Source organism: Centroberyx affinis, unplaced genomic scaffold (assembly GCF_046629955.1).
Source record: "Centroberyx affinis isolate AG114_WGS23_722 - 3 ecotype Tasmania unplaced genomic scaffold, CSIRO-AGI_Caff_v1 ptg000122l_1, whole genome shotgun sequence".
Classification (NCBI taxonomy): Eukaryota; Metazoa; Chordata; class Actinopteri; order Beryciformes; family Berycidae; genus Centroberyx; species Centroberyx affinis.
In genome coordinates this window covers 652,269-724,357 of record NW_027278823.1, presented here as the reverse complement: position 1 = coordinate 724,357, position 72,089 = coordinate 652,269, and the positions used below count along the sequence as shown (strand labels likewise).

The 72,089-nt window shown below is 42.8% G+C and overlaps 3 protein-coding genes across 3 annotated transcripts; all 3 read left to right on the top strand.

Annotated features, from left to right (window-relative positions):
- The first annotated feature begins 21,487 nt into the window (after positions 1-21,487).
- Positions 21,488-29,107, top strand: cops2 (COP9 signalosome subunit 2). Its single transcript, XM_071528741.1, has 13 exons — positions 21,488-21,621; positions 22,138-22,251; positions 22,391-22,468; positions 22,567-22,692; positions 22,812-22,901; positions 23,016-23,093; positions 23,801-23,975; positions 24,113-24,291; positions 24,522-24,574; positions 25,216-25,313; positions 25,398-25,480; positions 27,672-27,730; positions 28,497-29,107. The coding sequence occupies exons 1-13, from the start codon at positions 21,568-21,570 to the stop codon at positions 28,639-28,641; spliced, it is 1,332 nt and encodes a 443-aa protein (XP_071384842.1). The 5' UTR covers positions 21,488-21,567; the 3' UTR covers positions 28,642-29,107.
- A 238-nt stretch (positions 29,108-29,345) lies between these two features.
- Positions 29,346-48,307, top strand: secisbp2l (SECIS binding protein 2-like). Its single transcript, XM_071528766.1, is given in 19 exon segments — positions 29,346-29,534; positions 34,746-34,960; positions 36,292-36,619; positions 36,758-36,896; positions 37,770-37,993; positions 38,684-38,708; positions 38,911-39,026; positions 39,979-40,107; positions 40,259-40,372; positions 40,489-40,585; positions 40,588-40,655; positions 40,906-41,047; positions 41,134-41,309; positions 41,482-41,614; positions 41,711-41,873; positions 43,368-43,588; positions 44,197-44,351; positions 44,624-44,843; positions 45,212-48,307. Coding segments are annotated over 19 exon segments (3,327 nt in total). The 5' UTR covers positions 29,346-29,513; the 3' UTR covers positions 45,853-48,307.
- A 1,567-nt stretch (positions 48,308-49,874) lies between these two features.
- Positions 49,875-59,640, top strand: LOC139651886 (SHC-transforming protein 1-like). Its single transcript, XM_071528779.1, has 13 exons — positions 49,875-49,926; positions 50,024-50,577; positions 51,749-51,819; positions 53,458-53,521; positions 53,614-53,733; positions 53,840-53,893; positions 55,319-55,370; positions 56,150-56,276; positions 56,916-57,105; positions 57,581-57,653; positions 57,933-58,029; positions 58,158-58,305; positions 58,854-59,640. The coding sequence occupies exons 1-13, from the start codon at positions 49,875-49,877 to the stop codon at positions 58,980-58,982; spliced, it is 1,731 nt and encodes a 576-aa protein (XP_071384880.1). The 3' UTR covers positions 58,983-59,640.
- Positions 59,641-72,089: the final 12,449 nt, after the last annotated feature.

Genomic DNA, 72,089 nt, shown 5'->3' with positions numbered 1-72,089 from the left:
TGCACCAGACAGAATATGATGTTGCTGTCAGCGTCGCATGCCTGTGACACTCTGCATTTCTCATAGCATTCATTCATGTATTCATTCATATGTATGTTTATTGAATATATGTAAAAAATGTTTTTCAATGTATTTTAATGCAAAAGCTATAATGAAAAGCTATACCATGAGTTTGGCTGCAGGTTTTAGAAAGTTTAGTTAGCCTAGTTAGTTGCCACAAACATTTTCACTAAATGCACTGTTTTGCCCGTTGACCTGTGACTTTTCATGGCAATAGAAAATACAAACAATTTAATGGGATATTGTCGTCATTCATCTAGCCATGCGCAATTAACTTGTGACTCAAAAATTAGGGCACAAGGTGTGACGGGTATCAACTCTCTGAAAATAAAATCCAGCGTGCATTGTTGCTACAAATCACAACAATGGCTGCACACAGACACACACTTCTGGATTTTGGGAATATCTACCATTTTTCCTCACAGATTTGCTCAAACTCAGTCAAGTTGGATGGGGAGCTTCTGTGAACACCTATCTTCAAGTCATTCCACAGATTTTTAATGGGATTCAAATCTGTACTTTGGCTGGGCAACTCTATTAAATCATTGCCCCAATCTAAGGTGTGTATTTTGCTTCATTCATGAATTCCTTCTATCCTTGCAAGGCACCTTAACAAGACGAGGCTTCACAGCTGGGACGGCGTTACATGGGTGATAAGCTGTGCCTGTTACAGCATTACAGCTGAAGAGTTGAATTTGTGTTTCATCAAATTCAACCACAGAGTCTTGTGTCTCTTGCTCTCAGTCTTTCACATGCTATATAAATCAAGATTTCTTGCTTGTTTCTACAAAATGATATTTGTATCAACCCATGCATCTGTCTGCTGTACATACACACACAAACTCACACACATACACATTATGTAATGATGGCTTCAGTGTAACTTTTCCATTAGAATCTACTTGCTTAACTTGTGTCTCTCAGCTAAACCCAGAGAAATGGAGGAGCGAAGCCAAAAACATCATCAGGACCACAACAGGTAAGACATTACAACAATACTGACACTTCACAATATTAGCACTCTATCCTGCACAGGTCATTTTAGGTCATAACTCTTATTACCTCTGTGACAGTTGCACTTAAGCCAGGATATCCTGAATAAATGGGTAAGAGTTCATAATTGACTCCCAGGATCCAAAATAACCATGTGTACTGTACACACACTAATATGTTTTTTTTTTCATGACAGCTTGTGGTGCTACTGCTGATTACTGCTCTCACTTTTCACTCGAGTGTATGACTGGAATTGAGCAACACAAATCGTGTGTAGCCTTACAATCCAAAAATAAAATTTGTGACCTGAAACTGGAATCGCTGGAAAACAAAAAAACAAAGCCTAAAAACAAACAATGTAAGTGAGTGTTCTGTGAACCATTTACATGGAAAGACTGAGTTGTGGTGTGGTTTGGGTTTGTCACAGAAACACAGACAACAGGAGAGGCCAGAGAGGGAGAAGGAGCAGGAGGAAGCCAAGACCTCCGACCAACCAATGAGTGGGAACACCTCCAGTCGAAAGGTAGATGCACACACTCTCATTAGCTGTCCTTCACTTTAGTGTTGGCTATTTTAATTATTGAACATTATAAGCAGAAAGGACTCATGATCAAAATAAATCTGCCTTCGGTGGAAGGCCGAATAAAATTCCTTTTGGGGCAAAGCTCGTTTTGGATCCATCTGAAGTCCTCCCTAATCTTCTCATAGCTACTGGCTTTAGTGGAGCCATAAGCATAACACTGAGTCACTCAACTGTTCATTGGCTTCTGATAGGAATGTCTGTGTCATGTGTTATGACAGAAGTTAACGAGAGCCAGTATTTTGTGTTTTATTTTCATAACCCTCATTACAAAAGGTTGACAAGTTCATGCATGCGCGAGTGCACGCACACACACATACAAGTTACGATTTATATGGTAACCATTTTTCAAAACATGGAGCAAAACCAATTTTTTAGCAAGTTTACATCTTTTGCTTTCAACGCTGAACATAATCTCAGTGGTATTTACATGTTTATTTGCATCCACAAGCTAGTCATCGCTCACGTCTATTTGTTTGTGAACAGAGTTATGATTGATAACATGAGGTTAACTGTGGGGCTGTCTATACAAATGTCAGATATGTGTGTGCGTGTGTGTGAGTGTGTGTGTGTGTGTGTGTGTGTGTGTGTGTGTGTGTGTGTGTGCGTGCGCGCACGCCTAGGCTTGTCCATGTCTATGTGATGTATCCATGTGGTTTTATTTCTGACAAGTAAAGCACCACGCTCTGTAGCTTTTAGATAACGGTGACTATCAATCTCTGTCTCGCCTCTTTCTCTGTCTCATTCTGAGGATGAATGTCTTTTTAATGGTGGGGGTGGGAGAAGCAGAGCGGAGCTGGAGAACAGGAGCTGATGTTGGAGAGAGATCAGACACATTATCCCTCTGAATTCCTGATAGCAGCTAATTCAGCAGCGAGTCGGCTAGCTGCTACCAACCATACGGTCTCTCTCTCTCTCTCTCTGTCTGTCTAACCCTAACCCTCTCTCCATCTCTCTTCCAGTAAGAGATTGGCCTTGAGCTTGGGCCTTTTCCTTGGTAATTGGGCAATGGTCTGTGTTATGGCTTGACACCAGTTTTTTCCTCTATTTCTCCTGTCTGTTATTCCACCCACCTCTTTATCTCTCCATGTTAGCATTATTCTGGCAAGGTCAGAGGTCACAGTTTGAGTGTTTCATTAAAACCCTCTATCGCCTGGGAAGCCAAGACTTCCCTTAGAGAGAGGAGATTCTTGCGGAGAGACAGAGATAAATAAACAGGAGATGTTCGTGTATAGAGCAGGTGGTGTCAAGAAGAAAGAGCCTGGTACGTGTTGTGTGTGTGTGTGTGTGTGTGTGTGTGTATGTGTTTGGGTGTGTGTGTGTGTTGCCATATGTCAAATAGGGACCCATGTGAGGGAACATGCATGCGAGAAGCCAGGCCACAGGCCAGAGGAAATAACTTTTGAGAACAGTTATGTCCTGAACTGGCCTGGTTTATAACCGAAGGTGTGCCGCTGTCGTCTGCTCGAACAAAACAAACTGCTGAACCTTGGAAGGCAACATGTGTTTCTGTTTACCTGTGACATCTGTTGCAGGGAATTAGTCATAAAAAGCACTTGAAACATTTCCTTAACTGCCATTCTTCTTAGTAACAAAGCACACATAGTGAAGTGGTGTTAAAAACAGGCAACAAAATACACAATATTTCTAACTGACCACAGATTAAACACGCAGTCAGAGCTTTATTTATTTACAACCAACCGATGGAGAACATTTGGTTCATCTAAAAGTGCATTTGCAATTTTGCCCCATCTGTGTTTATCAGTTTTATTATCTAAATTATATAATAACATACATAATAATGCAAGCAGAATCTCAACTGGTCATTATTTCTGCAATTTAATACATTATCATTTATATTTTCAAATATGAATGAATTACTGCTTTGGTAATGACCATGAACCTCTTAACCGAGGCTTTTGTTTTATTATTTTATTTAATTGCACAAACAAAGAGCTGACATTTTTGCATAATGTATAGAGAGAGTGAGGCTGCTTCGTATTGCCGGCATGCTTTTTCCATTAGCCCAAGAAGACATTGCTCCCTACTTGAGAAGATGACAGGCTGGGAGGATGAAAACATTGAATAAACAGTTCTGGCCAAATGGAGGGATAGCATGCGTTTACAGATTAGTCCTTCCCACAGGGCGGAGGGGCCTGTTTCACAATGTGCTTTCACTCAGCCCATATCTAGAGTTGCGTGAGAGATTTCCATATCTCACACACTCTTGTAAATCACAATTGAACAGTAGTAACTCAGAGAATGAACTCCAAACACGTCTGCTTTCAATTTGGGCCCAGGGGTCCTGCCAAGGCTGGGGCAGGCTCAGAGACCACCCTTCAGCGCAGATTTACTGGCCTCATCACCTCGCAGGACTGCAGGACCGCCCGCCCCGCTCCCGTCGCACTCAAACACACACCTCACACCTTTACGGCTGGGGGTGTGGAGGTGGGACACTTGCACTTGCAACACTTGCACTTGCAAGGAAAACCACTCACACGACCGTCTAATTAATGCAAAAAATTATATAGCATGCAAATGTTTCCTTTGGTTGCAAACATATTTTTCACCTCTTATATAACATTGAAAACTTGCATTCAATTTTCAATGATAACACATGTACATAGACTCCCTGAATAGACAGATTTGTCTGCTGCATGTTGTGAATCTTGGATCTCTTTGAAAGGTGCAGTATGTCTGCTTGGGCAAACGCTGCTTGCTCTAAATCACCGGCTCCATCCAGTATTCAAAATCACACAATTCATGCAAGCTGGAGATTTATATTCCCTCTCCACTCCGCTCCTGGCCTTACTCAGCAATTGGACACACCAGTTCACGTTCTAGTGATTAAATACTCCCCCGTTCATGGACCATGTGATCCTATAACATGGGAAGTGTGAATGAGTCAGCTTCAGCGCTCATCAATATTGTTTCTGCTGTGACTTCTATGCGGTCACGCCACTCATCTGTCCCCCGGCTCAAGGAGCTTGCGCACAGATGCGTACAGTAATGCTGCAAAATGTGCAGAGGGTGAAGAAAGTTGTCTGATGAACGCAGCTCTTTGCGATGCTCTTGCTGACACGCTTCAAACAGCTGGGTGAGAGGTTCAGTGGAGGAGAATGAAGAGACAGATGTGGCTGTGGCAAAAGGGCATCAGTTGGATAGATCAGTATGATGTGCAGCAGGGTTGGGGTCAATTCATGAATGAGCTCAACAATTCAATTCAACTGAGGAATTGGATTTTTTTTTATCTATATCCATATCTGAGATTACGTGTAGTGTTATATATTATCAATACTGAATATCATAAAATGTTAAAGGGGCCTTTCAGGTGATATTTGATGCATAACATGTAATTGTAATACATACATTATGATTGAATGTATTTGATTTGTTTGACTGTCTTTTATTTGATTCATAATGTTTGATTCATAATGTTTAACAAGTCAAGACAACCTTACAATTACGCTTTTATCCAGAGCGACGTACATATGAGAGTTTTAATACAACACAAGCAAGGTTCTAGTCAGGAGAGAACAACGAGAGTAAGTGCCTTAAAAGAAAAAAAAAACAACCTCTCTTAAAAGTAGAATTTAATGGTTTTTAATGGAATTCAATTCAGGAAACAACTGAATCCCATTAAATTCCATGAAATTCCACTTCTGTTTCCTTGGAGCTGGGTGCAGTTCAATTCCAATTCCAACTCAAGGAACTGATTTGGAATTTACCATGCATTCTCAATTCAATTCATGAATGGCCCCAACCCCGATGTGCAGACATTATGGAGTCAAGTTGAAGAGGACAAAAGTGGAGGCATACTTTTGTTAAGAGCTAGTTCTAGTTGAGGGTTATGATTGTCTGGCAGAACTTTGGAGAGTGGCTCAGAGAGAGAGGCAGTGGGACTTGATTGCCTCGCTTTGTGGAAGTGAGGCAGTCCAGTAGTAATATCCTGACCCGTCTCCTGTCTGGCTGCAGGATGAGGGGTGTTTAACTTCATTCTGGGTGTTTCATAACCAGCCTGATGTGGTCTCCAACAAGCCCCAGACCTCAGACTTCTCAGTGTCTCAGACACAGCGTTTAAATGGATTAATAGAAAATAGCTATCAGATGATTGTCTGTTCACCAGGACCTTACAGGGATACAGTGTCATTCATTTGATTAAGATAATGGCCAATTTAACGGCAAATTTCAGAATAAGGAAAGATATTGCAAAAGAATTATGATATTTAACTAACTACTTAACTTTTTCGGTTCTCCAGTAGACATACGATGGAATCATGAATTGCTAGACAAATCTTGGAGAGTGCCAAACCACAACAATTGTTAGACCAGAGAGAAAAAAGAGGTTGGTAGAGTAAACAAGATTCTGTGGTTACGAAGAACCACACACCAAGGCCATGTGGGATGTATGTATGTGTGAGTGTGTGTGTACTTGTGCATGTGAGTATGCGTGTGCGTGTGTGTGTGTGTGGAAGGGGACCTTGTCAAAGCACCCAGAATCACATTAGTGCATGTTAGACTGTGGACAACACCCCTTTCACTGATCCAAACACAACCTGCAACAGCTAACCTCCTCATTATACAAGAGTTTCATAAGGAACTATGGCAACATATTTCCTAGAGAATTCCACTCCCTCTAAAACTAATGACTGATTCCTCCATAGCTGACTGTATTACATAAAGACAGGCAGTAATAAAACAAACTCACGCTCTGTCTGTCTGGCCATTGAGGGATGGGAGTCTCACATGAAAAAGCGTGACAGAATTTTCTAAGAACCTGAATAATCAGCTTACATTGGAGCTAAGTAGGAACAGAGGGTGGCGGACACGTGTTTGCTTTCCATTTTCAGCTCTGGCACAGATTCAGGCCACCTTGAAGAATCTGAAAACCATTACCCAGGGCTGTTGGTCAAAAGTGCAGACTGTATAGGATATCACAGCGCTGTGCCTCACAGAGAGACAGAGTGATGGGGATGAAGATGGAGGGAGAGAGAGAGAGAGAGGAGACTGGGGGGGAGAGAGAGGTATCATGGATGGGATGCCGTGCGAGAAGAGGAGAGTTGAGACTAACAGACCTTCGGCACGCCTTCCGCTCAGACATCTCAATTACAGCCAGCCCCCATGTCATTCAAGTGGATGTGTTTGGTTCCACAGAAACAAGGGCATCCTCACCAAGTGACGTAATTCGGAGCAGCCGTTCGTGCATGTGAACTTAGCGTCACGGTCGTCTGGCACACCACCTTTTGCGTGCAACAGCAGACTAGGCACAGACAGGCCTTTCCCTCCTATTGTCTCTCACACACATACACACTGTACATGCATAAAGATGGGTCACGCACAGGAAGACAACATCAGTCGCTCTCTCTTATGGCGCTGAGCTGGCTGCTGACTGATGCCTCTTAAAAAGAGGCAAAGATAAAGATAGGTGTGTCGTGTGTGTGTGTAGAAGTAGGTCTGTGAGTGTGAGTGGATGTGTGCCGCTTTAATGTGTGCAGTTGTATTTGGATTGCCGCTGCAAATGTGTGCATTTATGTGTGTGTCTATCTGTGTATATGTGTGCGCGTGGAAAAGAGAGGCAAATGTGTGGCAATAACCTGTGTACGTGTGTGTGTATGTGTGTGTTTATCTTTATTAATAGTGATGCTAATGAATATCAGGTAACATTCTTTCCAAAATAGATGCTATTTATAGTGTTTTGGAATGATAATCTGAATTTGTTGTTTTTTTTTACAGCAGTTCAAAAGTGATGTTTACTTGTTTGTTTGTCTTATCTGTTTGGTGGCTTGTTTCTTTATTTTATTCATTATCTATCCCCTTCCTCAAGAACCCAGCTGGAAACAGAAAATAAACTGAAATACTAAAACTCAATCACAATAAAATATGGAGTCAATAAAACAAATAATAACCCAACATAAAAATTTTAAAAAATCAATTAATTAACTAACTTGTCATAATCACTTTTTTTTAAATATAATTATAGCATTTCATCTTTACCAGACGGTTGAGAGTGAAAGGAAAAATAGAAGAGAGTGAGGGGACGACATGTGACAAAGGTTATTAACTGGACCTGCACACATGACATCACCAGCATTACCAGGACTCCCAAATTTATCATTAAACCTAAAGTCATTCTTGTGCTTCAAAACTTACTCAAAATACATTTATTTAAGGTCTTTGGTCTAAAATCTACAGAAAGTATTGTAAGTATTGTATTGTAAGTAGAAATTCAAGAATTTATAACATGTCGTAACTATTATTAATATTATTCATCCTTAATCTCTGGGTTATAGTTAGACATTTTGAGAACACTTTATTTTCAAAATTGCTCTTTTTTTTATTTTTATACCAGGTCTGTTCATCTCATCTTCATGGGATTTTTGGATCTAGGGTGTCGTTAAGTAAAACACATATTTTCATCTAATTTTGTAGCAGAAGAGTTTGTGCAAAGAATCGGGGAGGTGAGTCCTTTACAGCATAAGACTGGTATGCTATTTAAAGAGTAAAATATACATTACAGTTCAATTTAGTCTTGCCTCTCTCTATTAGATCTAATAATGGACTATTGCTGAATGTTTCAAAGTTCGATTGATCATATTCTCTGGAAATTCTCTGATACGTGAGAATATTGTCCAAGTATTCTCCGAGGAGGAGGAAAGGAGCCCAGAGTGATTTTAAGAGGCAAATTATCCCTCTTTAATGATAGGAGAACGGGGCGATATCTTTTAAAATATTAGATCATTAAATGAGATCATCTTAAAGTAATCATCCCATGACAGCAATCATGACAGATCCTCAGCAGTGCACCTCTAACTCTCACGCTAACACACTGATGTCATTTTCTCTCATTCTTCTAAAATGCTTTCTCTGTCTGTGGACACTTTGACAATAATAGAGTTTTATTACGTTATGCTCCATTAGAGAACAACAGACATAAAAGCAAAGGAAACAAGCAAATGATGTTGCTTAATCAAGTGATTCACTGCCATAAATAAGAAAATTCAGATCGTATCTGACAAGTGATGATACTCTCCAACAAAAAAGAAATCAAGTGCAGAGCTGCAGCCTCCAATATGTGAAATGTTTTTGTTCTTTTTTTCATGATCTGACCACCTGCAACTTGCATATGTCATGCTAGTGCCAGTTAAGACATAAAGTAAATGAAAGCCAGACCTGTGCTTTGGGGTCTAGTGAAGAGTTGTAAGGGGGACGTGTAATGGGAAAGCAGCACACTCCCTCTCCACTGTACACAACAGTCATTAGGCAACCCATCTGCTCAACGCTTGCATGCTAAGCTGTAATTTTCAGACTCTGGTGTGTGTGTGTGTGTGTGTGTGTGTGTGTGTGTGCATATGTGTGTTTCTCTGTGTGTGAGAGGGCAGTGGTGGTGGGCTCAGAGCAGAGGAGATGCTTGTGCGTGTGTGTGCGTGCATATGTGTGTGTGTGTGTGTGTGTGTGTGTGTGTGTGTGTGTGTGTGTGTGTGCGTGTCTGCTATTATCTGGATGTCATCATAACCACAGAAATCAGGGCCTGATGGTATCTCCCCCACCCCCTGCTCCCATCCCCAGCCAGAGTCACGAGAGCCGAGGGTCTCCTTTGACCACACACACACACACACACACACACACATACACACACACACACACACTGCATCATGCTTTCACATTTTGTAGGTAAACATCTCCAGATTGGTGAAGCAGGATGGAATTCCCGCTATTGTGGGAAATGTGCCCAGAACCATTTGTAAGCCCTCTTCTCCGCCGCCTCCTAACTCTTTACAGATTGTAAAACTCTGGATTTCTATATTAGGTTACTCTGCTGGAGTTCTCGACCCTTCTTTTCTGCAGGTCACGAGAGACAAAAAAAAAAAAGCAATCACACAAAACACAATAAATTTAACTTGCTAAAAACCTCTCAGGTTTTGTCACATGAATCCATTTCCAGGGAATTCTGAGAACATACACACTGAGCTATATAGCCTGTTGCTTCTGTGTAAATATGCGGTTAACAGACTTCAACATAACACAGACAGTTTACATGTAGACAACACTGTGAATGATATAGATTTACTGTATTGCATTGCATGTTACGCATTAAGCCTATGAGTTTACTCCAGGGGGAAAGTGTTTGCCTGTTTCCCCTTTACAGGCATAGGAGTGTACAATCACATGGGAGCGTTGGCCACCAGCCAGCCTTTACTGTGGTCATGGCTAAACCTGAGCCATATGCCTCATCTAAATCACTAATAGATTGTAATATGTGTAATAATATTTGTTTTATTATACTTAGCACGAATCTTGCCCTCATAAATATGAAATATTTTGGCAACCACCCAGAGTTCATAAAAATGTCTGCACGCAAATTGTCGACGCGGCCCTGGCCCTCGTATCCCGAACACTTGCCCCGGAGCCAGCCCTAGCTCTAGCCCCACCCAAATCTTCAGTCCGCTCCGGTCTGCCTCCGGCCTGCACCGTTCTCCAGGCTTATTCCCCAGCCTTCACTTCATCCTTCACCCTTATCCCAGGTTCAGCAGGCCCTGACTTATATGGGACCACAGGAGCAGAGAGAGGCCGGTTAACTCTGCTATGCCGAGCTGCTGTTTGTCCTACACATTCCCCTCCTCACTGGTTGTCTGAACGCTGTTAACCGCATCGTCATCTGTGGTAGTTTATACATGCACCGCCTGCACAGGGGAACGGGAACACAATGAAAGCAATGTGGTTTTGATCGTGCTTCTTGTTAAATGTCTCTGTTTATAGTGTTCTGCGAAGATTGAAATGATTTCTGTGTGTTAATATTTGCTTAACTCACAGCAGCGGCCAGAGTGTTGACGGCTGTGTGTTGCCTCGTTGGGGCAGCTCCTTATCATGTCAGAGCCCATTATATCGTCAACCACTGATCTCACTGCTGCATCAAGTGTGGGAAATGGAAGATCACAGTAGATCATCAATCTGAGGGGATGCTGAGAGATTGGGCCAAAAGCTCAGACACAACACACGCAAGCATCAGTGCACCAACAAAAGCATGCGTGCAACAACAGACAGACAGACTAATACACAGTCACTCTCACACATACAAACAGGGTGAGGGGCCAGTGAATGGCTGTCCATCCACACTATGATCAAGATGTTTTCCTCCCACTTAAATGCCCTGTGCCTTTTCCCAGAATTGTACTTTGTTGTCGTTAAACATTCAAGGCACTTAGAGACAGATAAGGTACATCAAAGTACTGTCTCAGTGAGGACCTTGGTCCCATGCAATGGAAAGTTACTATTTGTGACTGACTCCTCTGTGGAAAATCCTACATGCCTCACTGGGAGTCGACCACCAGTCTCAGTTCACAACTGAGGGGTCTCACTAGTGGAGGAATTTGCTCCACGGCAAATCTAACTGTCACCTGACCACTTTCTTGTAGGCTTGTATAAAGAATGTATAAGAAAGTAAAACCTGTCGAATGTTGTTGCGGGCTCTGGGTGTCACCCTTGCATCTCCCCCCCCCTCCCCTGTGTTATTTCTGTTTTGCTGTTGTTGTTTTTGTTTTTGTTGCTTTGTTTTTTTTTTTTTGTGTCTTTTGAATTTTCCTTGCCTATTGTTTGTTTTGTATAATGGTAAAAATTAACAATAAAACTCTTAATATAAAAAAAATAAATAACTGTCACCCCCTTACATCTGTCAGACCACTTCTTTATTCAATTCACGGTTTCCTTACCGGAACATCCTCACGTTCCGCCACAAATGGTCTCCTTCAGACAAAACCTCTGGTCCCTCACACCGGCTCAGCTCTCCAATGAGGTCTCGGCTACCACGCCCCCTCATAATGACTTCTCCTCACTCCATGTCAATGAGGCTACAGACACACTGCTCCTTGCTAGCCGCCTATCTAAACAATCTCTGCCCACTCTCATCCAAACCTGCTCGTAAAACCCCCACTAGTCCATGGCTCACCATCAGAGAGCAACGGGCGGGGCTCGGAGCAGCCGAGAGAAAATGGCGCAAATCCAGAGATCCCACTGACCTCAGTGACTATCAGACTCTCCTTTCTGCATTCTCCTCCCATCTAAAAAGTGCCAAGACGACTTATTATCAGGAGAAAATCAGCAGCGCCAAAGACACTTGGAAATTATTTTCAGCTTTTAACTCAACCCTCCACCACCTCCACCCTCAACTTTGTTCACTGCTGACCTCTTCGCATCCTTCTTTACTGATAAGGTTTCTACCATCAGTAATCAGTTCTCTGAGCCTGACCAACTCAGTTTGCTGCCGCCAGCTAACAGGGCCTCACTCCTCTCATAAACAAAGCATTCTGGTGCAGTCTGAGAAGAAAATAAAGGGAAAAGACAACATTTAGTTCAGGCAAAAAACACTTAACACATTTATTGACACCAGTGTACTACAAGGTTCCGAATTGAATTGTGCGTGGGGTTGACCAGCAAGTTGTGGCTGGTGAGCCAAAAAGTTTATTTCTTCAGTCTTTTGACCTGTACAAGAATTTCAAGTGCTCGTTTTCGCTGCTTAGCAATGTGTGTCTTTCTTGCCACGTTTTCTTCCTCTACCACTTCTATCCTTTTCTCTGCAGCACTTGTAGATGGCTGGCAGTCAAACTCCATCCTTTTCTCTCTGACTCTGAGCAACTTATTTTGTTGCTGGCCTTGTCTCTTGTTCCTGCCGAACTGATGTTGCTGCACAGCCTCCTGTCTACTGCCCCAAATTTTGCATCGTCCCTCCTGAACATTTCTATGGCACTCTGCTTCCTGGACTGCAAAGTGTATTTCACCGTCTGGATGGCACTGAATGTAGCAATGTTCATGCTGGTGCTTCTTGGGTCTATGATGTCACCCATTACACTGAATGAAGACTCTACCAAGGGACCATAGAAGATGGACATGGCAGCTTTTATAGCTTGGCACAGGCCTGGGTATTTTCCCGTTTCAAAGACAGAGGCCCTCCATCTCCCAACATCATCTCCCTCTTTAAAAGTGGGCAGGGTCTGGTCCACACTGTACTGAAGAATCTCCTGGTGAGTGTCAGCATCAGGCGGCAGCAGGTGACTCATCACTTGTGTGAGCTTCTTCAGTTCAAACCCAGTCTGAGAGTGCCCTCTCACAACTGGATCTATGGCAGACAAACACTGCAGGGTCTTGCTCTGCAAAGGCAGCTTTTTCTGCAGGTATTTGGCACATGTACTGTATGCCTTGGAGACTTCTTGAAGGAATGGCTTCAGCAGCTGAAACACAGATCAACAACACTAAGCACACAAACACTTACTACTGTACATGTAGTCATACAAACCTTGCAGAGGCTCCAAATTAATCATTCTAATTATATACTTTTAAAGTACTCACAGGGTGTTGTGGATGTGCTACTCTGAATCGATCACCATTTTGTAAGCTGTTGATGTGCGTGACAGCCTCACTCCACTCAGCGCTACTTTGTCTGCAGCCAGAGCCTGGGCCAGCTTCACCATCACTGGTGCAAAGGTAAACAGAAGCGAATGTTCCGCAAGAGTAGTGAGAACCATCGCCTAGACAAAAAAAAATGTGATTTGATTTTCATCACTAAAACTTTTGAAAATGCCTTTTATTACAACCCTGTGACTATATGGCTTAATTTTCCATGAACCTCCATTGTTATTGTAAAGCTGTGTAGCCTATCTTGTATTTGCAACAAATATGTATTTAATCTGGTTCAACTCTAGTTAAACTAAACACACCCTGTACAATTTGTCCTGATAATCTACTCTGGCAAATGTCAAGTAGCCTATCAAGAGTAAAATAATAGTTATGATTTAGTGACATAGAAAACTACAAGCCTATTTAATCTATACACACCTCTGCATTAGCAGGTACAGGCACCCTAACTTGCTCTCTCATGACTTCAGGGCCCTTGGGAGCAACTGCACTTTGGGTTGGGACTGGAAGGACACTGGCTGTAGTCATTATAGTGCACACTTTTTGCCGGTGCACCTCTGTTTGGCAGTGTGCCAAAAGGGCATGAGAGCCCTTATTGCTGTACTTGATTTCTTTTGTGCAGAGCCTGCATTTTGCATACCCCGCTTTGTAATTGAAAAATCTATTTTTTTTTTTTAAAATACTGTGACAGCGGGAAGCTGTGCTGGACTTCACCTCCGTTTTGGCCTCAACCTTTAGCCAGGCCCAGCTCCATCTGCACCTCACCCCTGACTCAAGCTGCGCTACTTAAATAGCGTCTTCCTCTTTAAGCTCTCTCATTCTGAAAAGGAATCGTCCAGATATTATCAGCTGGCTTCAGGGCCTCCTTTTTCATGATCATAAAAGTTTGTTAAGGCTAACCCCAACTGCATCCGTCAACGTTAAAGGATCCATCAGGTCCGTTGAAACTCCGTCAGTGATGTGATCCGTCATACAAAATATGACATACGTTCGATTTAGTGGCTATAGAGCCGGTGGGTGTTGTTTCATTGAACTAACGTGTTCGTTTTTATTTTCCTCGTACCACAATGATGGATGTTAAAATCGGATAACAATACGGATGCAATGGGGGTTAGCCTTAACTCAGCAAAATGATTCTGATTCTGAACTGTAACTGTAATACACAATTCACTGAAGTTAACGTTAGCTAGCTAGCTAACCTGACGTGCTAACAAGCTGGCAAGCTTTCCATTATAAACAAGTTGGGAAAGATTTGATGGGGTAACGTTGTAACTTTGATTTGGCAAGGTAACGTTACTTTAGCAACTAGTTACCTAACGTTAAGTTAGTTAAACAGCATATTACGTTAGCAGTAAACGAGGCTTACCTCAAAACCAATGTCCATTATAGTTGTAGTACCGCAAGATCGTGGTGGAAAAGACGACAAAGCAGTTATCTTGGCTCTGATTGGCCAAATGACCGCCAGACTGCAACTGCTGGTATGGCAAGACTCGAGACGTGTCTCACCAAAGATGCTCTATAACAGCAACTTTCTGAACCGTCTCTGGTCTCACTCCAGTCTATGGGAAATTGTGCTAGACCTCATACCTCAGACCTCCCCCCCCCAACAAAAAAAAACAAAACTATTCGGATCTACACGATTCACGTGGATGACATATTTTGAATTCAAAACGGCGAATTTCGCCAAAAAGCGAGTAGTTTGCAGGTATGTTTTAAGCAAGCCCGGGTAACCCCACTGCTAAAGAAACCTACACTCAGCCCATCTCAGGTTGAAAATTACAGGCCGGTTTCTCTCCTCATCTTCCGTACAGTCTTTAATCAAGTCTCTGAATTCCTTTCTGAGAACAACCTGTATGATCCTAACCAGTCTGGCTTCAAACGCGGACACTCTTCCGAGACTGCGCTCTTATCTGTAGTGGAAACACTGACATCAGCTAGAGCTTCTGGTCAGTCCTCTGTTCTAATGTTGCTTGACCTATCGGCTGCCTTTGACACGGTTAACCACCAAATCCTCCTCTCCACACTCGCTGAGCTTGGCTTCTCAGGACCTGCTCTCTGCAGGTTTGAGTCCTACCTCTCAGGGAGATCTTTTAGAGTGTCTTGGAGAGGGGAAGTGTCTAAATCCCTCTGCTTGTCCACAGGGGTACCTCAAGGGTCAGTGCTTGGACCCCTTCTCTTTTCAATATACACCACCTCACTTGGTGCAGTCATCCGCTCACATGGCTTCTCATACCATTCATATGCTGACGATACCCAGCTCTTCCTATCGTTCCCGCCAGAGGACCCCACAGTCTCGGCACGGATATCGGCATGCCTCGCTGATATCTCGGCATGGATGAAGGAACGCCACCTTCAGCTTAACCTGTCAAAGACTGAGCTCCTTGTCATCCCAGCCAGTCCCTCTCTACAACAACAGATCAGTATCCAGCTCGAATCAGCTCAGCTCATTCCCGCAAAGTCTGCCAGAAACTTGGGTGTCATGATTGATGACCAACTAACCTTTAAGGAGCATGTGGCTTCTGTTGCTCGGTCATGCCGATTTGCCCTGTACAACATCAGGAAGATCAGACCCTACCTGTCTGAGCATGCAGCACAACTCCTAGTACAGGCGCTTATAATATCACGCCTTGACTACTGCAACTCCTTACTGGCAGGGCTCCCGGCATGTACGCTCAAACCTCTGCAGATGATCCAGAACGTCTGGACGTCTGGTCTGGTCTTCAGCCAGCCCAAAAGCACATGTCACTCCGCTGTTCATATCCCTCCACTGGCTCCCAGTTGCTGCCCGCATCAAGTTCAAGTCCTTGATGCTCACCTACAAAGTAGCAACCAAAACAGCTCCGACCTACCTGAACTCCCTCATTCAGGTTTACACTCCCTCCTGCCCACTACGCTTTGCCAAGGAACGGCGCCTCGTGTTGCCACCACAAGGCACTAAGTCTATAGCCAGATTCTTCTGTGGTTCCTCGGTGGTGGAACAAGTTACCAAATTCCATTCGATCAGCAGAGTCCCTCTCAATCTTTAAGAAAAGGCTAAAGACCCAGCTCTTTAGTGAACACCTTCTCACCTGACGGACTGTGTAACCAAAACAAAAACCAAACTCTTTATCTGCCTCTATGCACTCTATGCATTGCCTCGTAGCACCTATGTCCTGTTGGACCAGAACTTATGGGAAATTGTAAATTGTAAATAAACAAAGTAGATCCTAATGGATGAATGGTGGGGCTTTCATCTGATCCAGGAGACGCTCTTTGTTTAACCCCAGACACAGGAGCCTGCTGGAGGCACAACAGGTCAGATGCATGTAGCCACAACAGGCTGTCTGCAGGGTCTCTGCGGTACATACAGTATGCAGCCGTTGTTGAAGTCTGGCTTTTTATTACATACGCTGCATGCAACCTTGCGTTTTGGGTCTTCCCCACTCAAGAGGAAGCAAAGTACAATCAACACTCTACTCACATAGACAGAATAGAACATATGGAAACATGCAGTAAATAACCATCAGGGCCTATGCCTCTAAGAAACCACACAAAATGCATGATTTGCATACAGTTGCATTGTTTTTATTCCAAAGCCTCATTGCACTACGAAGAAACGGCTGCTGGAACCTTTCTGGAGACATTTTAAGAAGTATAAACCTGTGACTCAGACAACTCCTGTGTAGCATAAGTATAAGTGGGAGAGCAATATTGTCTGAGATGATATGAAATTCAGATGTGACTCAGGATTACACCCAACTGTTGCGCCAGCTTTTTTTCATAATCTTTCCCTGCCTGTTCTTTTGCAGTGAAAGAGTCGCAGCCATGACAGCCATGAACCAGAAAGAGATGGTAAAAGAGAGACAGAAAATCAGAAAATGTAGGGTGATATGTAGGGTGAAATCAAGAGAAAGAGGCCCAGAACGAGACAATAATCCACCGACAGTCAGCATGCTGAGAGCTTCCAGAAATAGGCACAGTATTTGATCTATATTTACAGTATGTGGAAGCTGCAGACACATGCAAGCCTTTCAGCAGGCCAAGAGTTATGTGCAGGCCGAGGTTTTATTCCTCCACTTCTGACAGCACTTTCACAGCCGTGGCTCCTCTGAGCTTGGCTGTCAGCTAAGGGCATAAATCACTCTGCTTACTCTGACAGGTCGGCACCGTAGCGGCAGAGGGTTAAGCTCGCTCATGGGTCTGCTACACTGCTGCCGACTCACACTGCACACACCAACATCATGTCTGACAAAGGATTTCAATTTCAGTCTCATGTTAATGAAGGCGTTTGAAGGGTCACACATTCTCTGTCAGATTGGTCGATAAGTTTTAGAAGTTAGTGTGTGTGTGTATGTGTGTGTGTGTGTGTGTGTGTGTGTGTGTCTGGTAGTGAATGCAGTCCATGGTTGTCCTGTTGCTTTGTGTGAATGTGAAGTTGGAAACCGCTGCTCCCATAGTCTCAGCCTTGGCATGTGAAATATGTAAGGGCGTCTAAATATACCCTGTCTCCTGGTTTGATTTTCTAAACCAAACTGACAGGGATGAGTGCACTGGGAGAGGAGGAGAGTGGAGAGGAGATGAAGCAACAGATGAGGAGGAGGAGAGAGGAGAGAATTAGTCAGGAGAAGAAAGGAAAGGGCAGGAGACGAAAATTTTTTTTTTTTTTTGCAGAATGTCATCCCGCAATCTGGGCTCCGGCCTAAAAGCTGCACTCACTTTTGCACCACATCTGCTTTTATTTTCAATGGCAAAAGAGAACAATAAAAACAGAGCAGCTTGATACTGTTAGCCTGCCATCCCAGTGTCAGGGGGAAGTCACATCAGTGAGCGTGGGTGGGATATTCTGGTGTTCTGCACTGCAGGGAAAGCTTTGGATGGCTGGACATAACATAGTCGTGACGTGTTTACAGTTATGATATTTTGTGTCTTAAAACAACAACAAACCCGTCTTACCAAATATCTCTATTTTCCCTCTTTCTCTGTTATATCAATATATCAATCAGTCCATGATTGTGTAATGAAAATCACTCTGCCATTTAAATATTTGGGGAATTTTTAGCTGAGACAAACTGCAGGAGTTCAGATCTGGGTACTTTGTCATGTTGTTGTCTTGAGGGATTTTTGGACAAGAAGTTGTACTCAAATTCAAATTTTTAACATTGATATTCCAGTTTTATTCAATCAGGATCTCAAACTGAGCTGAAACTTGCAGGTCCAGCCTGAACCCAGCCTAACATAAAATGGCCCAGATGAGCCCATTTCATGCCATCCCAGCCAATTCCAGTCTAGCGTTGCCTAACCAAGCCCAACTCGTCCGATCTCTGCTGCGGGGATTTGATTGCTCTGCCTACAGAGTCTGGGAGCCAATCTACCCAAATAAGAGTGAAAGTGGTCACTGGGCAGCACTCATCTAACCTCCATACATGTAATCCCCCTTTATATACACTTAAACACTCCAGATACCCCAACTCTCTCAACCTCAAACTCCAACCCACACACCCTACTCAAAGCACATACCACACACATACCACAGTGTGCTAGCGTGTGATGCAGAGGGGGTGCGTGTGGACTTGGCTGCAGCGTGTGCTTCAACTCTTGGAACCGGGATTTCATCTGCAATAACAGCCCCACTGGATCAAAATTGTTGCATAAAACTGAGACACGCTTCTACATACCTTGTAAAAATGAAAAGAGCAACAACACAAAATGGCTAGTCACGCATCTTGCACAGGTTGGGGAGCGAGAACAGCTATGATGACCTAAGGCGGGGATTGTACAAGGTTGTCAATTGTGCATCATCCTGGGGCATTTGAAGGTGTGTGTGTGTGCAAATGCAGATGTGTATATTGATCAAGCAGATGTGTATATTAGAGTGTATATATGCACTATATTAATGTCTGCGTGTGCATGCATCTGTGTGCATGAACATGTAATAATCTACTGGGGTGTTGGCACCAGAACAGGGAGAGTTAGCACCCTTCCGTGAGCACTTTACTGATGAGGGCCATTTAGGGAGCGTATAAAAGCAGGCAGCCTGCTGAGAGAGGTACACAGGCTTTTGCTGCCAGATGCCATGCTGGAGATATATTAAAGGCTCGGCTCATGTTTAAGGAACTGTCAGAAATGAGATTACATTAACTCTATTACGGTTATTAGGTTCTGCATAAAACAGTTTTTGGCAACCAAAAATTAAACGGCTGATAAAACCCAGTGTATACATTGACGCCAAGGGAATAATATCAACGTACTAGTTTTATCAAATCAATCATCAAAGATTATTTGTGAGGAGAAGGGCTGCTCTGAGGTGTTTATAAGGCTTAATACCGCACTTTTGGATCTCTAAATAAGGTTAGTAGGGTTACATGGCAAGGTTGAACACGGTGGAGTGGTTGTGTTTATCAGACCATCTCCCTGTGTCAGTTTGATAAATAAAACAGTCTTTGGCCCTGAGTCAGTGCCTGAGGTGGAGATATATTAAGGTTGGACTGGGGGTTTCCTCTCTTGCCCTTGAAGTCCTGGAGCATTTTCCCACGACAGCTGCCTAATAGAGAAATGCCCTCTTTCGAGTCTCTGAATATGTGTTGACAGTGGATCAGTCAGTCTGCGGTGATAACAATGTACTTCAGGTATGTGGAGAAGCCTAATGCCGTATAATTTTGGGGAGGCTGTGTGGGCGTCATGATGACATATCAGGGGTCTATTAGCCGCATTGTGTCTTTTGTCCCGGACCCACAGCCTCTCTGGTGTGGTTGCTTCCAGCAGGAAAGAGTCTCTCATTCGTACGTGTTTCTGTTGATACAAACCCAATACAATTACTGAAACGCTGACAGACACTACACACGCACCAGAGCTGCTGGAATGATGCATCTCACGCATGCACAGATGAGCACACACACACAGACACACACAAACACACACACACACATCCACAGGCCACCAGACAAGTGCTGATGCATAGAAATTTGAATATATTAGTTTCTGTGTGAAACCAGTAGACAGACGCTGCATGGTTTCATGTAAGAGATGCAGTAACTGTCTCACTGTACACATGAAAGATGATAATAGTGCATTGCCTGTGACACAGTCGTATACACACACACTCACACAAGTAATATCACTTAGGACATTTTTAATGCTTTTAAAGTCATAAATCAATCTGTGAGTATATTCTTCCCTCTACTTTTGGTGTTGGATTCACTTCTGGATATTGTAAATATTATGGCCAAACTGACGACGTAGGCTGAGGGGCTTAAGTTTTTCACCCACGCTCATCTGTTTTTCGGGAATAAACTTATGACACACAACTTGATGACACATAAACTGATTGCGTAAATTTTCGGAACAGAAACGTAATCTCTTCGGTAATAAAATCTTTCACAGGGTCTGATGTGGAGTGACCCCCGAGTGAGGGAGAGAGGCTAGAGAGAGATGTGATGCTGCCAATGGCCTCTTTCCTCTGTGTGGCAGCCAAGGCTGTTAAAAACGCAGTCACGAAACGCTTTTGACATGAACCTGATCCACAGACTGACTCAAATCTGAAATGCATGACTGCAGTAATCACGCAATATTTGTAACTATGTAGCTTTATACTTACTGCAGTTGCTGAGAAATAATTTACCTGTCAAACTGTTTTTTTCTTTTGTGGTCATGAAGCCAACTGCCTGTTAACAGTCCTTTAAATTAATGTTTCAACTTCAATAAAATGTTTAACACCTCTGATGGTTCAGATGCACTTATAGGTTGTGTGTGTGTGTGTGTGTGTGTTGGGAGCTGCTCTGCTTGGCTATCTGCTTACATGTTGTTATTTTCTAATTCCAGTTTGTACGCAAATCAAGATGCATAAGAAACTGGACAAAGAAACTAGAGGCAGTGTAGGCAGTCCAATCAAATATTTCACTCAGAGGTGCTACAAAATTATTTTTTCTCAGAACAGGATTACTTGTCTAGAAAAAGTAAATAAGAGTAAAATACTCAGTTACTGTGGAGCATATACAAATGATAGATAGATAGATAGATAGATAGATAGATAGAATCAGTTAGGCTATAGCTGGTAAGGTGAAGAGTAGCCTAAATGTCAGATCACATTAGGTCTGCTCATCACTTTTGTGCAATTTGTGTGTGTGTGTGTGTGTGTGTGTGTGTGTGTGTGTGTGTGTGTGTAGAATTAAATCGATTTTAAAGTAAATCGAATTACTCTAAAGTCGGAGCAGTTCCTTAAAAATTAGGAGAAAAAGTTGGCCTAATATTTTTTTTAATGTTTCAAACAAAATCACTGAAAAAAGTACTCAAGTAAACACAGTCCAGTTTCTCTCGTGGAATTGCAGTGTGAGTCTACATTATTTAAAAATTTCACCACAGCCATTTCATGCCCCCAGTCAGAGGACTGCCGCTGGGTGATGCGCCTGTCTGAGGCGATCCAACAGCGCCATCTATAGTCAGAAATAGCACCTGTGCCATTTTCCACCCTGACACCACCTCACTATCACAGCAAAACACAACACAGGCCGGGCTAGTGAGCGTCTTGGATAAGGACAAGGAAGACCATCAAGATGTCTGACATGGAAGATGATTTCATGTGCGACGATGAAGAGGATTACGACCTGGTATTTGCACAATCAGTTGAAATTGCTTAGCTTGCTTTTGGGTTTTATTCCGCTGTGGAAAACGAGGGCTAACAGTAAACTAGCGAGGACACGAGCTAACGTCGGCTATTTAGCTAGCTAGCTAGCTCGCTGGCTAATATGAAGGCAAAAGGGGAGCTAAGCTGACAGGAGGGAGGACTAGCCTGCTAGCTAGCTAACGACAGTTTGTTTTAGCACCATGTAGCCAGCCAGCTACTTCTCAGTTCCAACACTGAAACATTAACCATGCTAACGTTCGTTGGCTAACTTAAGTTCAGCCGGCCCTGTCTGTTTACTCCAATCATGAACAGCGAACCAGCCAGTTAGCAAGCCGTTGGCTAGCAGAGTCTGGTATTTGCAGGTTGATATTGAGGAACAACCTGCTATCGTTAGCGGTAGCTAGCTAGGAGTTTCGGCTATGTTCTGCTAGTTAAGCCCATTAGCTACCACTGCATGATTGCACGATTTGAACTTTGAGATGCATGTGTGTAAACTTAGGAATACTCGGAAGACAGCAACTCAGAGCCCAATGTGGACCTGGAGAACCAGTACTACAACTCCAAAGCCCTGAAGGAGGATGACCCCAAAGCAGCGCTCAGCAGCTTCCAAAAGGTGGAGTGGTACCCCGAAATACGATCTACTAAATGCAGCACTCTGCATAACGTTACTTTTCGGAGGTCATATTTTACTCCACTCACATTTTGACATCTACAGAATGTATTAACAACTGACGATCCTGTTGTGTGCTCAGGTGTTGGAATTGGAGGGAGAGAAGGGAGAATGGGGATTCAAAGCATTGAAACAGATGATCAAAATCAACTTCAAACTGGTAAGCAGTGACACACATACACGTCTGCTGTTTTCTGATCTCCCAACAGACATGAAATGTTTCTTTACAATGTGGTTTTCTGTGTCTCAATCCTGCAGACCAACTTCCCAGAGATGATGAACAGATACAAGCAGCTGCTAACGTACATCAGGAGTGCTGTCACCAGGAACTACTCGGAGAAGTCCATCAACTCCATTCTGGACTACATCTCCACCTCCAAACAGGTATGAATGAGTCATATGAGACAGAGAAAAATCTATCTGGCAGTTACATATATCCTTGTACATGACGTACCGCTACCAGGAGTTTTGACTCTGGGCTGTTGTGTTTCCTGTGTTATTAGATGGACCTACTACAGGAGTTCTATGAAACCACACTGGAGGCTTTGAAAGATGCAAAAAATGACAGATTATGGTTCAAAACTAACACAAAGGTAAGCAGGGCTTCTTCATTATTTCCATATGGAGTCTTACTGCCATTTCCTAGTTAAAGAGATGCTTGCATGTCTTCTTGTTGTCCCATTGTTGTTTCTGCTGTTTCCCTGTAGCTGGGGAAACTGTATCTAGAGAGAGAAGAGTATGGAAAACTGCAGAAGATCCTTAGGCAACTGCACCAGTCATGTCAGGTAAGTAGATGCCATTTTTTCCCCCTTTTTCTAAATGTTTAAAACAGCTTCCTAAACAATGTATTCTTCTGCTGTATGTAATCCCTAGCCCGCACAAATCAAAGTTTCATATTGAAGAAAATATTTCATTTTTATTCAATCTGCGCAAATATTTAAGTGCTGAAAAAGCTGTGGCCATACATATTGCAATTGATATTACAATATTCAACAAATCATTGCTATTTTGTCAGTATTGCATTGCCAAAATACATCCTTGCGTCTAAAGATGTAGATTTTGAGATTTTATTGATCCCATTAAAATGTAATCAGTGAAATTGTTATCATGAGTTGAGAGGGTGGCATAAATGAAGCTCCTCTGTGAAAAGCCAGTCACTCAAGTTGTCTTTGCTTTTCTGCATTGCATTCAAAATCTGTTGTCTTGGTTGGACACTAAAAAATTGCAGCTTGTAGCTGGCAGATCTTGCATATGTGGTATTGTGGTTGCACAACTTGTTGATAGTTTGGTCATTCAACCCTAAGATAAGCAGTAAATTGCTGGCAAAAGTATCTCAGACAAAACAGTTCTTCACCAGAGGCAGCACTTTCCTAAAAACTTCTTCAATGGAAAAGAAAATCTGATCTGCTCTGAGCTTTTATGTAGGCATGTAGATATACATGATGGAAATGATTATTTGATCAGTGGTGTTTTAAATCTTAATCAACTACAGACAGATGATGGAGAGGATGACCTGAAGAAAGGCACACAGCTGTTGGAGATTTACGCTCTGGAGATCCAGATGTACACAGCACAGAAAAACAACAAGAAATTGAAGGCCCTGTATGAGCAGTCGCTTCATATTAAATCTGCCATCCCTCACCCACTTATCATGGGAGTCATCAGAGGTATGATGGTGTCTAGAGGGCTTCCTACAAAGTATTTAACTCCCTCATTTACATAGCTTTGTGTCAGATGTGATTGTCCTGCTGCGTGCTGTCACAGCTGTTTGTTCAATGACCTGTGCTTGTTTGGTCCTGAGCAGAGTGTGGTGGGAAGATGCATCTGAGAGAGGGTGAGTTTGAGAAGGCTCACACAGACTTCTTTGAGGCCTTTAAAAACTACGATGAGTCTGGAAGCCCAAGGAGGACAACATGCCTGAAGTACTTGGTCCTAGCCAACATGCTGATGAAGTCAGGAATCAACCCTTTTGATTCTCAGGAGGTGTGTGAAACCAATTGTTACTATCTGAAAAGTTTACTTTTAAGTAGTGTGCATATACTGTATATGTAAAACAGGAGAGAGCAGGACACTACCTAGCTCGCTGGTTGCCACACAAGTTTGTCCAATCAGATTGTTTGGCTGAAACTGTTTTTATTTGTTATTGTATTGAATTAATGCAAATTTACATAACATGTAGTAGTGAGCATAACTTTCCCTTTTTTTTCCCAAAGGCTAAACCATACAAAAATGACCCAGAGATCCTAGCAATGACGAACTTAGTAAGGTAAGCATATATTCACATATTACAGTTTTGAATTTGATTATTACGCTTCCTCAGCAAACGAAGTGTCACTGCAGTGAGCTACCAAATTATCCGCCTCCTTATTTCTTACAACTCTAATTTGATTGGTTGAAAATGTTTTATCGTTGTCTTGGCATCCAAAAAATGTCTGAGATCAAACCAAAAGTATAGCTATCGTTATCCTTTTGGATGTTTTTATAGTTACAGTTGTAGCGGTAACACTTAGAGCGATTTAAATCTTTTTATAGTGATCTTCAGTTAGCATTCTAGATGTGAATGGGCCTTCACTGTATGACCTTTGGTTAGTATTTCAGCTTTGCTTCTCATTGTCCGTCCCATGCCTCTAGTCATCTGCTTCCTCATTTGCTCTCTTTAGTCCTCATGTTTAAGTAAATAACAGGCATTGTCTCTAATTGCTCAGTTTCCTTGCATACATGTTAAATTTCTATTACATAAACAAGAAACTGAGAATGCACACCCAAAACTGTAGGAAGAATGGAGTGTTTACATGGAAGGCTTAATATTTGGGAATGTGTTGGAAACCATCAGGATGAGAGATTTTGTTGTGGGTCGTGAAGACACAATGTATAGAGTTGTAACCGAACGACTGTTTTCCCTTCCAGCGCCTACCAGAATAATGACATCACTGAATTTGAGAAAATCTTGAAAACAAATCACAGTAACATAATGGACGACCCCTTCATCAGAGAGCACATAGAGGGTGAGTGGTGAACGTGACTTCAGTTCACGTGTGTTGGGTAAAACTTTGTCTAAATCGTACCTGATGTGTGTTCTTGGGTTGCAGAGCTGCTACGGAACATTAGAACTCAAGTACTTATCAAACTCATCAAACCGTACACAAGAATACACATCCCCTTCATTTCTAAGGTAAGTCCTCATAATACAAATGTCCTGCAATGTGGATTTATCTGTTGATGTGTTTCCTCTCTAATACTATACGCAAGTTATAACATTGGGCAACCATTTGTATTGATGCCCTTATTACTTTTTCACGACTGTTTTAAATTATTTATATTGTGTAACAGGTCTCCATGGAGGACCAAGTCTGCTGTAACGATGAATTAATGCATAAATCTACTTGTAAAAGCACAGAGTAAAGGAGAAATAAATGAATACACGAATCAATCAACAAATTAAAACACAGAAAAAGCTTAATACGTTAATAAATATTATCAATAAAAAAATTGGAAATGAATAAATAAAATAAACCAATAAATTGATCAGTTGATACATTTATTAATTTCTAAAATATGAATTACCACAAACACAAAATATTTATTTTTTCTTTCATATATTTATTTAGGCGTTTATTGTCACAGTTCCTTTTATTTTTCCTTCTTGCTGCTGAGTTTTGAGTTTATCTGATTGGTTTTGAATGGATTTCATCACCCCAAGGTTGTAGAATTTTCTTATCCTGTAGAAGATCCTACAACTGAAGCTAAAACATGAAAATCACCAAAACTGGAGCGGCGATATGCTAATAAGGGGAGTCGGTGGGCGTGGTGTTGTAAGATTCAAGAGTAGCAATCAAACTTGAACTGTTGGTGAACATTCAGCCACTTGCAGCCACAAGTCGTGTCCTGCAGCCAGAGCAGCTAACTCGACAAAAATTCTCAGCCAGTCACTCCACATGAAAAAGGCAAGGCAGAGGAAGTTTATTTTTATAGCACATTTCGTACACAAAGGCAATTCAGTGTGCTTTACACAAGGTATATAAGACATTAGATAAGAAATACAGGATAAGATAAAAAACAAATAAAAAGAGATAAAGTGTATAAGAAGAGATAATGAAGAATCAAAATACACAAAAGAGAATAAAGATCAAGTTGCATAGGCAGTGCAGAATAAAAAAGGTTTGAGCCTAGTTTTAAAAGTGGTCTTGGTGTGCGTCTGAGCTCTTCTGGGAGTTTGTTCCAGCTCTGTGTTGCATAATAACTAAATGCTGCCTCACCATGCTTAGTTTTAACTCTGGGAATAGTTAGCAGACCGGTCTCAGATGACCTGAGGGGCCTAGAGGGTTCATATGGTAACAGCAAGTCAGAGATATAATCAAAGCATGTAATCAGGCAAGGCATTTCTTCCAGCTTCGTTTGCCAGAGTCTCTAGCCATCATTTGCCTGTGGGAGTCTCTAGCCATCGTTCCCATATGACTTAGTTGGCTAGCTGGCTAGTTTCGTATATGAACAATGGTGAGCGAGCAAGGCGAAGGCTGTTGATCTAAGCATTCAGACATTGATCAGTCAATTGTGATACAGGTACTGTGGGTACAACCTACAAGGGTTTGAGTGACACACCCTCATTAGCACATGTTGGAAGTAACTGAAATTGAACTGCAGCAATAAAATCACAAATTCAACCCACACATGAAAAGCAAACCAAAAAAAAAATTTCTCAGTTCCTTTATGCATTCATCTATTTATTCATGTATTTCCTTTTTGATTGTGCTTGCAATGTAATTTATTCATATATTTCAATGTATTTCCCCTTTCTCTGTGCATGTACTAATCTATATAGTTATTGATATGTAGGGCTGGGCGATATAGTTGAAATCAATATCACGATAATCATAAGGATTTTTCTTGATATCAGTATATATCACGATATGGTTCATGTATGCAAAATCACATTAAATAATCAAATTAATGTTCATCTCATTGAACCAAATGGTGATGTTAGGTGTGATGTCAAACAACACAGAAATATTCAAATAATATTCCTACCATACCTAATTTTATGAGAGTTTTTAAGTAAAATTTGCTTGTCATCATCAATTTAGACAGCAGAAATGTGTGTCACGATATTAAAATATCTTCATATCATCATGATATGATTCCGCTGAAAGACGATAATATAGAATCATCACCCAGCCCTATTGATATGGCATATTAATAGTTTAAATTAAAATTAACTCCTCCATAGCGCTCTTGCAATACACATAATATTTGCAATATGACCTACAGTGTGCTGAAGTGTGTGCATTCTTGTTAAATCAGCCTAATTGTTGACAAAGTATTGACAGACATGAGGATGAGTGATGCCTTTTGCCCCTCTGTTTCAGGAGCTGAACATTGATGTGTGTGATGTGGAGAGTTTGCTGGTGCAGTGCATCTTGGATAAGTAGGTTTCTCACTCACATGCCTGCTGAGAAATCGGTTCCAAAGAAAAACTAGTTCCCTTTCTATAAATAGTTGTAGTTCCTCATAGTTTGTGGCCCTTGGCCCTGAGAGAAATCAGCTGGCATGAATCGACAGTTTCAGTTGGATCTTACTCATAATTGACTGCTCGTTCTGTAAAAGTAATTTATGTACTGTATGGGTTTGAGTCGCACCTCTGCTGTAATGGTTCACTGATGTAAATGACTTGGTAGGAAGTGAAGACATGGCTTGACTCCATTGTTTGTCTTTGTTTACAAGAGTGGCACATTGGAATTTCATACACATAACTTGCTCACTCTTTTTAAAGGACAGTTGTTTTTTGTTTTTTTCAACCTGAGCCCTATTTTCCTAGTTTCTTTCCATCATGCTGATTGATTCTGATCAAAATTTTGTCAATTACCTCACTGTAGATCTTTGTACTGTACAACCCAAAAGGGCCCAGGGAAACTCAGTCGAACCCTGCCTATTTCACTAAGTGTTTGTTGTTTACAGCATATGCTCTGTTATCCCACAACAGACTTGGCAGCCAGATCAGATATACGACCACAGGAATTCTCAGGACATTTTATTGAATTAACATATCAAAGCTTTTCTAAAGAGCTTGACTGAAAAATGTGGAGAAATTGGAGATGACTGACTTGTGATGTGTTAGACTTATGATTGATTTTGTCATGCAACCACTGCAGCTGTGCTCTGATCACCGTGTCTGTCCTGTTATTTCTTTTCAGCACAATCCATGGCCGCATCGACCAAGTCAACCAACTACTAGAACTGGACTACCAGAAGAGAGGAGGGGCTCGCTACACAGCTTTAGACAAATGGACAAATCAGCTGAACTCACTCAACCAAGCTATTGTTAGCAAACTCACATGATGGCATGTAAAAATCAAGAGACAAGGAAAATGGCATGTTTGAATGCATCCATACAATATGCTACTGTGCTTCAAGTATACCTTATGAGATGAGATACACAGCACAGGTTTTGAGAATCCCACCAATGTCAAGAGGAAACAATCTCCAAGAGCCCCGAGAACGTGTTGAAAGTGTGTTGTTTTTGTCTGATGAGATGAACACACCGACACCGATTTCTGTTTTTGATGTAGCTGATTGGCAAACCCTTTCGTATGCAGCACTCAAATGCTTCAGTTGTTTTAAAAAAAAAATGTCCAAATGTGTATGAAAACGTGTACACAGTATTTAATGTATACTGTTGCTTGGTGGTAATAAACACAGATTCCTCTCAGCACTAAAAGGATTCAGCTGCCTTTGACTAGCTACATCGTTTCAACTGTGTGATGGGCTAAACATGTCGAATTTAATTTGAGTAGAAGTTTAATAAAAACCTTTTTAAATGTAATCAATGGAAGCATAAAGGATTCTTTTTTTCCTTTAAGTGAATCGCTCATCTTGTTGCTCGCTCAGATGTTATTTCTGCACTCATGACGTCCTTTTTTATTCGCTGGTAATAGCTTTCTGGGCCTCTAGGGCTTCCGTTCCAGGTGACTCCCATTTTTACATTGACAGCAGTTGTATAGCAGCAACTGCACAACCACAAGCTAGTCCAAGAAAGCAGCTAGCGCAGCAGCATCCAGCAACAGTTAGCAGTGGGGTCTAGTAGGAATTGGGTGTGAGTCGCACTAAGGGTTCAGTGAATTTTTTTTTTTACAATGAAGAGAATAAAAGCTCTCACATCCTGACGTCCACAGTGTGGTCAATGAGTGTCTCTCGCGGTATCAGTGACTGACATGGATGCAAGTGACAGTAAGGTAAACAATTTCTTTCAGGATCATCTGTTTTTTGGGGGGCTTTAATGTTTGTAGCGTTAGCCTGTTGTAACGTTAGGGGACAGTTTATTCAGCCTAGGCCCCAAAACGGAGTAACGTTAGTGCTATTCAAAAAGCTTCTGTTCCTTTTTTAATTTTCAGATAGCATTTTATGGAGACGAATTAATGTAGTTAGCTATTTGTGTGGTCAGATACTGACGAAGTAGCCAGTTAGCTAGCTAGGTATTGGTTCTTGTCAGGGCAACAGCAAGCGAATCAGTTACGTTAGCTAGCTAGCTAACTTTAACGTAATTTGCCAACTTGGCTAGCGAGCTAACGCAGCTAATCGTAACCACAGCTCTTTAAAACGGGTAAAATGGACAGCTTTTCTTGTCTTCTGCTGCGATGTAACGTGTATTTCAGGCGCTTCACAAAACGGCTTTCGAGATGCCATGACATGATATTCTATGTATTATTTCCAGCAGGTCAGTCTAGGTTAGCTAAGCGAGCTAACGTTAGCTAAGGCTAAACGTCTCAGCTGTCATTTGACGGTGCTTCTCCGTCACTATCATCGTGACAGTCCAGTAAGGGGAGATATCTGTATTTTAGATTAATGTTGTATTACGGTTTGGACTGGGAAACCTTACAAACTAAAGATTTCATTCCCGTGGAAACATCACGTATGAAAAGACTTGTCAGGAGCGGCAGAATAGTTTCCTGGACCATCCGTGGAGGAATGTCTGGTTCTTCTGCATTTATGGCATTCCACTGACTGTTTGCTATGCAGAAAGTTCAGCCTACTGTCTTATGTTTGGTTGTTTGAATGGCTTAGGACAAATGCCTTGAAGTAGCCTATTAGCGCAATGAACTCTGACGTTTGCCTGGCTTACAACACGGGGCTCTTAAGGTCATAGCTGTGTGCCCAGGTAGTGTTCAGTATTATTTCCTGACTATTTGGGTTTGAGAATTGCGTTGTTTGTAGTAGCCTGGAGTTGTGATATCCTTAATATCAGTCCTGATTTTTATCTATGTGCAAACTTGCTTTCATGCTCATGTTCTGCTTTACTGTAGCCCACCCTTATTCTACAGTAAAAGAACAGACAGATACCATCTGATAGTCTTTGAAAGCATGTGTGAGAGTGAATGACAAAGGCTTGCAAAAACAAAGGCTTGTGAGATTAGTAGCCCCCAGTCTACTTGTTCCTAGTTCTGTCATGCCCAACGGATGCACATCTGGGCCTGACCTCATTGCCTTTTCCACAATCGGACCTATTCTCTCTCTCTCTCTCTTCCTCTCTCTCTCACACACTCTCTCTCTCTCTCTTTCTCTCTCTGTCTCTCACACTCTCTCTCTCTCTCTCTCTCTCTCTCTCTCTCTCTCTCTCTCTCTCTCTCTCTCTCTCTCTCTCTCTCTCTCCCTCCCTCTCATACACACACACACACAGTCTCTTTGCAGGCTATACAACCTGAACAGCTGTCTGAATTGTGAATAAAGCTTGAATCAAGAGGTGGTTCCTCTGACCAACGCTGTATCTCCCTGCACACCTTTTTAGGAATAGTTCGATTTTTTTTCTGGGGTCCATAATTCAAGATCTGTTGCCGATGCAAACAGGGTCTCAGCTCAATACTATGGCTTGCTGTCTAATTAGCTTATCCTGTAGTACTGTCCCTACTTTATCCTCTCAGACTTAATCCTGTAACAACTCCCTATCGGCTGAACTGAACCATCGTACAGTCCTAAACCCAACTAGTCCTAAACCCTCGCAATCATATAGATCTGGGCATGGAAGTTGCTTTCACACCCTAGTGGTTCTTGTTTTTCAATATCTTTATTTACGACTGTAGTATTGTTTTTACTGAACTGGCTGAACAGGCTCCATCCGCCACAGCTCTGTGTAGACGGGTCAGGACCTATAGATTAGCCAAGGAAAAGTGAGAGAACCACCCACAGACGGTGGCAGTGGGAAACAATGGCCGTCTGTATGACAACTGCTGGCTGCACTGATACTCGATTCATGCATCCCGACCTCTGTTTCAGAGAATGGAAGGAGCGTCTTTGTGCTCTGAACCCTGTCAACTCTCCTCATCCTCCCCACAAAATAGCAGATGATTTTGATGTGGCCTCTTGGTCAGAGCTGCCATTCTGGGTTAGGCCTGATAGGAGCTGGTCCAGTGTCACCATGATGTCAAATAGGGAGCAGGCAGAGGTGTGAAAGATGGACACAGTCAGCAATGAAAAAGACAGTGCAAACACAACACGAGAAGTGCAGTAATGTTATTTTGCCAGTTTAGGAAATCATTTTTTGTGGGCTGCCACGGATAAATCTATGCCTGGGGAATATTCATAGTTGGTAATTTATTTTCCAATTATGATTCCACTATTTAATACTTTATGGCCTAGGAACAGTGTCTCAACTGGAAATTTTTGGGAGTGATCTTGGCTATATCAGCCATATCACTTCGACATTTATAGCAAGTTCACAGTAAGCTGAGAGACTTTGTGGTTTCGGCAAGGGGATTGGGGTTAGGTCACTTTCTCCTCTGTTTACTTCTTCTGACAAGTATGCTCAAATGAAAGATGTTTATCTTTTTATTGATACTAACAGACCATATTGTGTTGATTTAAGGACTTCAAAATTTGGAGATGGAATTGGGATTTTTATATTTTTTCTTAGCCATTCCTTTGGTAGATGGGGACAATAATATGTTGAAACCCTTGCTCTCTTGGTAGGTCACATTTGCCGTGATATCCATCAAACAATGGCATCTTTTGAGTCGATTTAAACACTTTATTTATTGAGGAGATATGCCTGGTTGTTATTTGGTGTCATACTCAACCATATCTCCTGATATGAGGCAGTCTCTCTAGATTTTTACAGGACACAGTCTCTTGTCTGAATCTACGCCAGTGAGACTTCAGATGTGCCTGGGTTTGTTAACTTTCTTCTCAGTCACAGTGTTTGTGTCTGGGGCAAAGCCTGCCTTGCTTTGACCCAGACCTCTAGCCTTTGGCCTTTCTGCAGCCTGTCTGCACCCTCTCCTATGGTTTGTATCTGGAGGCCAACAAAACCAGACAGACTAGAAAGAGACTTAAAGTTACAATGCATCGCAGAGGAAATTCCTGAGGACATGATTGTCTTTGCCTGTTTTTAAATATGTCACAGTTCTGACTGGGTAGCAGTTATGATTGATTTAGATAGCCTTTGAAGGTATGCATGTCCTGTAGTAGGTTATGTACTTGTCTTTGGCCTCAGAGTGCGTCTCGGCTCTCTGTGTCCTCTGTAATTTTATGTAGCAGTGGTGCTTGGGGAGTAATTTTAGTTTTGGTTCCACATCCATCCCTGTTTTGATCTAAGTAATGGTTCCAAGGCAGTTTTGTGGTGCTAAAATCATTGTTGCTTGGATACTTAATCACATAATCATAATAAAAAATATTATTTCTAAACATTAGGACTAAATGTTTTATGTTTTAGGGGTAAAGTTGTGCTGGTGTTTTTGCTGCAGTGGGTCACCACTGCTCAAGTAATACAAAGGAAACACTGTAACTGCCTCAGTCGAATCCTTTTCCCCGCTTCTTTTTTTTAAATTTTTTTTTTTAGTTAAGACACATACAAACACAAACACTTATTTCTACAGTGGTACAGTTGTACCTAAGTTTGATATTTTCCTCTTTTTTCTTCTCTTGTTAAGGAAAGCCTACTAGGCTAGGGACATAAATTGGAAACTAGCAATAGCTATTCTCTGTATGCAGAAAGTAATTTGCATCAACTGGTCTGTAACCAGTTGAAGTGGCACTATGTTAATATGCATTGTCCCCATCAAATAAACTAATAACTAAATACAAGGAAGGCTCTGTGGCACATGATTGGTTTCCATCCAGTTTCCCAGCTGACCCCCACTCCCTTAGTGAGACTTGACGAGTAGTTGGAGACTAATTTTCACAAATAGTTGACTGCAATATTTAGGTTTAACTGATCCATTTAGTCTTTAAGTTGCTGTGTGTCTCATAACAAGCCTGAGTCTTGTGTTTTGTCTCTGTGCCCTCAAAGAATATTGTGTGTCAAGGGTTTTCCATTGACTAGGGGTTTGTAGAACAAGGCACTTTGGGCCTCAAATCCAAGCCCTGATGTGTGTCCACTTTCAGCTTATATGCACAATCAATATTGAATAATTTTTTTAGCCATAACTAAGCAGATGATTACCATAAATACATTTCACCCATCTCCTTAAAACATACCCCCAAACCTCCTTTAACTTGAACAAGTTTAAGAGGTACAGAGGAGGTCGAATCCCCACTAAAGACTGAGCTTGGGCAAATGATAAGCACTGGCTCGCTTCATTATGGACCCCATGGACAAGAGACTGGTCAGTGCTTAGTCCTAACCTCTGTGTCCCTAGCTGCAGTTGTGTTAGTTACATAAGAATTTGACTATAGAAAATCGCTTGGGGCCTTCTTTGACATATTGTGCACTTTGCCTAAACCCTTGGCAGGTGTGTCACATCATCTTTGAACTCAGACATGTTTTATGTCCTTGTTTTGAGAACTGATACCTTTTTTATTGCTGACTGTAATCATTGAAGATTGTTAGCTGTCTGGGGAAGTATGAGGAAATGCAATGCTCAGCTTTGATTGCCCTCAAACAAATGAGGAAGCATGAATGCAGGAGGTTGGTTAGCCTGTTGGTAGCCTATATACAGCCCATCTTTGTTTTTTAGAAACTCAAATTTCTCATGCATGTAGTATTTGAGTTAAAAAGTTAAAAGTCTGGGGTTAGATCATACCACACTGTAGGTTTTACAGGTTACTGAGAGAACCAGTTTTTATTCTGACTTGACCGAAGTTGGCAAATGGTGTCATAAATCGTGCAAATTATAAGCCCTGGTGAACTAGCTTAACTAACCTGCCCACACTTGTAAATGTCAAGTCATTTTTTATGTTTTTGTTTTAAACTGTGTTGATGTGGATTGTTGTTACCATCTTACTGTGTTGCCATCTTACTGTGTAGGCCTTGGCATGGCCTAAATTATTTTGGTAAGGGTGAAGAGCTTGATAAAGGAAGAGCAGATAGAGTTGTGACTGCGTAGGAGGTTTCACTGACTTGGGCGATGTTCTTTGGCATATTTCTCACTCAAATGTGTCACTTAACCATGAAGTGGTCGCTGTTGTTCATCATGTGACAGTAACAGCAGTAATGTGCATTTGTCATTGTGCAGGATGTGAAGCTGTCAGCCGAAGTGGAACCGTTCATCCCACAGAAGAAAGGCCTTGAAGGATCCTTAGTCAGCATGAGTCTGTCTGGAGAAGCGGGTGGAGGAGGAGGAGGAGGGGGCGGAGGTGTAGGGGGAAGTGGTGGAGGGGTGGAGACCACTCCCATACCCAGCTACCTCATCACCTGTTACCCCTTTGTCCAGGAGAACCAACCCAACAGGTACCATTACTCTGCCACAACAGGGGAGAGGAAAGGAATTGAGGGAGAAATTTGGGTAGCAGTCACTTAGCCCCATTTAACACTGAGCCATTGATACCAATGGCTCTGGTTCATGATAATCATGGATATTGCCAATGCTGACCACATTGGCATAAATATTGCCATTCCCTGTGCCCATGCCAGTGGGTGGAAAGCCTGGTGTCCCCATTCTGATCTGCCTGAGGAAAATTCACTCTCTCTCGGCCATATTCATACACTCCCCTAAGTTTAAAGACACTCCAGCGACTGTTCTATTTTCAGATTAACTCATTTACTGCACTGTTTACTATAACAAGAAAGAGTGCACATCCTGTCCCTGATGTTATTCTTCACAATAGAGATCATGATCAGATCCTTTAAACAGTGTATTTAGTTAGAGCCATTAGATTGCTCTGTAGTTCAAGATTGCTTAATTCTGAATGGACACATCCCTTTCCACAATTCATGTGGAACCACAATCTGTGTTTCCAGTGGCTCTTTTCTTTGTCTGGAGTGATCTGCTGTATCCTGCACACATCCGTTCCTTTGTTTCCTTCCTCTCCATTTTGAATACCAGGAAATGCCCGCTATAGAACACTGGTTGTGAAAATGTCGTCTGGATCCTTATCAACTATGAGCTGCTCCATCTCTGCATACCATGTACACACCCCCCTAACTAACCAACCACCATCCACACCACTGGGGCATCACAAACTGTAGGCTTGGCATCACCCTTTCTCTTCATCTTGTATTGAGGAGCGAACTTTCAGCGGGCAGTTTCAGCCTTCCCTGTTTTTCTGCGTGTCCAGAGAATCTAAACTGAGAAATGTTATGGATATGGGGAACTATGTCCAAAGAACTTATCACAATGATGTGTTGATGCAATTCTGGCCATTAATATATTTAAGCATTGTCACATGAGAGGGAGTGCTGATATACAGTATAACCGTACTCTCTCATATCTGTTGTTTTGTAAACAAAGCTATTTATCAAGTAATGATCATTTGAAACAATAGATTATGATTTTTGACTTGCATTCTTCTCTTCCAACAAAAGCATTTTCTGCAGGATCCACTACCACATAAACTGTTTATATTACAACACCTGTAAAGCAGAGTGATACATATAGTGAAACATACCAGTGCTGTTATACTGTATATCAGCACTCATGGAATGCCTCCTGTCCAATCAAATTACTCAGCCGGAACCAATTGTTGTATAGGATAAGTGTCTTTTTTTTCAAGAAAGATTTACCTAACATAGATTTACCTAAAAACACTAATCTCACTGTTACCTCTCTCTCTCCTTCACAGGCAGCACCCTATGTATAATGGAGGGGAGCTGCGCTGGCAGCAGCCCAACCCCAGCCCTGGTGGTCCGTACCTGGCCTACCCCATCTTGTCTTCCCCCCAGCCTCCTGTCTCCAATGACTATGCTTACTACCAGATCATGCCTGCCCCATGCCCACCTGTGATGGGCTTCTACCAGCCGTTCCCTGGTCCCTATGCTGGGCCCGTGCAGGCTGGCGTGGTCAACCCTGTCTCAGCAGATGTCAGTGAAAGGCCTCCCCCTCTGGGACAAGCGTTTGGGCTGGCCAATCAGAGGGGGAGGGGCATGGTCCGACCTAATCTTCTGCCAAAGGTACAGAAGGTCAACTGCTTTACTTTGATGCTCTCACACTGACGTCACAGGTTATTTGTCTCACTAGATGCAGTCACCACTCTTCCTCTATCTAGTTTCTATTGAGCATGTCCTGCCTGCTCTTTCTTTCTGCTACAGCAGCAGCTGGGTGTGTGCCAGCCCCCGAGGGGTCGCCGACCCCCGACCAGGAGTGTAGCGGTGCAGAAGGAGGTGTGTGCCTTGGGGCCCGATGGCAGAACCAAGACGGTCCTGCTGGTGGACGCAGCACAGCAGACTGGTATGAATGTTGCACCAACAATTAAACTTGCATCACAATCCTACTAGAACATTTTGTTGTTTAAAATGTTCTAGTCCGCGTCTGGTCTGGGATCAATTTCCCATTTTTCTAAGAGCACCTGAGGTTTTTGAATTCCTGAAGTTACCCTTTTTCTTTAAAAATGTACAAGTTGTTGCAAGTAAGCAAGTATCAGCATGTGCATGTATGCTGTTATTGGCTCTGGGACTGAAAACTGTTTGAGTAGAGATAGGTTGAGGATTGGTGGTGTTCTCAGTCATGGCAATAGGGAAAATCTCAGTTCAAATCTCCAACTAAGTTCTTAGTGACAAATTCAAAGTGATGTTCTTTCCTCCTTCCTGTAATTGAAAGGAAGCCAACACTTCAGACATTCCAGATCTAGTTAAAGTGATGTCGGCTTGTTTTTTCTGAAGAATCTTTCCTGCCAGTGAGGAAGTGGGACACAGTGCCAGTAAGAACAGTCTCTGGTCTTACAGGTTGAGGATGATGACGCTTGTGCCTGACTTCTGAAAGAACAGGAATGCAGAGTTTCCAGTTGTAAACTTCCCCATATGTGCGGTGCATGATGTCACTAATGACTCGTGCTCTTGAGAAATATGATGATTGTTGTTTTAATAGTTTGGAATTCCCACTTTATTATGGTTTCTCTGTCACATGAAAAAGCCATACTGTTATTCAAAACAAAGTAGGTACTACTTTGCACTAAATGAGTCTCATCTACATTATCCACACTTAAAAACATATTTTATAATAATAATAGCAACCCCATTCCCCTTGAGAATACTGTATAACCAGCTTGCTGTCTTCATTCCAGGTGTGAGTTAAAGTCTAAAGTTTCTCCTGCCTTTTCTCCAGATTTCCCTGGTGAATTGTCAGGACGGTGTGCTACCGAGCGGGCAAGCCCCCTGCTGTGGAAGAACCGAACAAAGAGAAGACGGGCGTCCCATCCAGCGGAAACCTACAGCGAGCAGGGAGCCAGTGAGGCAGATATAGACAGTGACAGCGGCTACTGTAGCCCCAAACACAACCAGGCGACTGGGGTTACGCAACGTACAGCAGAGACCACGGCAGCGCCCATGGTAACTTGGTCATTTAACATTGAACATTAGCACCAGACTTAAACTGCAGCATTTATTTTAGCTCAGGACCAGGCAAGTTGATGGTGGTTGAGGACAGTATCCATACATCTATTAGTGGAAGAGTCCTACGATCTGAGAGAGTTTTGTATCTTTACAGTGTGTCACATAGGTTACTATTCAGGACTGGGCAGATTTACCACTTGTCTATTATAGTTATTTTTTAGAAAAGGTAATGTTTAGGATACTTGTACTCAAGCCTTTATGGAACTTGTAAAGATGAGAGTCTATAAATATTCATAAAGGTATGCATTAATTCTTACAAAGAGCTTATAGGGGTTTGATAATAAATTAATATATCAATTGTGACAATTTTATCTTGAAAACAGTAAAAATTAATTTTTGTGAATTTATCACCTCGATATACACCCCAAACACTTAACTATAGTATTTGGAAGGTCCATGTTGGATCAAATTGCTTTCTGTATTGCAAGAGCAGTGTTTGTGAACTTCATTCTATAATTATACAGTCCTGAAATCTAGTCACAGTTGGTTTAGGCACCAGTGCGTATCACTGCGCAGTGGAAATACCTGTTGATGGAAAATACTTGTGTGCCTGTGTCTGTGTGTACTGCAACATCTATTTATCTTAATTCTTCTTTTTCTCTGCCCCTCCCTATTTTCTTTGTGTAGGGAGTAGAAGCTGGTGTAATGACAGGTAAGCTTGCTGTGATTTTTTTATTTTTTATTTTTTTTAAAGAGGTGGTAGGAATCAAAACTCTACTTTTCTAATCTGGCTCCCATTTTTATTTGTGGGATTTGTCATATACAGTGTATATGGCATATATAGTATATTACAAACAGTTGGAGCTTTCTCCTTTACCTCAGTGTTACTATTAATGTTTCTTTTATTTATGTAGCTGGGAGCTGGGTAAATGTAGCCTCTCAAGCTACCCAGAAGCCCTGGGGAGACAGGAGCAGCCCGTTCCACAGAGCAGACCAGAGGAAGAACCCAGACCAGAGGAACTTCTCACAGGTACAGAATGTCCCACTGGAGTAAACCCTGAGTAAAGCATCACGTTATATCTTCAGTCTCCTGTCCTACCATGGCAGACTGGGATAAAAAAAAAAATGGCCTGTAAATTTGACCCAAACTGGCCCACCACAACGGACCTACAGATACTCTACACACCGCCCCGCTTCCTGAAATATGGACACAACAAAGTATTATTCTAGCCTATGTTTTTTAGAATCTTTAGAAAGAAGTTGGGATTTTATATATGGGGTGATATATTTTAATTCAAAATATAATGATGCCTTGAAGAAGGTGCGGATGCCTTTTTCAATTCTATAATTCTCCAGCTCCAGCACCTCAACCAAGCCTTATACTGGGTGAGCGGTGTCTTTTCTTCAGTTTGAATTCAAAATATAATAAAAAACCCCAACTTTAATCATCAGTTGTTGACAAGGTTTCCATGCTCTCTGTTCATAAATCACATCTCTGCACAATCCTGACTTTCCCTGTCATATTTACCCCCTTGTGCTTATCGTTCATGTGTGCTCAACTTGTAATTCTGATTTTCTGGCAGCACCTGAAGTGAACATAATGTTCGTTTGTTAGATTGACTCTGTTGCAAATTTATGCAGAATACAATTGGTTTGTCATTGTCAGTTAAGCGTATGAATGGTAGAATTTACCTAAGTAAATTACTCACCCACACACACCTACCTACCTCTATAGAGCCAACCAGCCTTTTACCTTTTTTGTATCTGTGTTGCTGGACTCACTGCTGACCCACAGGTTGAGTGGCCCACCAGGAAAAGTCCCGCTCCTCCAGATGGCCAGTCCACTCCCTGCCTGCCATCCTTTCCTTACTTAATAAAAGGACCAGTTTGTACAGACTGACAGAGGGTCAGGTCAGAAACTTATTTATGACCAGTGGTATCCTCTCTGACCCCCATTGCCCCCTTCTCTTTCTCCCTTTCAGGATTTCCACAGCGGCTACCCAGGGCGTCCGCACACCAACCTGAACCTGAACCCTAACCCAGCAGAACGGAGGCTACAGCCAGGAGGGGTCACCGGCACAGAGCTGACCCCCGAGCCGCTCTACTTTGAGGTGAGAGACATTTGCATGAAATTTAATGTACTAAATTCTCAATGCAGTGCTATGGTTACCATCACATTATACATTATACATTTTATTTTAAACACAGTTTAGGCAGAGTGTATTTGTTGTGCTAAAATGTCTTCTCCTCCATGTCTGTCAGGATGAAGATGAGTTCCCAGATCTGGCCACAGGAGGGGCGGTCCAACGCAACACCAAACCAGAAACCAGCCCAGTCCAGACACAGACACAGCCCAAACTCCCCAAAAACCTGTAAGTGAAACCACTTTTAGAGGACTCATCTCACTGAAGGCTCTTTATCAAGGTTATTTTTTTGGTGTGTGTGCACTCTTTGCCAAGGCTGACTAAGTGGTGTCTCTGCACTCTCCACAGCTGGATAACCTACCAGAAAACTCTCCCATCAACATTGTTCAGACACCCATCCCTATCACCACCTCTGTTCCCAAGAGGGCCAAGAGCCAGAGGAAGAAGGCCTGGCTGCTGCCCTGGCCACTGCACAGGAGTACTCCGAGATCAGCATGGAGCAAAGGAAATTACAGGTATCAGCACACACTCTGTCTGCTAGTCAGGTAATCAGAGACTGAATATGTTAAAGCTCATGACTTGTTCATGATTTTCCCTATTCTGGTTTTAACAATGCTCGGTTAAAGATTAACTGAATCCCAAGTAATTTCCAAAGGAATTAGTACCAACAGATCTGGTTCTCACCACTGTCTCGTCCCAGTTTAGGATTTTTGATCTTAGTTGAATTTGACTGGCTCAGGGTGTGATCCTAGTTCTGCTTTGCAGGAGGCACTCACCAAAGCAGCAGGGAAGAAGAGTAAAACTCCAGTCCAGCTGGACCTGGGAGACATGCTGGCAGCTCTGGAGAAACATCAGCAGGCTATGAAGGCCAGACAGCTCACCAATACCAAGCCTCTGTCTTTTACAGGTATCCCCAAACACAAACAGACATGTACATACTCACACACATACACACATAGTGCCTGTATGCTTACTTCGTGCCCTTCTCTCCAGTGGGTACATCGACTCCGTTCCATGGTTCAGGTTCAACCAATGTGCCGTCCATGCTGAAAGGCCAACAGCAGTCATACTCCGCCCCTCATAATGCCTTGGACTCCACTGCGCCCCGTATCAAGAGAGGGAAGGAGAGAGAGATCCCCAAAGTCAAACGGCCCACGGCCCTTAAGAAGGTAAATGGTGATTTAGCGTTAATGATTAGGAAGGAATAAGGAAGACATTATTCAACCTACACGGAAATGAATTGTTAAAATGAATGAGGATTATGGAACCAAGGAAGTACACTGCCAATGTTCCAAAGAGCTACCTTGTTTCTCAAACTCTGTTTGTGTTGTGTTCGGATAGATTATCTTGAAGGAACGTGAGGGGAAGAAGGGGAAGACCAGTGTAGAACCAGGGTCTTCAGGCCAGGAGGAGCACGGAGATGAGGAGCTACATTTTACTGATGATCTCGCACGAGAGCCTGCCTCCCAAGAAGGTGAGCACAGGGTCATGATCTCCTAATTGTACCCATGTCTCTTTTCCATGATATAATGCCTAATTGATTATTTCTTGTGTGCTGTGGGTGCCACAGAGAACGGTCTGAGCATGCCCAGTGATGCATCCCTTTCCCCGGCCAGTCAGAACTCTCCATACAGCATCACCCCTGTATCCCAGGGTTCCCCTGCCAGCTCCGGCATTGGGAGTCCCATGGCTGCTAACGCTATCACCAAGATCCACAGCCGGCGTTTCAGAGAGTAAGTGCACACACTTCACCCACATGGAGTGAGAAGCAGAGTTTTGAACGGGGCAGATCTTTTCTAAGAATCCCAGGAATTGGAATGTCACAGAACAGAAACACATGTTGTGGTAACACAAAATGATTAGCAACAGAAATATTTGTCCCACCCAAAAATCACAGAGCCTTGGCTGTGACAGGCACAGTCTAAAAGTTAATGGGTTCGTTTTAAGGGCGGGACTATACAATAAAGAATTGTAGAGAGTATGGCACAGATGCCTTGCACATTGCCCCTTCTCAGCAAAATGTATGCCAGTGGTCACAAACAGGGCTTTGTCCTTCGATGTCCTCCGCTGTAGGCCCATTGTCCCAGCCCACCCTGCTCTAACACATCCTGCATTTAAAGCCTCCAAAAGACCTCTGTAGCCAAGCTCCTCCTCTCCGCTCTGACCACCACGACTCTCGCTCCTCGGACCACATCACGTAGGCCTCCGATAGCTACTCCATCAAACCCATCCACTGCTGGGCGTATGCATGCTGTCCCATGGGTCTGCTTTTCTGAGAAAGATTGCAGGGCTTTTCCTGGTTCAGAAAAGGGCTCAGGTAGCGTGAGCATACCCAGCAATTAGTGAAACACTGTTGTCATGAACAGTTGTATGAACTTTGTGTAAGGCCAGATAAAGGTCTTATAACTGAAACATCTATTCTGTCAGTTTATCTATTCGGTGAGTTGATTTTTCCTACGCACCCATCACCTTTTTAAAGGTGTGCAGAAACCTTCCTCAAGCGCTCAGTTCAATGATCTAAATAATCATTAATCGTTAGAATAATAGTTTAGTTATCTATCAATTTTATGTTGTATTTTTGTATTTTTAAACTGAACATTAAATTGGCGCAGAGCAGACTGATGTCATCTGTTGTAAGTAGCATATTTTTAATAAAATATGTAATTTCAAAGAGCCAGAGGAAGAAGGCCCAGGTGTTTAGTATTTCAAAGCTCCCTAACACTGTGACGCTGCTGCTCCAGTGGTCTTACTGGTTGCCTTTGCTCCAGTGGTCTTACTGGTTGCCTTTGCAAGTATCAAGATAAAAGGCAAAAAGACTCATTCTTGACTGAACTTGGAGTGAGAGAGAAAGAGCTCTAAACTCAGAGGGAATCCATTAAGGTCTGGGGATTTTATATAAATTAGACATGCCTCACAATCTCTCTGTGTAAGGGAGAATTGGATTGCTTCGAGTGTGAGAGCAGTTGGAAGGCAGAATCAGTTGGGGAATGTTCACTCACCTTAGCGTAACTGCAGTTTCTTTGCATATTGTAGAAGTATTATGTAACCAAAACACACTTATAGGCTAAGGCCTTCAGCTAGCATTTCTTAGCACTGTTGGTCTTAGTTAATAGTGATTGCCAACTTGACAGCCACCAAAAAAAGATAAGATCAATTTCTGAACATCTGTTGTTCTGTGAACCTCCATTAAGATTTCCTTGCTCTCTCCTGTGCATTTTCCTCTGCAGGTACTGTAACCAGGTGCTGAACAAGGAGATCGATGAGAGTGTGACCCTGCTGCTGCAGGAGCTGGTTCGTTTCCAGGAGCGGGTCTACCAGAAGGACCCCACCAAGGCAAAGTCCAAACGCCGCCTGGTCATGGGTCTCAGAGAGGTCACCAAGCACATGAAGTTGCACAAGATTAAGTGTGTCATCATATCCCCCAACTGTGAGAAGATCCAGGCCAAAGGTGAGGGGTCAGGAATGTTACGGCAACACAGCCTTCTTCAACATCAATCCATACTGGCTCCATATCCATAGTGAGACATAGAAACCTGGCCATATGGAAATAAGCTATGTGCAGCGCCATGTTCAAAGTGTTCAGAGAGTTATTTCACTTCCTTTAGGAGAGAAATCCAACTATGACTGAATCATGTAAACTGGGGTTTTCCCCGTTATCGCATCACTAGAGTGCATGTAGAAGTGTCAAACAAATTATTAACCTGATTATTCCCAGTTACTGGGTTGTTAGTGTGCATGTAAATGTGATACTTGTCTTGAGGATCAGCCCTCCCTTTTAACTTTTATACTGCGTTAGATCAGGGCTTTTACCCACTGAGGAGTCAACATGTTTATGTTTATAAACATGTTGACATGTTGTTGTCAAAAACACCACCAGAGGGCAGTGCTTACAAACCCAGCAGTCAAAGATGGATAGATAGATACAGAGTGGTGCAGACAGTTCCTAGTATATGATATTATCAAAACATTAGCCTCAAGTAGTTAGCTGGCATTTTCCATTCTATCCATTTGAATATTATACATGTGAGAGTCCCTCATTGTTTCCCTGTGCTGCAGGTGGTTTGGATGAAGCTCTATACAATGTAATTGCCATGGCCAGGGAGCAGGAGATCCCATTTGTCTTTGCCCTGGGCAGAAAGGCTCTTGGACGCTGTGTCAACAAACTAGTGCCTGTTAGTGTGGTTGGCATCTTCAACTTCTCTGGAGCTGAGGTAAGGCGAACCCTCAGATATATATCCTTGAATTTTGTGAGTGACCATTACTTCATAGTATTGTTTTATATGTGATACTTTGTTGTGTCTTTGGCATTTGTTTGGAGTGCCTTATTTTTAGTTCTAAAACAAAAAAAATAGACACAGGAGGGAAAGCTCTGGTGGGATTAAATCCTAGACCAGTGGGGGGGGTGTTAGCTTTTTTTCCTTTTGGTTTTCCAGTGTCTGTGTACCTCTTCACTGACCCTGTTGAATCCCTCTGCCTCCTCCAGGGTCTGTTCAACCGTCTGGTGTCTCTGACAGAAGAGGCCAGGAAGGCCTACAAGGACATGGTTTCTGCTCTGGAGCAGGAGCAGGCTGAGGAGGCGCTGAAGAACGTCAAGAAAGTCACGCATCACATGGGTCACTCCCGCAATCCCTCTGCCGCTTCCGCCATCTCATTCTGCTCTGTCATCTCTGAGCCTATCTCAGAGGTCAACGAGAAGGAATACGGTAAGACACAACTGCTTCTTTTCAGGCTTGAAATGTAGAGCAGGTGTGCGTCCTCTTGTGGCCCTTTTGGCTGGGTGCTCTGCTATCATTAAAATATGTGAACATGGGATAACGGCACTCCAAAAATCCAGAAAACAGGAAGACTCTTTTTATAGTAGTATTGCAGTACTCCTTTCTCAAGGACCAAGTCTTGCTGTCTCCTGGATTTTTGTTGTGCTGCTATACCATGTTCCCCATGGTTTCCCTCATTTCTGGCTCTTTGTCATAGTGATATTTTTCACTTTAACTCTGCTCTCACTGAGATAAGGAACTATGGGGATCCCAGTATGGAATGCCTTCATAATGAATCTGCCCTGTAATCTCTTCAGAGACCAACTGGAGGAGTATGGTGGAGACTTCAGATGCCCTGGAGCCTGTAGAGGCTGAGCCAAGCCGCCCGGCTCCTCCCTCAGCTCCCCAAAGAGACAATGAGGTCCCTCCCGCTGCCACCAGCACTGCCGCCACCAGTGCTGCTGCCTCCAGCTCCGCAGCTCCCCAGCCCAGAGCGGGGCCGCTGACACAGGGTACAGGAGAGAGGGAGGAGGTCCGGGTCGACGACCGGCTGGAGCTGGCCTCTCAGCAGAGCACAGAGACTGGCTCTCTGGATGGGAGCTGCAGGGACCAGCTGAACTCTTCCATCACCTCTACCACCTCCACCCTGGTGCCCGGCATGCTGGAGGAGGCCGAGGAGGAAGAGGAGGAGGAGGAGGACTACACTCCCGAGCCCATCTCCGTGGAGGTGCCCCCCCTCAGCAGCCGCATTGAGTCCTGGGTCTCAAAGACCCTGGAGAACCTGCAGCTGGGGAAGAGCCAGGACAGTACGGAGGAGGAGGAGGAGGAGGAGGAGGAGGAGGAAGACGAAGAGGAGGCAGGGCAGAGTGAGGAGGAGGAGGACCTCGATTCGGCTGACATCACGGATACGAGGATGGAGGGCAAGGAGCAGATGGAGGCTAAGAAGATCACTGGTTGATGTCACCTCTCCTTCTCCTCCTCTCCTTCTTTTGCCTCCTTCTCTTACACACTCATTCCCTCTCTCACTGCCCTCCTCATAAGAACCAGCAGCTTTCCTCCTTTTGTTTAAAACCCCTGACACCAGACATAATCTCAGGTATCCGACAAACCAACCAACCGACCAACGCACACACACAGACCAATAACACACTCACAGATCCGCCGACCAACCTACAAACAGACGGGGTGGCAGACCAAAACCGCAACTAACACAGACTGAAGGGGCGGTATCCCTTCTTTTGGTCATGCTAACGAACCCCAACGCTTATTTCTTAAAAAACGCCTGTCTTGTATAGTAAAAGGATGCCCTCACCTCTTCGGCCCATAACCTGTTTACACTTGAATTTGAGGGAAGGTTTGCTTTTTCCTCCTCTGAAGCTGAACTCTCCTGGGAGCCAGGGACATTATCAGGGAGTCATTGTGGAGAGTTATAAATGGAGAACTGATACTCGTGCAGATACCTTGCTCTCTTAACTCCTGTGGTATTTTGCTCACAGAGGAGGAAGGTCGGGACCTTTTGGCTCCATCTTACTTTGTACAGAGCTCAGAAAGTTTACAGCTCTGCGTGTGTTTGTGTATTTTTGTGCTTGTGTGGGTGCATGCAGCTGTGCATTTGTGTGCTACCCATCACAGGCACATAGTTAGCATTGTACTTTGCTGTGTTTATTAGCTTTATCTTCCTACATAGTGTGTGTGTGTGTGTGTGTGTGTGTGTGTGTGTTTTTTTCCCCACTGCTCCACGAGGAGGGAAGGAAAGGCATGCATATGTTACCTATAGCTTGGTTGGTTTATAGTTTATACTCACAGAATATTACAGTGTCAGGGGTTCAGTTCTTCTACCAAAACCACTCCCATCCATCAGTCTTCACAGAAGGTTTTAATTTTTTAATGTTGGTCAATTTGTGTCCCATTCTCTATTCAAACGAAATAACATAGGAAAAATAATTTGACCCACTAATAAGAAGTGAGACAGGCTTTGTGTGTATATAACGTGTCTAGGTGGTTCTACTATGTAATGGTCTGTCATATTGATCTTGCCTAGTGTGACACTATTTGGGTTTTGTTTTCTATGGACTGGGATGGTCTTGAGTTGCTAGCTGTGCTCCATATAATGCTCCTGTTCTGTTTCCTCTGGTGTTTGTTTTCTGATGGTCTGTCCTCTCTACAGTAGGCTCACAAGCTGTCCCAGGGTAATGGCATAATTCAGTTTTTATTTAGAAGCCTATCTGATTTATCATCAACTTGGAGACCCTTTTATGTTCATCTTGAAAAGCTCTTTCGGAAGTGTTTTGGTAAATGAGATTTTGGAAGCGGACGTTAGCGGCAGTGTTGGTCACTAGGGTGGAAAACATTTCTTTTTAAATCGCATTTAGGCTTTTTATTGTAGTCAATTATATTATGAAACAGTCAGGAAACTTGAAAGGTGCTCTGTGATTTTTCTTTTTTTCTTCTTCTTTTTTCAAAGTCATGGTTTTTACCTGCATTGACTTGCACTAGCAAATGTTAGAAGCTTCTGTTAGCTAACAGTTGCTCCCAATATCTCAATAACCAATCAACCAAAAAGAAGCAGGTGTTTTTTGATAGACTTTAAGGGACTCCCAAGTTCATGGTAACTCGGATATGGTTGGGTAAAAACTGACAACAATCCTTGTGATGTTCATCCAGATTTGAACTTATCAGAGGTGTGTAGGCATGTTTTCACCGCCGGTCTTCACCCTGCCTCCAGTCGGTGCGTCACAGCAGAGGAGTTCTCTCATTGGTCATCTTTCAGGGGCGGAGTCACCACTGGAACTCAAACAAGTTGTCACAAAGTCATTATGCACATAATCATGATTAAAAACCCATGTAAATAGAAGTGTATAAAAGAGATTTTGAATTTACAGTGTATTAAAAAAAACAATCACCTTGTTCTTAAAGCCATTTGATAGAAACTAACATTTTATCAGTTGGAATCCAATTTGATAATGGTATTTGATAGTGAATCATATAGTGAGCTGTTAGCCAGTCGACGATGACGCTGTGTGTTAATACAGTATGTTGGGCCGTATGCAATATGAAGCCCTGAGATGGGAGAAGACAGTGTACTGTATATCAAACTTGGGATTTTGAAAGTCTTTCTAGTTTGATAAAAGGTACGCTGTGTGTAGGCTTTTTGTTGCTCTCACTTCCATCAAAGTGTGTTTGGAGTGTGTTAAATGACAGCAAGTGTGTTCTTTGCACTATGTAAATACAGTACTAGTAAAGGTCTTGTAACTAATGTGAAAAAAAAAAACAGCGGTTCAATGAAGTACTTTTTTCAGCGTGTTCCTCGTCTTTATATGGATATTTAAAGTTGTCTCTTTCAGACTGTACATCACTAGCAATATTGTTAGAGGCCATTTCTCATATGCCGTTATCATACTTAACTATCTGGACTGATGATTAATATCATTAAAATGTTGTTTTAAGTAAATCATTTGACTGTTGCCTCATTTTCTATCAAATGCTGGCTATTTCACAAGCACACACACACGCACACTATGAATGCAGTTATGCTGCACGACCACTGGGAAGGGACAAAGTTCTGCTGTATATTCTATGTTTTCGTCAGGCTGGAAGCTGAATCAAGTATCCAGTCCCATCTGAGTCTTTGTGCTGCAACATCGAATGTATTTACATACAGTAGTCAAGCAGTAAGGTTTATGTCTAGAAAAATGAAATGACTAAAGACTAGAATAGGTTTTTCTCCTTACACTTTGTGAATTATTCATTTTAGTTTATGAATCAGTACTAAGTAACTGTCAGTAATGCTAGTTTGTCTCTGCTTACTGTGTGGTTGGTAAGAAGTGATACGTGTTGTGAGGGATAACTACACTCTTCAGTAGGCGTTTGGCCTATTGTTCTGATTGGAATCAAGTCAAACGGAAATGCAAATGTCTCCAGCCCGTTCCCCTTCCTCTTGTGTGTTCATGCAGGTCATTTGAATATCACATGCCTCAGATACACTATGAAATGTCCATTGTCGGCTAACTCAAGTCAGCCTGAGCTATCAGTAGCAATTGGGGAGAAGCTGTTCTCTCGGATGGTAAACCCTAGTATGATGAAATAGCTTAAGAGCACGCATTTCTTATTGGGACGAGCCAAGCTAAATACTGAATTAATAACATACACCTAAACAGCATCTCTGAGGTGCTGGGAAAGCAATTGATGATAGAAGAGAGGAATAGAGCGTTCATGTACTGTATTGGCTCTGCCTCAGTGTGTAAGTGTGAGTGTGTGTGCAGCATGAGTCACCCTGCCCGCCTGTGATTGGGTGGTAGTTTATGGGGGAGGGGGGAGAGAGCCTGAGGGGCCGTCTGTCAATCTCTCCTCCGCTCCATTCACACATTCATCTGCATGCGCAGTCATAGAGAGAGAGAGAGAAAGAGGAAGTGAGGGAGCTTCTCATTCATAAAAAAGAGAGAAAGTTCATTCATGAAAGCTGCACAATTCTGCTCTTCCTCAGAAAGAAAAGAGAGAAGGGAGGAAAGTTAGCAGGGTGTGGAGGGGAGTGAAACCTGGCGACTGACTGATAGAGAGAGTGAGAAAGTGTACGGGTCAGTAGGATGGGACTTTTCTCAGCATGACCGGACCGGAGCAGATTGGACTTTAGACTACACAGGACATCACCAGTCCCACGCAGGTGAGTTAGATTATCATCAACTGTGTTGTCCCATCTAAAAATCCCCTGTGTGTGTTACCCCTGATGCTAAATGTAGAGATAATTTCCCAGAGAGACCAGTTGATCAGTAAATGGACCAAAAATAGGAACTTTGTGTGTTTCATGCCTCTCTTCTGTCCTTTCCTTTCCTGCTGTCTCGGCACTTTGGACACTGAAGTCCTCAGATCAAATAATACCACTTCATCAAGACTAAATCCTAATGACTGTTAGCCTAATTCCTGGTACGTTCTCCAATATCTTCTCTATCTGTCCCAGTGCGTTCCTGTCCCAGGTCTCTGACTATGAGAGAGCAGACCCTTCCCAGGTTCAAAGCACAGGCAGGACTCTTCCCAGGTAGCTCCTCAATAATGCAACAGTCATTAGAGCCACATAATAAATTAAAATTCCTGTTCTGTATGTGTGATTCTAACACTTTCTACATCCTCGACAGGCATGCTGCAGCGCACCAAGTACAGCCGTCTGCGCAACGACTCGCTGACCTCTCTGGAGGATCGGCCCCAAGCGGCGCTGCCCCTGAAGGGTGACCTTTGCTTAAACTCTGCCCAGCTGGACCCCCGGACCCCCTCGGACCAGGGGCCGTCCACCCTGAAGGGCTTCATCCCCCGCATGGCCAACATCCGGCTGCACAGCCCCGTTTCTCTGCTGGGCCTGAGGGGGCAGGCGAACAGACTCGGGGACAGAACCGTAGACGGACACATTGACAGACCCTTAACCAGACCGGAGTGGGCCTCGGGACCCAATCAGAGACTCTGTAGCCAAACTTCCCTTCCTATGCCCCTGGCGACCGGTCACGACCAAACCCACTCGGCGCTACACCGCACCAAGAGACCCATCACCCTGCACCGGATGGCCAGTCTCCCCTGGACCCCCGGGTGTCCTCTCTGCTCACACCGAGGCGGTCTGTCCTGCTCGAAGACTTCCTCTGCAGCAGGAGATTGCGCTACAGTTGGGCCAGAGGACAGAGTGGTTCATCATCACATCAAGGTGCCTGTCAACACACACACACACACACACACACACACACACACATACAGTACATGAGCACACACCGCTGTACACAAATAAAAATCTGACTGGTTGTGTAGCAGGCAGCAAGTAAAAGAGTGTGGGAGTAAGTTTCCTTGCTTGATTTGCATGTTTTTGGCTTTGACTTTTTCAAACTACAAATAATTAATGTATTTAGAGGGTGCTAAAATGTAGAGGGGATCTCTGTGTTTGTTCACTTAATGTAGTTTTTCACAGAGATCAGTGTATTAAAGTGAGACTTCATTTTAATACGCTGTATTTTGAATGCTATGTAAGAGAGTGCAGCTGCACTGGTATTCAGGGTCCCAACAGAGAGAGTTGAGTCGACACAGTTAAAATCCTACAAGTGCAAAAGCAAACACACGCATGTGACCATACATGCGGCACACACACACACACACACACACACACACACACACACACACACGCATGCATGCACATAGACAAACAGACTCTCCTCTACCCCCTCCCTCTCAGACGGAGCTTCCTGTGTAGGCAGTAGTGACTCATCCTGGCTCTGTGCTCCTCTCTAGATCTGCTCTGGTTGTGTGTGTGTGTGTGCGTGTGTGTGTATGTGTATGTGTGCGTGCGTGCGTGTGTGTCTGTGCGCGTGTGTGTGTGTGTGTGTGCGCGCGTATATCCGGTATCAGTAGAGCCCATGCTGTCCTAGAACCGGAGGTGTGTCCGCATGGGTGATTAGGAGCAGGGCCTGTGAGCTGACCACTGATGGAAATGAGAACGGATTGACTTACTGTCCTCTATAAACAAGCACATACACACACACACACACACACACACACACACACACACACACACACACACACATACACACACACACACACACACGTATTGATTTGGGTATGGTCTCCATCAGCAGACTTACTCATCCTGCCTCCAGCCTATAGGGGCGGCTCTGATGAAGCTCGTGGCCAATAGGAGCAGGACTGCGAAGAGTGTACCCTAGTGCACAGCGTCTGCAAACACAGTCTGATTACACTAACCCCCCCCCACTTCACATCTATACATTCAAATACATGTTCATGCGTCAATGAATTTTGTGCACAAAGATTGTGTGTTGTTTTATTTATTTGTGAATCAGTGTGTAACTGCTGTTGTGTTGTCTCCCTAGTACATGGGTAGTGTGGAGGTGACCCAGTCCATGAGGGCCTTGGACTTTGACACGAGAATGCAAGTCACACGGTAGGAGGACACCCCCCCCCCCAACACACATACACAAACACACACACACACACAAACTCCCTCTTTCATATGCATTAGGACACAAGAATGAACGTCTAACTGCTGACAGTGTCTCAGAATATGAAAAACAATCCCAACTACGAGGCAATGAATGCATGAATGAGGCTGATGTTTGTTTGTGCGTCGAAGAAGACAAACAGGAAAATGCTTTACCATGCCTCAATTCATGGAGCATTGAACTGCACTGCCAGCCAAGACATGCGTGGCTGATTCAAATAATTCAAAGGGGAAATCAAGTTAAATGTATAACATTTCATAACCCGGGGGTTTCTCTTCATGTTTTGATATTGACATCCTAGCGCTGGATGCCAAAACTCAGATGTACACAGCGACCTCTGTTCACAACAACGCTCCTGAATGATGGGGCAGAAAATCCAATTAGATGAATTTCCTCCTAATGATCTCTCGTAGTCTTATGAAGAGAGAGAGAGAGAGAGAGAGAGAGAGAGACAGAGAGAGAGAGGGAGGGAGAGAGAGAGAGAGGGAGAGAGAGAGAGACCTGACTCCATCACATGTAATTTGTTTTCAAGGAAGAGAAAAATACTTGCTTCCTGGATAGTGAGATAATGTTACTTTTGTCTGTGTGTGTGTGTGTGTGTGTGTGAGGGAGAGAGAGAGAGAGAGAGAGAGAGAGAGAGAGAGAGAGAGAGAGAGAGAGAAAGTTGTTTTGACCATCAGACCTCTCTGACCTGAGTTTCAGCTCTCTGGAGGCAGAGTAGAATTACACGAGTAAAATATAGACACAAACCTGGGCTATTTTTGTTTTGTAGTCAGCAATAGATTTTAAAATTAGTTTTTTTGTTTAAAGTTTTTTTTTTGTTTCAGTTATTTTTTAGGCAGTGTTTGCACATTTTATTTTAATCACTTTTATTTTTAATTTTTCAATCGCTTTGTTTTATTTTAGTATTTATTTTATTTACAGTAATTTCAGTTTCAGTCACGGCCAGGAAGAGTGTGTCCAAGATAACTACTTCATATGTCCAATTTTAAACAAGCAATGCACAAGTATACATTGTTGGAGAATTACCTTGTAATGCTCATGCATGTAACAGTATGCATCACTGTATTGATGGTACAGAGAGCAGATGGATGCCTTATTCCTTTCTCCAGGGTTTTCCCACCATATTCCACCATAATTTTGGCTTTGTCTAAAAAAGTCAAAACAAAAACTATTCTTGATGATCTTATTTCAGTTAGTTTTGAGGTTTATATTGTAGTCTCAGTATAATTAATTATAATTATATTGGTGACTATAATAACAAATAACAATTTTTAATAATAAGGCACATATGGTATTATTATGGTATTATTATAGATTTCTTTGATTTAGATTAGCTCATTTGTAATGCAGCTTCCTTCCTATTATATTCTCACATGCAAGTCACATGTGAACGGCTGGTACCGGATCACATATTTACAAAGGTATCTCTGTGATTGGTGTGTGTATGTGTGTGTGCACGTGTCTGTGTGTGGATTCTGTGTGTATGTGCACGTAACATGTGTCTCTGTTTGTGTGTGTGTGTGTGTGTGTGTGCGTATTCATCCACATTTGTGTGTGTATGCCTGCATGTTACGCAGGGAGGCAATCAGCAGACTGTGTGAGAGGACATCAGGAGCCAAGATGGCAGTAAAAAATAAAAGGGTAAGTCATACACACACAAACACACACTCACACTCAAACACACATAATCAACACACACATGACTAAAATGACAGTGATTTTGTCATTACCAGCCTCTACACAAGGGCCTGTCTGCTGTTCTGGGTCAGAGCAACCTGCAGTTTTCTGGCAGCAGGATCATCCTCACCGTCTCCACTGACAGCGTGACTCTGACCACCGCCGCCTCCTTACAGGTGACACGCAAATAATAACTGCTGATCTGTCACTATTCATTACCGAGGCCCTGGAGTGAAAAACCTCATTCTCTTTCTCTCTTTTTCTCTCTTACTCTTTCCTCAGACGATCGCCCACCACAACATGCAGTCCATTTCGTTCGCCTCGGGAGGAGACCCAGTATGTTCGTTGCCTCAAACGTTTCACATGCACAAACACGTTCATGAGAGACAGACATGTGCACTAACACACACATACACACACACACACACACACACACACACACACACACACACACACACACACACACACACACAGTGTAATTTGATTTAGGTTGATTACCGCTCGGTTAGCTGCCATTACTGGGGGGTTGAGTTATTTCCCACCTCCCACCACAACTCTTCCTCCTCCTATACTTTGAATTAGTGATGCACGGATCAGTCGTATTTCCTCTCCGCTGCAACTGCATGACTTTAGGGGGCAATGAACCCATAATACCCCCCAAAAAAATCAAAAACAAAGAATATATTATTTCCTTTTTTAGCTATAACCTACTGCTTGCTGGATAGGCTTCTACTGTTCTCACAAAGGCCTAACAATAGATGGCTAGCGAGTGGAAAAACATGAAATACTTTTTTACTTTGTATGTATCAAAGCCAGTATATGCGTTCAATGGCTTTTACACTTCAACGATTCTGTTTCAAACAAGTTAAACAATGGATTTTCCTTCCCTTTTCCCCCAATATTTCCACTTGACAGAATTTAGGCTATTCATCCTGCGTTTGATTCTGCTATAGCCTACAGGTCTGCAGTGAATAAAGGAGCGATCTCTGTAAACAATCAATGTTACTCTGTAAATGTCAGAGCGTTCATCTGGACAGCCAGCAGACATGACAGTTATTGCTGTCTAGGTTGAGCACCGCTTAATAAACTGCTTCACTAACAAAAACTGATATTTATGTCTTGGTGAGAGTCCATGATCCCACCAGCACTGACCATTTGCTGCTCAAACAAACAGTGAATTAAACACACTGTAAGATTTCACTGCTATTTTGATCCTGGAAGGCAAAGACTGGGGTGAACAGGCGAGTAGTTTCTTTTTTAGAGCACAACGTTGGTGAAGGTATGTGGACGGCAGTTTGATGTTTAATTGATTTAATCTTAATTAATTCAATTAATTTAATCCTGTAGTGTGCCTTAGTTTAGAGCTCAGTTGGCCCGGACACATGGAGGATAGGGGGAAAATTTACCATCAATCTCCCATTGAGGCCGTGTTGTGATGCACATTTTGCTGACTCTGCTCTTGCATTGGTATCAGAGAACCATAGATAGAATTTAATACACAGATTATCATAGCCTTTACATGAGGGTGATGATTAAGTGGAAATGTCTACTGTGTTTTCACATTATTAAACTCCCTGCCACCCAACAGTCCTCAATCAAAAGGATGATTACAGATCCTAAACCCACTGGACCCACACAAAGACCCCCTCACACACACACATACATGCACACACACACACGCATGCATGCACACACACACGCACGCACACACACGCCTTTAAATCATGCTCTGTTTTTTCTTTTCTCTGAATCTGTTTATAGGACATGGCAGATTACATCGCTTATGTTGCCAAAGACCCAGTCAACCAGAGAGGTACGGGTTACAGTTGTCTGTTTTGTCACATAACACAATTCAATCTCTAAATTCAATCAAAGAAAATGGAACATTTTGTTTATCACTATCAGAAGTTTGTCATTATCAAAAATGATGACAAATGTAGAGGGTAGACCAGACTGGCTGGCTTCACTGTGTAGGCAGCAGGGTTTGGATCAATTCATGAATGGACTCCAATTCCTCCAAAGGAACTGGAATTGGTATTTGAAAACAAACCCTACTGAGTTAAAAGTTAACAGAATTGGGATTGAATTGGAATTTCAGGATTCAATGAAATTCTGTGATACTCCATATTTTTTGTTTTTTCCTACCACATATCTGATATTACACATAGTGTTATATATTATCAATACTGAATATCATAAAATGTTAAAGGTGCCTTTCAGATGGTATTTGATGCATAGCATGTAATCATAATTGGACGTATTTGATTTGATTTTGAACTGTCTTTTACTTGATTCATAATGTTTGACTGATAATGTTTTAGAAAGTCAAGACAAACTCTCTTAGCAGTGGAATTTCATGGAATTTAATTCTGTTCTCTGTCATTCCAATTCAATTCCAATTATGTTTCCTTAGAGCTGGGTGACATTCCAGTTCCAATTCCAACTCCAGAAACTGAATTGGAATTTACCAAGCATTCTCAGTTCAATTCATGGATGGCCCAAACCCTGGCGACACATGACCTTTCACTGTTAGGATGGACAAAACATCTCTCTCTCTCTCTCAGTCTCTCTCTCTCTCTCTCTCTCTCTCAGCGTGTCACATCCTGGAGTGTCCTCAGGGTCGGGCCACTGAGGTCATCAACAGCATCGGTCAGGCCTTCGAGACTCGTTTCCGCCAACTTCTCAGCCACGCCCCTTCTGTCCTCCCCTCCGTTCCCAGGTCGGCCTCCTGTCAGGTTTACCTCATGGGCGTAGATTTTGGGGGAGACAGGGGAATCTCTGATTTTGCTCTCAAATGCATATACTGCATTTTCACCCTTTGGATCAGGAGTTCGATTTAGCAATGTCTCAATGACAAATAATTTCCTCACTCTTGCTCATACCTGCATACGCTTCTCATGTAAATGTACATCATTTGTTTCAATCTGGCTGATGAAGTGAGAGAGAACAGGATAGCATTTATGCCTCTACAATACCCATAATATGTCTAGGGTTTGATTCAGAGTGTGTTCTCCCCAAAGTTGAAACAAAACCTATGCCCTTGGCTTGTTTTTCTTGATGTGTGTGTATGTGTGTGTGTTTATATTTAGTGCCCTCAGGCTTATGCTCAGCGCTCAAGTTTATTCTGTGAAGGATTTCAAAGGAGCCCACGCTTTTTGTTTTATCCTGTGTCTGAACTACAGAGTGAAGAACGTAGTGTTTGTTAAGTCTGTGTGTGTGTGTGTGTGTGTGTGTGTGTGTGTGTGTGTGTACTGTACTGCACATTCACATGCACGTGATGCAGAGAGAGCAGCCATGTCTCAGCTCTTCCACAGGCACGGCCGTATAAGCTGAATGTCTAGTTATGGACTGTGTGCAGGTCAGCAGTGAGAATCAGCGACTGGAGCCCAGAGGAAACCATGAAGGACCATAAAGACAAGGAGGACAATGAAGTCAGTGAGCAGCACGACTACTACAATGAGATCCCAGGAAAGACGCCCCCTCCTGGTGGAATAGAGGACATGCGGATCGCAAGGGGGGCAAATGAACAGGATGCTGGGAGACAAAGGGTATGAATTAAATGTATCTTCCAAACGCACCCTCTATTTAGTCAATATGAGCAAATGGCATTATGTTGATATCTGCTAGCATAACATCATTCAATAAAACTTGAAGTCAGATGAAGTGAAGTGAGTGAAGTGAATCCTTGGGTGTGTGTGTGTATATACTGTATTATAGCCCACCTAAGCTATTATTCATTGACTCCATTCTAGTATAACTTTTTCTGATGCTTTGTGTGATAATTCAGTAGTGGGCCATGTGTGTTGTGCTGGGCTGGTTCTTATCTGACGGGCGGATGATTCGAAATGGATTTAGAAAATAAATTCATGAATTATCATCGACACACACACAGGCGCACATGCGTATGCAAACATTGGCACACAGGCAGGCGTGCGCGCGCACACACACACACACACACACACACACACACACACACACACAGATCGCAGTCTTGTGTGTATGACTCATCTGTTCTTGTTGCAGATCTGTTCCTCTGAGCCTGTTTCGCTGTATGAGAACTGCTCCATCACAGAAGAGACTCCAGCTCCACCTGCAGGTAAAAATCATCAATACACTGCCAGTCCAATCTGAAACGTGTGTCTTTGTCTATGTGTGTGTGTGTGTGTGTGTGTTTGTGTGTGTGTGTGTGTGTGTGTGTGTGTGAGAGAGAGAGAGAGAGAGAGAGAGAGAGAGAGAGAGAGAGAGAATGAGTGATTGTTCTGACCATCTTATCTCAAATATGCCCACAAGGTTTTTGAACAGAAGTGTGTGAGTGTGTGTTTTTTGCTATAATATTCTTCCTCTATCATACTCTATCTCTCTCCATCTTACACAGTGGGATCTGAGATCAGTGCTGAACAGTGCGACTCCCAGCCTCTGTCTGAGCGACTGATCCAGGATCTGATCAAGGAGGAAGGCTGGTTCCACGGCAGGTGGATAATCACGATCACTGTAACATTTCTGTCAATCAATAATCGGCCTTGGCTGTCCGTCAGCCTTGGTGTTGCCGCTGTGCGACTCTCTCTCCCTTCCTCACCGATGTTTGTTTCTTCCATCCCAGGTTAGGCAGAGTGCAGGCGGAGTCTCTCCTCTCCTGCAGCGGGGATTTCCTGGTCAGGGAGAGCAGCTCTGCCTCCGGACAGTATGTTCTGAGTGGCATGGAGGGAGCCACCGTGAGGCACCTGCTGCTGGTTGATCCTCATGGACAGGTAGACATGTGGGGTTTGTGCTCTTCAGGGTTTGGGTCAAATTCATGAATGAACTCATCAGTCCAATTCATCTGAGGAACTGGAATTGGAATTGAAAACACAATGAAATTCTGTGAAATTCCATGTTTTGTTTTGTTTTTCTTACCACATATCTGAGATTGCATGTAGTGTTATATATTATCAATACTGAATATCATAAAATGTTAAAGGTGCCTTTCAGGTGGTATTTGATGCATAACATAATTGTAACACATATGCATCGAATGCATTTGATTTGTTTAACTGTCTTTTATTTGATTCATAATGTTTGATTCATAATGTTTGGCAAGTCAAGACATCCTCTCTTAGAAATTCAATTCAATTCTGTTTCCTGTCATTCCAATTTAATTCCAATTCCAACTCCAGGAATTGAATTGGAATTTCGCCATGCATTCTCAATTCAATTCATGAATGACCCCAACCCTGGTGCTCTTGTACTCACACATGAGCAGGAGACAGGCTGCTGGCCTAAATGTTAATGCTCGTTTTATGTGTTTGTGTGTGGTCAGGTGCGGACTCGTGATCAGGTGTTTCTGAGCGTTGGTCACCTGGTGCGTTTCCACATGGAGAGCCAGACACCCATCGTTTCTGGGAACAGTGAGCTGTGCCTGAGACAGCCCATCCTGCAGAGACACTGACACACACACACACACACACACACACACACACACACACACATAAGTATAGCCTGTAGGCTTACGTTAGCCTCCAGCAGTGGTCCTCAACATTTTTGGTGCTGAGGCATAATTTGCCCAGGTAACAAAATTCCAAGCCATGCAAAATTATTGGCTGCTTGAAAAAGTTTTGTAAACAAGTGGGCCGTCAATTCCAATTAACTGCTAAACCTGGCCCAAACTGCTTTAACTTGGTTTGACAATATTGTATTATTTTCTCATTAAAGTAAATATAAAAATGGTGAATGTAATAATTTGGTTTGACTTTGATTTTCTTAACATTTGAACAAAATCTCAAGTCACATCTCTCCCCCTGTTGAGGACCACTGGCCTGCAGAACGCCCGCTCTCTCTCTCTCTCTCTGAGGCTGTATTTGCTGGTGTTTACTCAAAGTCGAAGCACAATTACAGGTGTGAGGGGGAAATGATGGAGGTGATTGGAGATTTACAGAATGATTTTTGCCACATGCTGAATTTGAGAGATGTTCATTCATTTTGATTGGTTATTCTTTTGCATCCTAATTTCCCATGTTTGCTTTTTCAAAATGACTTTTCACTTCTCTTATTTGCTACAATGTGAATGACTCATCTAAATGCTCTTTGTAACCAGAATCTACAGATTGAAGTACACTGTTTATTTATTCTCTCTTAGGTGCTGGGCAGCTTGTTCTTGGATAAGCTCTCAAATATGCAAATAGCAGCATTTTGTTCCTAATAAAATATAATACAATACCTCCTCAGTGTGTCATCGGGTGAAAGGATCCATTTCTGATCTCACAAGTCTCCCACCACACAAACACACATAACTTCTTCTTCTTCTTCTTTGGCAATCTAATTTAAATGCAGAGAGACAGAGAAAAAGGTAACACATCACAGTATATTAAGAGTATATTTACTCTCAAGAAGTTGTTTGCAGATTGTGAAAATGGTTTTGTAATTACACTTTGGTGTCAATGTGACCAAGGACATCCGGAGCCAAGCCAGTCTACAGAGTAAGGTGTTCGGGGAGACATGCACACACACATGCGCACATATAATGAATAAACACAATATTACAATGACAGTGATTTTGTCATTACCAGCCTCTAAGGGACCATCTGCTGTTCTGGGTCAGAGCAACCTGCAGTTTTCTGGCAGCAGGATCATCCTCAACGTCTCCACTGACAACGTGACTCTGACTGTAGCCGCCTCCTTACAGGTGACACGTTCAACTCTCTCACGCTGCCAATAAAGACTTCTGAATCATCCACTGCTACATGACTGCATGACCTGGAGATAGCGTGTCTCTGTCCTCGTTTGATATGGGGATTGATCGCAGCATGACTCATTGCGGCCCACTCCAGGTCATGACCGTTACACATGGATTTCTAGTCATTATGGCCTTTGAGATTAAAACAACATAGATCAAAATATTAAAATAATGACTGTAATGGAGGTGACTGACTTTATTGAGATAAAGACATGGCTCCAGTCTGAAGACCTACACCTGTAACTCGTCATTGCGGAATAAAACTCTGACTTTTCCCAACCCAGAGATGCTCTGGCTAATTGCGCAGAGGATGAGGTAAATGTATGGTAGCAGAGCAGCTCCACACAAACAATTCATACATTAAAAACAACCATAGATCCATACAGCTAGCAGATATTTTCTCTACAACACTGTCTCTGTCTAGCTGTCTTACATGCTCTGCATACAATGTTGACTGCGGTGCCACTTACAATTCTCTACAGGAATAAAAGAATACTTGCAGAGCATTATTTTATTTTATATTTTATTTTATTTTTTAATAGGAATATTGAGGGAGGAAAAGTTAGGGTGTGTGTGGGGATGGGAGCTTAATGAATCTTCAGGAGCTTAATGAATCTTCTCAGTCTGGAAGGCTTCCTGAATGTTTTGTGCAGTTTTCGCTCTCCAGAACCTCCCACCTCTGGTGTTACAGTTGAGGGCCTCATTCTCCATGTCGCAGACCTTGAGCTTAATTATGGCCTGCTCTTCCATTTCTTTGACGAGAACATCCTTCTCCTCCTTCTCTGTCTTGAGCTTGATTGAAAGCTCCTGGATGCTCCAGTCTTTCTCTTTCTGGAGTGTCTTCAGATTCTCCATTTCTTGGAGGAGGCCCTCCTTCTCCTCCTCCTCTGCCTTGAGCTTGATGGTAAGCTCTGTGCTTAAGGCCTTCTCTGTGTGGAGCCTTTTCAGCTCCTCAGTTTTTTGGTCCAGTGTCTTCAGCACCTCTGAGCCCCTGAGCTTTATGGTCTCCCGGTTGCTCAAGGCCTTCTGATTCTGGAGCATTTTCAGCTCCTCCATTTCTTGCTGATGTGCCTCCTCCATCTCACAGGCCATGTGCTTCATCGTGGTTGCTGTGGAGCTTTTCTTTAAGCCTGTCCATTTTTCAGAGGAGGACCTCCTTCTCCTCCTGCTCAGCATTAAGCTTAGTGGCCTGCTCACATGTTGAGAAGCCCATCTGTTTCTGAAGAAGTTGGAGTTCCTCCATTTTCTGAGGAGGACCTCCTTCTCCTTCCACTCAGCCTGAAGCTCAGTGGTCTGATGGCATGCGGAGAGGCCCATCTGTTTCTGGCAAGGTCTGAGTTCCTCCATTTTTCAGTGGAGGACCTCCTTCTCCTTCTGCTCTACCTTTAGCTTCTCCAGTGCGGCGAAGGCCTTCTTTTCCTGGAGACATCTGAGTTCCTCCATTTGTTGGAGGACGGACTCCTTCTTCTGTTCTGCCTTAAGCTTAGCAGCCTGCTCGCGTGTGTAGAAGGCCATCTTTCTCTTGAACTGCTCCATTTCTTGGCGAAGGCCCTTATTCTCCAACTCACAGGCCTCAAGCTTGATGGCCTGCAGCTTCTTTTCCTGATGAAGAGCCTCCTTCATGACCTCACAGGCCTTGAACTTGATCACATGCTCCTCCATGTCTTGGCGGAGGGCTTCCTTTTCAGCCTTGCAGGCCTTGAGCTTCCTAAGGCCTGGCTGTGGTCTTCTGGCTCCTCCATGTCTTAAGGAGGGCTTCCCTCTCTGTGAAGAGATCTGCTAATAATAGTCTGGCTCTTTTCTCTGTTTTCTGATTTCCAATTGAAAAGTTGAATCCAAAGATTCCAAAGATGCCAATGTTTTCTGGTTGTATTTCTTTAATAAATCCTTGCTAAAATAATGTGTTGAGTAGGCCTATGTGAATATAGTAAATGTTTGCTTTTATAAATAGCTACAAACACAATTTACAGTGAAATTATCATACTGTCTCATGCCCATGTAACCCCCCGCCCAGCCCGCTGTCTGCAGCATCTGTCACATCACAAAAGAAAGACAGAATTAAAAAAGAAATAATATGCTATCATGTCGCCTGGTTTTCAGAAGAGAAAAAAAAGAAAGGAAAGGGAGGAGAAGAAAACACACTTTTTTTTTTACCGGTCCAACTAATGTTGTTTCAGTTGAACAAGATTTTACAGCAATAGATGAAGGTGAGTTTGTGATGACTTGTGGGACTTTATTTTTAACAATAGAAAGGATGAAAAATGTTTTTTATTCTCCTCATAACTTATCGTCTTGCTCATGTGTTTTATCTGCTTCTGAATCTTTTCATGTAATGCTAGCTAGGCCAGTTATACGCTTACATTAAAATGATTTTGGTGAAACATATAAAAGCTAGATTGATTGGCTTGATTGGTATTTCAGTCATTTTCTGCTGTGTGTGTATTTTTAATCCATAAATATGGCCAGCAAAATTATAGGCAAAGATCAGAGACAACTGTCTATAACGATCAGACCAGGCCAGATCGCTTATTAGGTTTTATTTTCAACATTTTCCGGTGAGTTTCTTCCCTTAATTGTTTGCTAGCAAAGCCAAAAGGTTAGCTGAGGTTCATCGGCAAGTAACGTTGTTTCCCTCTGGAAATATTAACAGACCTGGACATTGTCATAAATGGTTACAATTCATACTGTGACGCCAATAAAACGGCATCAATTTGTAATTATGATTTGCTGCTACTTCATTTTCCATGCTGTTATTTATATGCTATTATAGTGTTTTTGAATGCTCTTTTTAATTCTGTTGTTGATATTGGATGTTTTCTCTTACCTCTTTTACTTGTTCATCTTTTCTAACCAGCATTAAATGTTTGGTAATTTTCTTTTATCATGATTGAGGTAATGTAATTGATCTTAGCAGACTCAATGTTTCCTATTGTATGCTGATAAAACATTCTGAAACTTCTGGACTTCCAGTAATATTATTTTCTTACAGTTCTGATGTTTTGAGCCACAAGATGGTGCTATCATTCTTTACAAGGGACCTTTCCCCTGCAGCATGCACATCTGTATACTAACACAAGCTTAAATAGAGTAAGATGATTGCTCTCTGCCTCGATTTCTAAAGTTCTGGATTCATTTTTGTGCTAATAACATTGCTGCATGATGTGATATCTTGAAATTGTAATTTTAAACCATATGCCAATATGGTTACACATAAAGCTCTAAACTATAATGATATACTGCAATTCCTTGGTTATTTAAATGCCCTTTAAAACAGCTGCACGTTTGGAGGAATGACTGGTAGTAAACAGCCAATATACTGCGACCCTTTTCCCCCGGTTTTCAGCAGCCTGTCACTTGGAGATTCTGGTGAAGTCAGAGATGACTGTGTGCCGAAAGTATGCTGTTGACTGTTTTGGGGCTGTGGCCCTCGTCCTCCTCTGAGAGAGGCTTGGAGGGTCTCACCCACATTAATCACCCTCAGCACTGCACAGCTTGTCAGATTGGGTCCAGGGAACCACTGGCAGATGATGGGGAAAGAAGGAGCTATGCTAAGGGAAGATAAACACTGATAGCGTATCTACAGTGAAACCAAACTGTAAACCTTTCTGTTCAGATAATCCCGTCAGATCTAATCTACGAAACTCTCATGCCTCTTCGGTTTCCCACAATCCTCATCTTTTGGGATGTTACCGTGCGAGGGCTTCTCTGGTGACAGATTTGTTAAAATAAACAGGGTTTGATGGGAACATGCTTGAAATGTCTCTGCTCTTTCCTATGCACACTATGCACATCTTAAATATGCTAATAATATCTGTATCTTATCTGATCAGACAGTCCATGACCCTACAGACAGAATAGTGATCAAAAATGTTTTCTCGCCATAACAAGATGCACAAATAACTATCCTCTCTTAACATGAAATCTATCATGAGTGGTGAAAATAAGTGATTTTCAACTTAGTGCAGTTATTTTTCTTGCCTCTCTTCCCTCCCTCTGGATATTCTCTGAGTCACACGGACCTCGCCCAAAACAACTCACTAAGAACAACAATGACCTAGTGTGTGATGCCATTCTTTTAGACGTGCGAGGCCTGCTGATGGTCATGTGTTGTCAAACCTGTGAGGTCACTGTTTGACCTTTGACCCCTCATTAAGCCCGAGCAGCAGTTGGTAACCTGGCGGGTGTTACTGTATAGACAGTGTTGGGAGGATTACTTCAGAAATGTAATCTGGGCTGATTATTGATCGCTCGTCTTTAAAAAGTAATTGGTCACTGACGAGTGAAAATGGAAAGTAAGCAATTGCTGGTTACTGTTTAGATTACTTTCACAAGTTGTTGTGTCTATAAAGTCAGTATGTCCAGTTTGAAAAAATACATAACCAAAATATCCCACTGAGCACTTGACGTGATTTAAACATTGTGCCTCTGCTTTAGCTCTCATATCACCCAGGATCTTTTTGGCTATGTATAGCCCAGTTTTATACCAATCAGTAAATGCATACATATTTAAACAATGCATAAACAGCTGCAAATATTAAAAATATGCACCAGTCAAGTCCAAATGTACAAGTTAATGCTTTATTTTTATCATATGCCCTAGAGGTTGTAGTCTAAAACAAGAGCAGCACTGTTCTTTTTTATTTAATATGAATGTTGGCAATAATAAGTTCACATAAGCTGAAGGAGGTCACTGTCATTATTCCTCTAACCATGGTGCTTAACTGTGTTTCACACCCAGTAAAGCTGCCAGTAGAGTCTACTGGCAGTAAAGCTGCCAGTAGAGTCTGTGCTCATTGCCAACGTGACTTTCAACTGTTCATGTCATCAAGTCAGTTTGGGCAGCTGAACTGACACTATAATATCTATTTTTTCATATTATTTCATATCTATTTTTCTGATTTTTTACATATTTTGGACCGTTATGTACTACTATAAATGAATATCTATACCCATATTACAACAGGATTAAGAACACTTATTTCCAATGTGTTTTGGTCTTTAATAGATAACCATGGCACAAATAAAGTAAATTTGTACACTATGTAACAGTGATTGTGATCCAGATAAAACACAAACACACACACACACACACACACACACACACACACACACAAGCACAAACGCACACACACACACACACACACACACACACACACACACACACACAGTCCATAATAATAATAGGAAGAACTTCCAATAAAGAAAAACTTAATTGACGAGATTCATCATTGCCGAGAACACATCATGAATGTATCATGACGCTGATGTTTTCCCTTCCACCTCACAATAGGCCTCCTAAGACACTGAGACGGGCTCTGAGTGTTCAGGGCAAACATCATTTGGTCACAAGGGTAATTACTGGAGGCTCAGTGAGAAATTAAATGTCTGCAGCTGAAGCTACACAGTCTACCTTAATCATTGCAGCCATGTGTTGTGCGTGCGTGTGTTAGTGCATGCGTGTGCATTCCTAGAACCCAGATAGTGCCACCCTCTGATAGGTAATGATATAGATATATTCCTCACTCTTTAGTTCAGACACAGAGGATGAAACGACAAGCATGGACTCCTTTGAATTCCTTTACAGAATAAACTTGAGTGCTGATGAGCCTGAGGGCACTAAATATAAACACACACACACACACAGACATACAAACACACACGCACACACACAAATATGCTCGTGACAAAGCGTTCCCAGACCCCGAAGCGCCTGAAAGGAACAATTAAAGTCATAAAAAGCGCCCAGAGTACAAGAGCGTGAAATTGTTCCTCATTTCAATGTTATCAGAGTCACACAGAGTTCAGATCTGGGAGGAAACAAAACAAGCCTCGGCCACTGTCGGGCCGTGTTGCTGCAGTTGCTGGCATGCCAAAATCGACATGTATGTAGAGAGGCGAGAGAAAGTCACGTGAGGTTCGCAAATAAACGCACGCCAACAGACAGATGAACTGGTTTTGTGCCTGGTTCTGTTCCCTGTTTCCACAAGTCAGGAACCAGTGAGGGCATGCTGTGGAGAGGAGCAAGCCAAGAGTTTCTGTTAACTGAGTATACAGTAGGTTACTGTTGGCCAGCGTCAATGCAGATCAGTGTGTGTGTGTGTGTGTGTGTAACCTCTTCAGGGTTTGTCTTATTCCACAGCAGTGTTATACTAAAGCATTTGTCTCCCTCCGGTTCCAGACCCCAGCCCTCCACCCTGGCTTAGCATGGCGGCTTGTCCCTGGAGCTTTTGTGGGTGTGTGGACTGTTAGGGGTGGATCACACACTCACACACACACTCACACGCACACACACACACACACACACACACACACACACACACACACACACACACACAATACCGTGTCCTTGAGCACAATATCCCTAGAGTTCTTTCACCTCTTCCAAAAAACAATACGTCTTCCCAGCCTCCATCTTTCCACTCTCTCTTTATCACTGCCCCATTGGAAACTAGGTCAATTTCAGTTCTTATTCGGCTAGCTGCTGTGTGCACGTGTGAGTGTGGGTGTGTGTGTGTGTGTGTGCGTGTGTGTCCGTGTGTGTGCGTGTGTGTGCGTGTATGTTCATGTTCAGTTACCAACCATGCTTATCTGCCACTTGGCTGAAGAACTTCCTTGAAAATGTTTGTGTTTTCATGCTCTGGACCGGTGGATTGGAATTGACTGTGTGTGTGTGTGTGTGTATGTGTGTGTGTGTGTTTGTATGTGTGTGTGTGTGTATGTGTGTGTGTGTGTGTGTGTGTGTGTGTGTGCGTGTGTGACACGATGTTGATGAGGGGGTGGGGGATTCCAGGATTCTTGTGCGAGGCAGACAGATGTGGGAGACTCAAATCAAAACTTCTCTGTTGGCCAACTTCAAAAGGCGACTATTCCTCCAATGTTGTTCTCTTTTGCTCTCCATTCCTCTGCCGTTCCCTCATGCTTTGGCCAGCGGCGCACACTTCTCCCTTGGATTTCAGGCAAAGGCTGAGATCAAAACTTGGATTCTAGCAAACGCCGGGAGGGATGAGTCAGTGAATCATTGTCATGCCGGACTCTCCCTCGGTTCTGCGCTCTCCTTCCCATCATCCCTACCTTTTCATCTGTCTTTGTGGACAATCCCTCTCTCTGTCACTCTGCCCAAACCTTCGTTGTCCCTTTTTCTAGAGACAGTCTGTGTATTTATGCTGCTCGAATAGATGGCATAACATGAGTAGCACACTCAACTCAATGCTGGAGTACATTTGTATATGTCTCTATGCGTCTATTTGCATGGAGTGTGTTTATGGGTTTCTACATCTGTGCTGAGTGTCTCTTACAGATGGTAGTGGTGAACCCCTGGCGGGAAAACTCAACAGGGAATGTTTTCCATCCCTAAGATGGTCAGATTTGTGTGGGGGACACCAACTCTGCGTAAATCACATGTTGAGGGTAGATAAGTGGGCGGGTAGACCGGGATGGATGGACGACTCCAGCCAAAAATACTAACCACTGTGCCCCAGAGGGGACAGACGCTGAATGAATCTGCATGCATGTGTGTGTATTAGGCTATAAGTGTGTGCATTAATATGTGTGTTATCGTTGTTATGTGTGCATCTGTCTAGTATACACTGCATGTACAAAATATTAGGGGCATCTTCCTGATATTATTGAGCTGCAGCCCCTTTTTGCACAATCCAAGTCTTGATTGTCTCAAAGCTTAAAAGTCCTTCTCTAGCTTGTCTGCTTCTCTTTATATCTTTATCTTTTTGATTGGAATAGATTTAATAAGGGAAATCAATAACGAATAATGGCTTTTACCTGGATTCACCTCATCAGTGTACTTCATGAAAATAATAATAACAAACTGTATTTATATAGCTCCTTTCTTAAACAAGATCCTTTACAAAATAAAAACAAAATATAATAATAATAATAATAATAAAAAATATAAAAACAAACATACAATAGAATATAATACAGTAGTAAAAATTAAAAGAGAAGCAAAGGCAACAACAACAGATGACTAAGTGTCCCGAACATCTTGTACAGTCAGTGTATCTGCATGTGTGTAAAACAGTCTTCATACCTGTATGTGTATGCACTCCTGGGTGCTCCCACATGTTTGTACATGGTACAGATTCAAATGTGTTTATTGCTCCCGTTGATGCAGATTCATGATGATGATGATTAAAGCGAGGGGATGGATGTGCATCCGGAAGTCGGAGTGCTCTCTCTCACTTCTGTTTCTCGTGGGCCGATCGAGGGGGAAGATGGAGCTGCAAGAAGGCTTTTCTGCCTTCATGGGGGTCGTTCAGAGACGATGTCCTGTTTTCTTATCCGGGGACAAAGCCAGAGGCAGAGCCTGGCTAAATAACATCCAGGGTGAGAACGCCGGTCATTAAACTCCTCTCCCAGGACACTCGGAGAGATGACTCATATTGTCCTCCCTGTGGTCCTCTCCTCCTCGTCACTGTTGTTTAAAGAGGCATCCACGCTGTGCCGGGACTTCACCAATTACAGCGCCGTGTGATGCAAAACAATCTACGTTGTTCGTTTGGGGAAATAAGTTTTGAAGGGAAATGAGTTCACGCTGTGCCTATGAACACATGCAGGAAATGATCCTTTTGCAGCCGAAGAGAGATTCCTCACAGTTACATTGTGGTTGTGTTTGATTTTGGTGCTCGGGCGCAGGGCTGTATATGTGCGGTGTGCGTTACTGAAGGAGACCATATGTGATAACAGACGGCCAAGCCCAAACAGATGATAGAATTCCATTATTGCATTATTCTCATGACAAAAACGATGGCGGCCAAACTCCCCCAACAATTCACAAGCAACCCTGGTACACACACACACACACACACACACACACACACACACACACACACACACACACACACACACACGCATACACAGAAAGAGAGAGAGAGAAAGAGAGAGAAATAGAGAGAGAGACTCATTTCTGCTTCAGCTCATTTTCTTGAAATATTTCACATGAATATTGGCAGCAGTTGTGCTGCAGAAGACAAAAGGAAATGAACCGTGGCTGGTGGAGCCAAAGACAACACACAGTGTGAGAAAGTCTCGCTACAGTTACTGCTCTCAGCACAGCCAGAGACAATCTCAATCTACGCTATTAAAAACTGCCTTGGGGGATATATGGAGCACATAGGCAAGAGAACGCATTGGCGATACACTGTAGGAGGGAGGGGGATATTTGTGACGTAGCTGGAGAGAGGAGTGTTTTTGTTTTGGTGCATATTAAATCACCAAACAAGTAAAATATGGAATGTGTTGTGTCATGATGAATTTACCATAATTTTGTATTGTGAGTGATTTTAAGGTATGTGAAGTTTTGAAGACCACAATCTGTCGGTATGCAAATACTGTACAGCTCAAATCTGACTTCTTTCATTGTTTAGCTATATAGCTAATATAACACAGAAGTGCAATAGTAAAAGAATCAGGCTTGGTCTCTTGTGGATAAAATTACCAGTATTTCAACTTCAACTTCACGATTTAACACAAAAACCTCATGTCACCTCTTTTCCCCCTCCTTCCTTCCTTCCTTCCTTCCTAAAAACTAAAAACCTCTCACTGTGTAATGCTTCCGTTCTCCTGACTCTCCCCTTCAAAACAAAAGCTATTCTTAAGCAGCAGTGCCACCATGCCTTACACTAACCTCTATTTCAATCTTGCTATTTTGGGCTTTTTTTGGTTCAGCCATTTCAGGACAGAGCGCAGAGTAAACATTCCCTGAAATGAAACCCACGCTCAGTTACCAACAGTAGGGAGATTAAATGAGGGAAGGATGGGTTGAGACACAGGGGAGAAGGGGGGGGGGGGGGGGGGGCGGTAAGGGGAGGTGTCTAACTATAAATGACAGCTATTCTGTGTCAAGCAGGAGCAGAGGGCAGCCCTGCTCTGCTTGGCATCATTTTTTTTTTCTCCCACACTACACTACATCTTGTTGACGAGAACCATGACTTCAAGCCAAACAAGCAACACGCCTGCAGTACAACACTCAGCACAAAGCTCTGACGTCATCACTCTAGCAATATGGTGCGCGTATGATTGTGTGTGTGTGTGTGTGTGTATGTGTGTGTGTGTGTGTATGTTTGTTTTTAGTGGTGGTATCTCTGTATGTTTATGCAACATGTCATTTTCATATTCATATGGACTGCAATTATGTAGCCCAGATGGCTGTGTACTAGCCGATACCTCAGATCAGCACTAATGGTGCAGGACAGACGCGTTTACTGAACTGAACCATGCAGTACACACACACTCACACACACACACACGCACACACACACACACAGAGAGAGAGAGAGAGAGAGAGAGAGAGAGAGAGAGAGCTATCAAGTAAAGAAAAAATCGGACAAAATACAGACTTGGAAACCATAATCTAGCAATCGAAAAAGGCAGACACTTAAGAACATGGCTACCTAAAGACCAGAAAAATTGGCAGCATTGTAACCTCATGGAATTACAGACAGAAACACACTTTCTACTTTCATACCCAAAGTATAACCACATAAAGACACTTTCTACCCCAAATTTCAAGAAATATTTCCTAATTATACCACCCTGTCAGGAAAAGAAAAGTTATCAGTAGTATTGGGTGAGGATGAAAGGTCTATGATGTTGGCTGCTAAATATGTCACATCAGAGAGAGGCTATAGGCCATGCTATTCTTTGTTATGTTGTACAATATGTAAATATACAATCTTCGGAGCTACAAGAATTAGTACGATTGATTCATGAACTGATGTTGCAAGATCCTTTCATTTTATTTAGAGATGACTGGTTCATGTTCTCAGTGCATCCGTATTCAATATTGTTTGTGCAATTGTGACCACAATATTCCTTGCAAATGCTTTGGCAACGCATATTGTTTTGTTGTGTCAATAAAGCCTACACTGCAAAAAATCTCCATCTTAACAAGTCATCTATTATTGTGTCCTAAAATCGTAAATTTTCTTAAAACAAGTGAAAAAAATCTGCCAATGGGGTTTGATGATTTCACTTGTTTCCAATGCAAATCAACTTGTTTCAAGAATTTTGTAGAATCAAGTGTCATTTTCCTGATAGTTGTGCAGTGATCTGCCCTTTTCTGGCTTGTTTCAAGATATTGACTCTCATTTCTTGAACATTCTAGAAATTAGATTGAAGGTTGAATATGAGACTAAATGCCTTGTTAAGATGGACGTTTTTTCAGTGTATTTTAATTTGAATTTGAGAGCAAGAGAGAGAGAGAGAGAGAGAGAGAGAGAGAGAGAGAGAGAGAGAGAGAGAGAGAGAGCACCATTGCATATACTTTTGCAACATGCTGTAGACAGGCAACAGAAGGAGAGGTTGCAGTAGGAAAGATGTGGAAACCAGTGTGTTGATGCCCAGTCACCAGTGTTTCTCTGTGCAGAAGCAAAAGAGAGAGACTTCCATCGCTCGCCAGCCTCTAACACTCCAACACGCCCCAAACCACTCTGCACTCCAGAGCCCAGCGTTTCACCCCCATCTCAGCCCCTCACACCCAGGTCACGCTTATGTTGCAGAAGTTGATCTCAGCCCCGCTCTGCTCTCACAGAGAGAGCCCGGGCTCCAAGTCGAGCTGGGAGGGGCTCTCTTACTGTCAAAACAACCCACTCCAATCAACAGTGGCCACTGCTGCTCTCTGCCTCTCCCCCAGACTCGCTCGCTCCTCGCCCCAAGACCTTTCTCCTCTCCTCCAGACCTCCTTCTCCTCTCCCAGTATCCTCCCTTTAGTCTTTTTGACACTGCTGCTAGTAAATTACATTTTACATGTTTAATTGATATTCTTATCCAGAGCAACTTACAGGCAGTGCAATAGTAGAATACGTTTAA

What these genes read in the sequence shown, in the direction of transcription:
- LOC139651886 (XM_071528779.1), top strand. Translation starts at nt 49,875, where the DNA reads ATGAGAGAGCAGACCCTTCCCAGGTTCAAAGCACAGGCAGGACTCTTC. An exon ending in TGGCAGTAAAAAATAAAAGG is followed by an intron (nt 53,522 to 53,613) that starts GTAAGTCATACA and finishes TGTCATTACCAG; the next exon opens with CCTCTACACAAGGGCCTGTC. An exon ending in AGGATGCTGGGAGACAAAGG is followed by an intron (nt 57,106 to 57,580) that starts GTATGAATTAAA and finishes TTCTTGTTGCAG; the next exon opens with ATCTGTTCCTCTGAGCCTGT.
- cops2 (XM_071528741.1), top strand. Translation starts at nt 21,568, where the DNA reads ATGTCTGACATGGAAGATGATTTCATGTGCGACGATGAAGAGGATTAC. An exon ending in GCAATGACGAACTTAGTAAG is followed by an intron (nt 24,575 to 25,215) that starts GTAAGCATATAT and finishes TTTCCCTTCCAG; the next exon opens with CGCCTACCAGAATAATGACA. An exon ending in ACATCCCCTTCATTTCTAAG is followed by an intron (nt 25,481 to 27,671) that starts GTAAGTCCTCAT and finishes CCTCTGTTTCAG; the next exon opens with GAGCTGAACATTGATGTGTG.